The following is a 72,089-nucleotide window of genomic DNA, read 5'->3' as shown; positions in this document are numbered from 1 at the left end:
CTTCTTTTCACAGCTATTTGCAAGGCCTCCTCAGACTACCATTTTGCCCTTTTGTATTTCTTTTTCTTGGGGATGGTCTTGATCACGGCCTCCTGAACAATGTCATGAACCTCCATCCAAATTTCTTCAGGCACTCTGTCTAATCCCTTGAATCTATGTCTCACTTCCACTATATAATGGTAAGGTATTTGATTTAGGTCATATCTGAATGGTCTAGTGGTTTTCCCTACTTTCTTCAATTTAAGTCTGAATTTGGCAATAAGGAGTTCATGATCTGAGCCACAGTCAGCTCCTGGTCTTGTTTTTGCTGACTGTATAGAGCTTCTCCTTCTTTGACTGCAAAGCATATAATCAATCTGATTTCAGGATTGACCATCTGGTGATGTCCATGTGTAGAGTCTTCTCTTGTGTTGTTGGAAGAGCGTGTTTGCTATGACCAGTGCCTTTCTCTCAAAGGCAAAACTCCGTTAGCCTTTGCCCTGCTTCATTCTATACTCCAACGCCAAATTTGCCTGTTACTCCAAGTGCTTCTTGACTTCCTATTTATGCATTCTAGTCCCCTATAATGAAAAGGACATCTTTTTTGGGTGTTAGTTCTAGAAGGTCTTGGAGGTCTTCATAGAACTGTTCAGCTTCTTCAGCATCACTGTTTTGGGCATAGACTTGGATTACTGTGATACTGAATGGTTTGCCTTAGAAATGAACAGAGATCATTCTGTCATTTTTGAGATTGCACTCAAGTACTGCATTTCAGACTCTATTGTTACCATGAGGGCTACTCCATTTCTTCTAAGGGATTCTTGCCCAGAGTGGTAAATATAATGGTCATCTGAGTTAAATTTACCCATTCCAGTCCATTTTAGTTTGCTGATACCTAAAATGTCGATGCTCACTCTTGCCATCTCTTGTTTGACCACTTCCAATTTGCCTTGATTCGTGGACCTAACATGCCGTTTTCCTATGCAATATTGTTCTTACAGCATTGGCCTTTACTTCCATCACCAGTCTCCTACACAGCATGGCTCATGGTTTCATTGATAGTCAGATACTTTCAGGAGCTGATTTCATGATGTCAATCCTTACATCTCCTCATATCTAGAAAAGCACCAAATCCCTTCTTGGTGACATCAGCTCCTCGTGACTAGCAGAAAGCCTTTTGTAAATTAAGCACTTGATTGCATTGAAATCCCCCTTCACAAAAATTTTATATATCTTACTTTTCCCCCTGCCTCTTTGGAGCAGTCTCTGAAAGCTATCTGAGGTGCTGTCTCCCAGGCTGCAGTTCTTCTTTTGCCCCCAAATAAAACTTAATTCTCAACTCACTTTGTTCATCTTTTTTAGTCAAGTGCACATGATGCGTTCTGAAGGACAAGCCCAAACTAGTGATGTGCTGGTAAGCTGCTCTTTTCAGACTCAATTCATGCTCTGGCCCCATTCAAATATAGTCAACTTTCAAGTCACTCCTAAATGGGTGAGAGAAGTATTCCCAAAGTGCTTTATGTGCCTGTTCCAAAATCCAAAAGAAGATTACCCAGTGTAGAGTCTCATTTTCATAGGACATCTAAACATTTTACCTGTATGAAAGACCCCTGAACCTTCTTGGAATTTCTCTCATCTTCTACAACTCACGTGTCCTACTGAGACATCAGAGTACAACCTGATGCCTATTGAATGTGTCCAATTATTTTGACAGCAATAATACAGTGAACTAGTATGACATTCTGCAGGTCAAGAAATTCATGGTCTTCAGACTATAATGTTATAAAGAACAAGAAAGTTAACATAACCCTGGGGCAAGATAGTGATTGTACAATGACTGCAGAAGTCACAGCTCTAAACACTGCCATGGAGGCTCTCTCAATTTCAGAGCATGGTTTGAATTGATAAGGAGCCAAACAGTCTGATTTATTTTTCAAAGTTTTTCAACCGGTTAACAGGACCCAGGCAACCCCACAGTTATTGGCCCAATATTAGTCCATACTGTTACTGTATAAATCAATGATTTACTATCTGCTGTACTTCTTAATCACAGAAGTCCTCATCATACTGATACTACTACATGCCAAGGGTCATACTACCGCCAGGCAGAGGATGAGATGGTTGGAATGGTATCACTGACTCAATGGACATGAGTCTGAGCAAACTCAGGAATGTTATAATGAAGGACAGGGAAGCCTGGTGTGCTGCAGTTCATGGGGTCGCAGAGAGTCAGACACGACCTGGTGACTGAACAACAACAACCAGCAATGGGGTCTGATCACCGTGACCAACAAATAATAATCACTTTCAGAATCCCATCTTAAGGTCTGCTAGAAAAGTACGACTAGAGCTATAATATTACCAAATATCTTTGCCCGAGTTTCCCCATGAGCAAAGACGAAAACAAAGTTTGTGTATGTGCATTTTATTTAGGGGTGTGCTTACACTCTAGAACAGCTCCCTCAAAGGAACCATTTTGAACCTCAAAATTCTCTGCCTGTGGATTAAAAAGAGTAGCATTTATCTATGAACTCCTACCTCCATCGTCTAGGCTTATCTCATAGGGTGGTTGTTGGGGAAATTAACATTAATAGACATAGTCTTGTTTAGGTTTCAGAGGCAACAGTAGGCCTTTGACTGAACAGAGACCCTGAAGGGAGTCATATGCCAGATACGCAGTGACTAGCAGAAACAGCTAAAGTAGGTCTTGGGAACCAACAGGTAAGGAAAGTAGTAAGTTGAGAAGCTTCCTGAGCCTTGAGAATCTGGCCAGTTCCCAGGGATCAGAGAACATTCTGAGATTTATGATTAGAGACATAAGCATTTATAATACTAGACACAGCTGCTTCTTTGCACATAAGCTGATGATTATTGGCTTAGAGTTGGCGATAAAAGCAGTACTCCTTTGGAAGGCACTCTGAGGTCTCACCCGTGGGACAGATACACAGCTGGGGTCTTCCAAATGGGAACTCCAGATTGCTATCAAGGTATCTCCAAGCACTGGTTGAATCTGGATGTGCTTCTCCAGTTTGGTGATGTATGCATTTGCTTCTTGCTGTACCATGTGCATGCTTCCCAGATGGTTCAGTGGTAAAGAATCTGCCTGCCAATGTAGGATATGCAGGTTTGATCCCTGGGTTGGTAAGATCCCCTGGAAAAGGAAATGACAACCCACTTCAGTGTCCTTGCCTGGGAAGTCTCCTGGACAGAGGAGCCTGGTGGGTCCCAGTCCATGGGGTTACAAAAGAGTTGGACACAACTTTAGTAACTAAACAATAACACATAACTACTTGGGTATTGGGAACTGTTTTCCCAATTTGGTGATAACTATGTACTTTTGCCTGGAAAATTCCATGGATGGAGGAGCCTGGTAGGCTGCAATCCATGGGGACACGAAGAGCTGGACACGACTGAGCGACTTCATTTTCACTTTTCTCTATCATGCATTGGAGAAAGAAATGGCAATCCACTCCAGCGTTCTTGCCTGGAGAATCCCAGGGACAGAGGAGACTGGTGGGCTGCCATCTATGGGGTCACACAGAGTCGGACATGACTGAAGCGACTTAGCAGCAGCAGCATGTATATTACTTGTCCTCATACTGTAACTTACTATTAACATAATAAACTTCCTTATTTCTTCCTTACTAAGTGTAGAGTGGTTTTGTCAATGAATCCTCTGAACCTAAAACCAAAAGTCTTTCAGCAGACCATAAATCTTTCTGCAGTACAGTGATAACTCTCATACTGCCAGCTTTGAACATTCATCAGAATGACAGGAGAGGTTTTGCAAGTGTCCCATGCAAATGTAGCAGAAACCCTAAGGCAGAAAAAAATGGCCAGTTATGGTGAAACTGCAGTTCACAGAGTTGCAAAGTGTCAGATATGACTAAGTGTCTATGACGATGGTGAAACTATAGCCATTAAGAATTTTTACAAACTAGTGCTTAATAGGCTCAAGTCCTAAGCCAAGGACCCAAAAATCAATATTGCAAGCTTCTAATTTCATGGCTCCAAACTTTTTCAAGTATAAAGTGTGTTAGTCGCTCAGTTGTGTCTGACTGTTTGTGACCCCATGGACTGTAGTCCACCAGTCTCCTTCCTCCATGGGATTCTCTAGTCAAGAGTAATAGAGTGGGTAGCCATTCCCTTTTCCAGGGGATCTTCCCCACACAGGAATCAAATTTGGGTCTTCTGCATTGCAGGTGGATTTTTTACTATCTGAGACACCAGGGAAACCCCAACACTACCCACAGTGATCTAAAGAATCAGTGTACACCCTACCAAAATTCCAATGCTTCTTTTTGCAGAAAAACACTGTAAAATTCACATGGAATTGTAAGGGATCCAGAGTAGCCAAAACAATCTTGAAATAGAACAAAGATGAAGAACACACACTCTGATTTCAAAACCTACTACAAAGCTACAGTGATCAAAACAGTGGTGCTGGCTTACAGACAAACATATGGACCAATGCAACAGAAAAGACAGCCCTGAAATAAACCCTTACAAGTTTGGTCAAAAGATTTCCAACACGGGTGCTGAGACCATTCGGTGGGAAAAAGACAGCCTTTTCAACACTGGGAAAACTGGATATCCACGTGCAACAGAACTAAGTCAGAGCTTATCTAACATCATGTGCAAAAGTTAACTCAAAATGTACCAAAGACTCCCCCCTCGAAAGAAAGAAAAAAAAAAAAGGACAAAAGCCTCCCAATCCTTTGCCAACAAAGGTCTGTATTGTCAAAGCTAGGGTTTTTTCCAGTAGTCATGTACGGATGTGACAGCTGGACCAGAAAGAAGACTGAGTGGTGAAGAACTGATGCTTTCAAACTGTGGTCTTGGAGAAGACTCTTGAGAGTCCCTTGGACTGCAAGGAGATCAAACCTGTCAATCTTAAAGGAAATCAGTCCTGAATATTCATTGGAAGGACTGATGCTGAAGCTAAAGCTCTAATACTTTGGCTACCTGATGAGAATAGCCAACTCACTGTAAAAGACCCTGATGATGGGAAAGATTGAGGGCAGGAGGAGAAGGGGGTGTTGAAAGGTGAGACAGTTAGATAGCATCACCAACTCAATGGACATGAGTTTGAGCAAACTCTGGGAGATAGTGAAGGACAGGGAAATCTAGCGTGCTGCAGTCTATGGGGTTGCAAAGTCAGACACAACTTAGTGATGGAAAAAAGACCCTTTTTACTAACAAAAAATTTGTCTACATATTTTACCCAAATACTATTCTTAATTTAGTTCTTTTAAATAAAATTGCATTTCAATAGCCTGAAGAGTACTGAATATAACTGAAAAAGAATAGCATGGAAAATAGATGTTCCTGCTGATAGCAGAGTGCTGGCTTAGGGGTAGCTCCGGATCAAAATGCTTGATTTAAATTCAGATTCTAAGTTACCTTCTAGAAATCTCCAAGGTTCAGATTTCTCATCTATAAATAGGTGATGATATGCATTTTATGTGTTATCATAAAGACTAAATGAGGAAATCCATGTAAAGCATTCAGCACGGTGCATAGCAAACGTTAAGCTCACTCCATGGTAATATTTTTTAATAGAATACATAGGGACCTACTGACTATTTGTTATAACATTGATCCTCTCCCACCAAAAAGACTGGGAAAACCACTTGTATTAATTAATCTAGCCAGTCCAGGTTACAGAGCACATACAGGCCACAAGAGCTACAGGACAGAAAGAGAGATATTACTATCAAGTGTCCAGAGAGCATTGGGAAGTTTTTAGTAGTTCACTGAGAATTTTATTTAAATACCAATAGATTTTATTGAATTTGGAGTAATTCAATAAATTCTATAAATAGACCTTGGTGTAAATTTAAGAATGACCCAAAACATGAGTTGATAATGAAAAGGAAATTTTTCCTTGAAAATAATCCTTACTGCGTCTCCAATTATACTATTAAATGTTAATCTTCTTAATTAGAATTTCTGGTTTCTTATTTATAAAATTTATAATATTCTGTATGCCAATACATATGTAAGAACAACCACCACCCTTCTTTCAGATAACCTTGGAAAGCTTCATTTAAATCCTTAAGTGTTTGTATACATGTTAAGTGATATATCATGAAGGCAACACAAGAGATGAGAAGAAAATATAATAAAAGAAAGTGGTAAGAGTTGGTTATCGCTTTTTTTTTACTTTTAGCAACACTCCTCAACAAAATGAGAGTTGTTTCATCTAATGCTTATGAATTATAAAGCAGTATTGAAGTGCCTGTGATATTGCTCACATAGCACATATCTATATTCATTTCTGTTTTCAAAAAGACTTCCTAAAAGCTGTGATTTTACACCAAATTTTCTTTGTGAGAATTCAAGAGAATCACAGATATCTGAAGCAAGAGGACAACAAATAAATAGAATAACAGAAATAGCCAGTGTTTAGACTGTACTGCACCCTATTACATTTAACTGGACTCATTTTTCAGAGCGAATCTTCATACAGAATTCACATGGCAGTATTTTAAAACAGGAAATAGAGAAATAGGTAAAATTTTCATTATACAGTAAGCTCCTGTTTAAAGTTTCCACATCTAGAGTAAAATTTCTTTTTTTTTCTTTAATTCTTACATGTGTTCCCAAACATGAACCCCCTTCCCACCTCCCTCCCCATCACATCTCTGTGGGTCATCCCCATGCACCAGCCCCAAGCATACTGTAACCTGCATCAGACATAGACTGGCAATTCAATTCTTACATGATAGCATACATGTTAGAATGCCATTCTCCCAAATCATTCCACCCTCTCCCTCTCCCTCTGAGTCCAAAAGTCCGTTATACACAGCTGTGTCTTTTTTGCTGTCTTGCATACAGGGTCGTCATTGCCATCTTTCTAAATTCCATATATATGTGTTAGTATACTGTATTGGTGGTTTTCTTTCTGGCTTACTTCACTCTGTATAATCGGCTCCAGTTCCATCCATCTCATCAGAACTGATTCAAATGAATTCTTTTTAACGGCTGAGTAATACTCCATTGTGTATATGTACCACTGCTTTCTTATCCATTCATCTGCTGATGGACATCTAGGTTGTTTCCATGTCCTGGCTATTATAAACAGTGCTGCGATGAACATTGGGGTACATGTGTCTCTTTCAATTCTGGTTTCCTCGGTGTATATGCCCAGCAGTGGGATTGCTGGGTCATAAGGTAGTTCTATTTGCAATTTTTTAAGGAATCTCCACACTGTTCTCCATAGTGGCTGTACTAGTTTGCATTCCCACCAACAGTGTAGGAGGGTTCCCTTTTCTCCACACCCTCTCCAGCATTTATTGCTTGCAGATTTTTGGATCACAGCCATTCTGACTGGTGTGAAGTGGTACCTCATTGTGGTTTTGATTTGCATTTCTCTGATAATGAGTGATGTTGAGCATCTTTTCATGTGTTTGTGTAGTCAGAGACTCCATTTTCTAAAAAGACACTGGATTAGATACAGAATGAGAATAAAATTTTTTCTGTTACCAGAAAACAACTTTTCTTTGCTAGTACTTTTTATCTCCATCCCAGTTAGAGTTTGAGTATGATATCAAACTGAGTTCATCAGACCCCTTTCTGTCCTAGTTACACATTTGAGTATTTCAAATAGCAATTTGACTGAATCAAGTAGCAATTTGACTGTTATCCTATTAATTCAATCAAAATGATGCCTGAATAGAACTAATTAAACTCTGAGATATCGAGAATGAGAAGGGCAATGTGAAAACAATTTGACAATTTTGTATGGTTTAATTTTTTTTTTAATTTCCTATTAACATCAGTTCAGTCTCTCAGTCATGTCTGACTCTTTGTGACCCTCATGGACTGTAGCACACCAGACTTCTTTGTCTACCACCATCTCCCTGAACTTGCACAAACTCATGTCAATCAAGTTGGTGATTCCATCAAAACATCTCATCTTGTCATCCCCTTCTCCTCTAGCCTTCAATTTTTCCCAGCATCAGGGTCTTTTCCAATGAGTCAGTTCTTCGCATCAGGTGGCCAAAGTATTGGAGTTTCTGCTTCAGCATCAGTCCTTCCAATGAATATTCAGGACTGATTTCCTTTAGGGTGGACTGGTTGGATCTCCTTGCAGGCCAAGGGACTCTCAAGAGTCTTCTCCAACACCACAGTTCAAAGGCATCAATTCTTTGGCACTCAGCTTTATGGTCCAACTCTCACATCCATACATGACTACTGGAAAAACCATAGCTTTAAATAGACAAACCTTTGTCAGTAAAGTAATGTCTCTGCTTTTTAATATGTTGTCTAGGTTGGTCATAGCTTTTCTTCCAAGGAGCAAGCATCTTTTAATTTCATGGCTGCATTCACCATTTGCAGTGATTTTGGAGTCCAAGAAAATAGTCTCTCACTGTTTCTATTGTTTCCCCATCTATTTGCATGAGTGATGGGACTGGACCAAATGTACTGATCTTAGTTTTTTGAATGTTGAGTTTAAGATTCAACAAATACCAATCTATTTACATCACAAAAACTACAAGTACTAATTAGTTTCTCCATTATGAGGGTCTTGTTTTCTTGTGAAAGATCATCTTGACTTCACCTAATGACTTTGCATGTGAATACTCCTGCAAGGTAAATGTCAATCATATATATATAGATATATATATATAATATATATATTTTTTATATATTATATATATATAATACATGTGTGCCTGTGTGGTTTATATATATTTATATATATAAAATATATATATATATAAAAAATACATGTGTGCCTGTGTAGTTTATATATATTTATATATATATATATAATATATATATATAAAATACATGTGTACCTGTGTAGTTGCTAAGTCATGTCTGATCCTTTGTGACCCCAAAACTGTAGCTCTCAAGGCTCCTCTATCCATGGGATTTTCCAGGCAAGAATATTGGAGTGAGTTGCCATTTCCTACTCCAGGGGATTTTTCCCACCCAGGGATCAAACCCAGGTCTCCTACTTGGCAGGCAGATTCTTTACCATTGAGCCACCTGGAAAGCCATATTATTTATATATGTATTATTATTGATACATATTTATATATATATATATTATTTATATATATGCATACACACGTATATATGTGTGTAAAAACATAATATTAAGCTTAAACTTCAAATAAACACTGGAGAAACTAAGACTATTAATGAAATGTTCATTGGAATAGTTAATAAAAAATATTTAAGATGGTGAATATATGAAGGTATTAGACTAAAGCCTTATATCCAATACTTAGAGTCAAGACAGCTGTTCAAGCAAAGCAAAGAAAGACATTATTTAAAACTATACTAAAGTCAATTAGTTCACAAAGTTATTTTGTTCACTTTCACAATATTACAGAAAATTTAGGTTGGTTTTTTTCAAACACTTGATATTTCCAGAACTAAGACTAATTTCCATCTTAGAATTAAAATAGACTTTCAGAATAGATAAAAAGGAAAATTACATGAAGTTACAGAAAAGTTGAGAAGTTACAGAAAGTTTAAAAATTAAAGTCTAGTAATTTAAAATTCTTACAATCTGCTAGTAAAGTACTTAAGTAATTATTCATTATTGTTAACATTTACATTTTATATTTTAGGTGAATGTAATAGTATCACTGCAGATGGTGATTGCACCCATGAAATTAAAAGACGCTTACTCCTTGGAAGAAAAGTTATGACCAACCTAGATAGCATATTCAAAAGCAGAGACATTACTTTGCCAACTAAGGTCTGTCTAGTCAAGGCTATGGTTTTTCCTGTGGTCATGTATGGATGTGAGAGTTGGACTGTGAAGAAAGCTGAGTGCCGAAGATTTGATGCTTTTGAATTGTGGTGTTGGAGAAGACTCTTGAGAGTCCCTTGGCCTGCAAGGAGATCCAACCAGTCCATTCTGAAGGAGATCAGCCCTGGGATTTCCCTGGAAGGAATGATTCTAAAGCTGAAACTCCAGTACTTTGGCCACCTCATGTGAAGAGTTGACTCATTGGAAAAGATTCTGATGCTGGGAGGGATTGGGGGCAGGAGGAGAAGGGGATGACAGAGGATGAGATGGCTGGATGGCATCACTGACTCGATGGATGTTAATCTGAGTGAACTCCGGGAGTTGGTGATGGACAGGGAGGCCTGGTGTGCTGTGATTCATGGGGTCTCAAAGAGTCGGACACAACTGAGTGACTGAACTGAATTCTATCTATACATTTAGAGTATTTTCTCTTATGGGTATAAAGCAATAACAGGAAAGTCAAGTACTACACTAGAGTTCATGCTGTAAGAAAATATTATTGAAGTACCTGCTTTCAGACATTGGACAATAGGTTAGTTTGAGATCCCTCTAAGTAAGGAACCTTACAAAGGTGAGCCCCAAGGTAACCTTGATCCTCTCTGTGGAAAAGGTCCTGGCTTCAGTGTATGAAGTTGAAATCCAAAAGCAGAGCACAAGGACTTGGGGAGGCAGAGACTAGAATTTAGGGCAGCTTAAACAAGTGTAATTTTCAAGGTAGGATACCAGAGGAGAAGAACCTGTGCAGGGGGAGAAAATATACTCACGGGACACAGTTTCCCCATAGGATGTACTCCGAAGACTGGGCTCTGCATTCACAGGGCAAAGATACATGAGGTTTGCTAATAAGTTATGCTTTTTTTTTTAAGTAATATCTGCTTTATTGAAATAATTCACATATTATATAATTCACTCATTTAAAGTGTTACTGTGTTCACAGATACACACAATCATCACACAATTAATTTTAAAACATTTTCATCACCTCAATCACCTCAAAAAGAAATGCTATAGCCTTTAGCTATCACCACGCCAATCCCCTATTCCCCCAAACCTAGATAACCACTAATCTATTATGTTTCTATAGACTTGCCTATTCTGAATATTTCATATAAACAGAATCACATCACAGGTGATCTTTCATGACTTTCTTCTTTCACTTAGCATAATGGTTTTCAGGTTTGTCCATGTTAAGCACGTATCCACACTTAGTATTCTGTAAGGATACACCACATTTTGTTTACCCATTTATATGCTGATGGACTGGAGTTTTTCCACTATTTGGGTATTATGTATGGTACTACTAACATTCATTTATATTTTCATGTGGACATATGGCTTTGTTTCTCTTGGGTAGAAATCTAGGAGAAGAATTGCTGGCTCATACAATAACTAAGCTTACCCATTTAAGGAGCTTACAGATGATTTTTCAAAGTGGCTGCATCATTTCACACCCCTACAAGCAGTTTATGAAGGTGAAGATTTCTCTACATCCTCAAGAGCACATTATTATCTGACTGAGAATATAGTCATTTTTGTGGGTACAAAGTGGTGCCTTATCGCTGTTTTGATATACATTTCCCTGATGACTAGTTAGGTTAAGCACTTTCATGTGCTTAGTAGCCATGTATATATCTTCCTTGAAGAGATGTCTAATCAGATCCTTTACTATTTGTAATTAGATTTTCATTGTTGTTGAGTTGTAAGAGTTCTGTATGTATTTTGGATACAAAGACTTTTTGTTTTTTAGCCTTGCTGTGTGGCTTGTGGGATCTTAGTTCCCTGATCAGGGATTGAACCCAGGTCCTCAGCAGTGAAAGCATCAAGTCCTAACCACTGGACCACCATGGAATTCCCTGGATACCAGACACTCACCTGATATGACTTGTAAATATTTTCTCCTACTCTGTGGGTTGTCTTTTCACTTTCTTGATAAAAAAGAAAAGAAAATCACACTTCAGAAGGATACTAACTTTGACAAAGTCCATTTATCTATGTTTTCTTTTGTTTTTCATCCTTCTGGTGTCATATATAAGAATCCACTGCCAAATTTAAGATCATGAAAATTATCCTCATACTTTTTTCTTGGAAAAGTGTCAGCTGAGTTGAGCACCCAGTGGAGGGAGTAGGCATCAATCCCAGTTCCTCCTTGGCTTGCCTCTCTTGTCTTAGAGCTCCTGTCCATAAGCTGAAGCAAGAGCAGTCAGCAATGCCAGGTCCACGGTGGAATCTACATCCCACAAGTCGGGTATGAAAGGAAAAAGAGCATCTACTTTGGGGCTGCACTTGCCTGGAATTAAGCTCCAGTGTAGGTAAAGGTAGGAGGAGAAATGCTGGCATCCTACCCCTCTCAAGAAGACAGACCTCTAACCGGAAGTTGGGGTGAGAGGGAGCCCTGAGTACTGAGTTATACTTGTCTTGCTGAGCTGGAGCTAGGAGTGAGTAGGTCTTAAATACCACAGATTGTCCCTTTTCTTACTAACTTTAGTTAATTTTCTTGATTAAGTTTCATTTGCTCTGTGCCCTTAAAACCATTTCCAGAGACTTCTACCAGTCTCTCTGGGGAGTAAGTCCATAGAGCTCCTCATACTATCATACCAAAAGGAACACTATAGGGCTTCTCCTTGGGGTAATGAAAATGTTCTAAGATTAGACAGGGTGTTGGTTGTTTAAATATACCCAAAGTCACTCAATTTTATACTATAAACAGGTAAACATTATGGATCAAACATAATTTAGTAGACAAAGTCTACAAACAAAGCAGCTTTTATTAATATGGAGAAAGATTTAAAGGATAATATGTTTAAAGAATTGAAAGCAAATATGGTCTTGAGTAAACAAACTCAGCAACAAAATAGGAACAAGAAAACCAAAGAGAAATTCTAAAACTTAAAAATGCTAAATTTGTTGAATGAGATTGGAGATACAAGACTAATGAACTTGAGACTAATAAATAGTACTTTTCCAAACTGATTAGCAGAGATAACAAAGGTTAGAGAAGCAGAGTAGAAGCTCAGGGATGGGATAATGTCAAATAGTCTAAAACACCACTGGGAGCACATAAAATTATAGTGCTAAAGAGGATGAGAATGAAGCAGAAATGTCCTTCAAAAATAATATGTGAACCTTTCACAAATTTGGTGAAAAATACTGAATTACAGAAACAAGAAGGTCTATAAATCCTTATCAAGATACATAGGGAAAAAACCACACCATGCACATCAGAGGATAAATATTGAAAACCAAAACTGAAGTGCTAATCTTGAAAACAATTGGAGGGGAAAAAAAAACCAGAGACTTACATATAAGGCAAAAAGAATAGCTTTGAAAGAAAGGCTTATTAAACAAAGAAATACAAAGTATGACAATGTACAAAGGAGGTGGATAAATGGTTTTATACTGTGTAAGTTTCTAAAATGCATGAAATGGGAATAAAAATATGAGGTGGAAAGTAGGAAATGAAAACTATCAGATGTAAAGTGATAAGGGTGAAATAGAAAATGGAAAGTGTCAGATATAAAACCAGTAAACTTTGATTAAAGATGAGTATTGTTAGTCCTAGAGGAATTATTGAAAAATAAAAGCTAAGAAATTGCCAAAAACTAAGAAGATTATTAATAATATTAATAAGATGATACAAAGGAGGCAAGAAAAGAACACAGGAACAAAATACAGAAAAGAAGAGTGGAAAACATTCAATCACATAAAACAAGATGATATATTCAATTATTTCAATAATAACATTAATAAGTGAACTAAATACTCCAATCAAAAGGAAGAGATAAGTCTTAGTTGGAAAGATGCACCTATATAGGCCTTTATCAAGAGATTTACTTCACAAAGACACAAATAGTTTCAAAATAAACACATGGAGAAAGATATACTATGTAAAAAGTACAACAAAGCTGTCTTGGCTACATTAATATTAGACAAAAGAGACTTCAAGACAAAGTATTACATAAAGGGGAATAAAAGAGGAAGTATATTAGAAAGATAAAACTCTATATGTATATAATACCATAGCTTAAAAATTGAAAAAACTACAGTACAGGAATACAAGAAAAAATGGAAAAATCCTCAAAATCTGAAAATCTTAACACCCCTGTTTTCTTGCACTTTCAAGCTTCTAGAGGCTGCCTGCATCTCTTGGCCCCTTTCTGTCTTCAAAGCCAGTAATCACATCATGTCCATCTCTGCTCTCCACCTCATATCTTTCTCTGATTCCAATTTTCTGCCTTATTCTTTCACATTTAAGAGAGCCTTGTGATTATACTGGGCCTACCAGGATAATACAGGAAAAGTTTCATATTTTATAGAAATCCAATTAGCACTTTAATTTCCCCTTGCTACAGAGCATAATGTTCACAAATTTCAGGGATTATGATATGGGCATTTGGAGGCTGGGGTACAGAGGGCTCAGAGAGGCCTGCGGGGAATTGTTCTGCCTACCACAATTAGTTTCACTAATTCTTGACTTTCTAGACTCATTTAAATAGAAATTCGTGAAAACCAAGATAGTACACTTCCTCCCAGGTACATTCTATTTGATAATCTAATATTAACTAGTGTCATAGTATATCCCATATAACTTCAAACCCATATATTCTGATTTAAATATCACTTTATTTAAATTGCCAATCTTCCTTCTTTCAGTTCAGTTCAGTTGCTCAGTCGTGTCCGACTCTTTGTGACCCCATGAATTGCAGCACACCAGGCCTCCCTGTCCATCACCAACTCCCGGAGTTCACTCAGACTCACCTCCATTGAGTCGGTGATGCCATCCAGCCATCTCATCCTCTGTCATCCCCTTCTCCTCCTGCCCACAATCCCTCCCAGCATCAGAGTCTTTTCCAATGAGTCAACTCTTTGCATGAGGTGGCCAAAGTACTGGAGTTTCAGCTCTAGCATCATTCCTTCCAATGAACACCCAGGACTGATCTCCTTTAGAATGGACTGGTTGGATCTCCTTGCAGTCCAAGGGACTCTCAAGAGTATTCTCCAACACCACAGTTCAAAAGCATCAATTCTTCGGTGCTCAGCTTTCTTCACACTCCAACTCTCACATCCATACATGACTACTGGAAAGACCATAGCCTTGACTAGACGGACCTTAGTTGGCAAAGTAATGTCTCTGCTTTTGAATATGCTATGCTGGTTGTAACTTTCCTTCCAAGGAGTAAGCGTTTTTTAATTTCATGGCTGCAAACATCATCTTCCTTCTTTAGAGTCCTGCTTATTAGAGAATACATAGGAAACAGCATTATGAGAAACTCTTAATGAAGTTTCACATAGGCTATGAATATTAACACATTCTATCTTTGTGGTTCCTATTCTATTCTGAGAAAGTATTTTAAAATGTGGAAGAGAAATGTGTGCATTTGGGGCACAACCATCTGTTACTACTCATAGCAGATATTTTACTAGAAGTAGACTCATTGTCACTTTCTCATTTTCCTTCATAGTTTATTTTCCCCATTGTCTTATTTTGTCTTTATCAACCTCTGCCTTTTTCTCTATAAGTGATACAAAAAATATACCACCATTGGCAATCATCTAGAAAGTAACTGAAATTTTACTATCCAGTCCTGTTTTCACAGATTACTTGGTTTCAGAGTCAAAAAATAATTGAACAAGCAATTGCTATAAAGTAATTTCTTTTTAACTGAAACTAGACATTTTTTTTTCCCCCAACAGTACTGAGAATACTTAGCTGACAGTTTATTAGTTATAACAAGGGTGATTATGGAGCATTTCATTCCATCAAACAACAGAGACAGAAAGATGGAGTTGTTTGTCTAAGGTTATTGATGAAAGCTCAGATATACCTTGTTCCCGAATTCCTTTATTTTCTTTTTTTGGTTTTTTTTTTCTGTGTCTTTCTAGGCTGAATATAAAATAATTTTCTTTTAGTCTGAACAAGCATTTCTCTTAAATATCTATGGCTCGTTTTAGTGATGTGTATTTCTTCATGAAAATGTTCTTGGGAAACTGATGATTTGCCAGTTTATCATATAAGACCTCTTAAACTACTGCTGTCTTGGTAGGTGGAGCCATAGTAAAGCACAATTTTCTCTAATGTCAGCTCAAATTTTCCTCTTAAAATAAATGAAGCCATCTTGCTTAATAAACCATTTATGATTGAGACACTTTCTAACTTCTGCACTCTGTTGAAAATATTTATGTAACAGCCTTTTTGTTTTAAGTATAAAAGGCATTCACAGATTTGCATAAAACCAAAGTAAAATTATAAATGAATTAGCTTTTTCATCAAAACAGTGATTTGTTCAAATTTTACCTGGATTTCAACAAGCAAATATGCATATATATAGAGAGAGACTTCTGTCACAGTCTTAAATTTTTAAAACAGGATTGACAAACTCACTGGATCTTTAAATTCCTTCATTAAACTGATTATTACTCAGGATTTATCATGTTGAGTTTTTGTGCTATTGTTGGGAATACCTAGATGAACAAGGTTTAGCTAGAGTAAGAGTTCAGCTCAGGGGGTTCTCAGGTGGTAAAGAATCAGCCTGCCAATGCAGGGGTTAAAGCGTCAATTCCTGGTTCAGGAAGATCCCACATGCTGTAGAGCAACTAAATCCGTGAGCCATAACTACTGAGCCTATGCTCTGAAGCCCAAGAGATGCAACTACTGAAGCCCCACGCTCTAGAGGCTGTACTCTGCAACAAGGGAAGTCACCACAACGAGACACTCACACATCACAATTAAAGAAGAGCCACAGAGCAACAAAAACACAGCACAGCCAAAAATCAAATATAAGTAAAGTTATTTTAAAAACTCAAGAAAACATAAAATACTTTGAAAAAACAAAAAAACATGATTCAGAAAAGGAAGCCTCAGTGTAGCCTGAAAATTCAGGTCTCTTCTGCACTCAAGGGTAGTAGTCATCTCTCAATATCCTGAGGGCATTGGTTCCACATTCCCCACAGAAACTAAAATCCAAGGATGCTCAAGTCCCTAATATAAGATGGTACAGTACTTGCATATGAAATACACACATCCTCTGGTATACTTCAAATCTTTTAATGAAGTGTAAATGCTACTTAAATAGCCATAAACACTGTGTAATGCTATGTCAAGAGTTGTAAATACAGCATAAGTACTATGTAAATAGTTGCCACACACAGCAAATTCAAGTTTTGTTTCTTGGAATTTTTTCTAATATTTTCAACTCAAGGTTGGTTGAATCTGAGGATATGGAACCTGCAGGAATAGAGAACCAATTGTAATATTCATATATCTAATTAAAATTCTCCCTAACACACCTTCCCCCAAACTATGTGTCTCCTCCAGTGTGTTCTAGACCAGAAAATGGCATGATTACTCACCCACCTGCTTAAGCCAGAAACCTGGGAAATTACCTCTGACTCCTCCCTCCCAACTTCTAGCTGCTGCTGCTGCTGCTGCTAAGTTGCTTCAGTCGTGTCCGACTCTGTGCGACCCCATAGATGGCAGCCCACCAGGCTCCCCCGTCCCTGGGATTCTCCAGGCAAGAACACTGGAGTGGGTTGCCATTTCCTTCTCCAATGCATGAAAGTGAAAAGTGAAGGTGAAGTCGCTCAGTCGTGTCCGACTCTTAGTGACCCCATGGACTGCAGCCTATCAGGCTTCTCCATCCATGGGATTTTCCAGGCAAGAGTACTGGAGTGGGATGCCATAGCCTTCTCAACTTCTAGCTATCACTTCCTAATTCTGTCTTCTAGGTAGAGTCTCTTCATCCATTGCCAGTACCATAGGCTGAGCCACTGTCATTCCTCGACTGAACGTCAAAGCAGCCTTCAAACTGGTCTCTCTGCAGCCCCTTTCCATCCTTCACACACTCTCCATTTGTTATTTTTATCATCTGCCTTCCGGTGGGTTAGAAGGTTCATGAGGACCAGGTAGGTATGTATGCCACTGTAACACCAACTATTTGCGTGACAGCCGGTGCAGAGTGGTGTCAATTAAATATATGTTAAATAAATAAGTGAAAACCTTCTTCTATTAAAAGTAAACACACAAATGCCATAGGGGAGTCGTCCATGGGAAAGGCTGTGAACAAGACCTTTGGGAGCCCAGCAGCACAATGTGTTCCATAAACCACAAGCAGGTCAGCTATATTAAATTTTAATATGCAAAAAGTACCCTACAGAGGTAAGTAGGATGAAGTCACAAACTTTAAACACAGGCATTTAGCTGAAGGGTTTTAAGTAGGGAAGCAATAGCATGGATCGTTTTGCATTTCAGATAATGACAGCAACAGAGGAAAGACTGGTCTAAAAGTATGTTAGTTAAGATGCTTTTAATTGCAAATAAATGCTGCTTGAGTAAGCTTAAGTAAAGAAGGGACTTATCAGGATATTGGAATTTCTCATGGGAGTTGAGAAAAGCAAGGTGGTTGGGTTTTAAGAGTACCCTGCAATCAGGACTGTGCTCTGTGCCAACTCTGCACATTAGCTTTAAGGACATCACTTGACAAACATCCATTTCATCAGGTCATTTATCAGGGAAAGACAGTGACAATGCACTTCAACAGTATTAAGAGAATCCACATGAAAACTTTCCTGCAAATGAAATAAATTTGAAGAAGTTCATTTCTACTGGAATACTATAATGGGAGAGTTTTAAGCAGCCTGTCACAGCATAAAATGTTAAAAATTCTCTTTAGTTAAGTGCATAAGATCTAAGAATTCACTAAAAAAAGAAAAATGTGATAACGAAAGAACTAAAGATGGGCTTTAACTCGCAATTTTGCCTAGAACTAGCTCTGTTTAGGGAAAAACTTACATTTCTTCTTAAGCCAGTGTTAAGATAAAGAGGCAGGAGATTTCTTCAAATAGGCTTTTTAACTGGTTATAATATTATATCAATGTCATGCATACAACAATCTATTTCAACTCTTGTATATTCTATTCTATTCTTTATGGGCAAAAAAATCCTCTGAAATTCTACTGCTTAAATATTTAATGTGATTCTTTAAAAATAACTTTTTATTATGATTTTGAGTTGCTGCAACAGTGGCAGAAGATTTCACTTGGTCTTTTTTATCCTCCCCCAACTGAGCAACTGAACTGAACTGAACTGAACTGAACTGAACCCTCGATTAATAGAGTAGTCATGGCAACTTGAAGTGTCTCATTGAAGCCAATTATTTCTTCCCAGTAGAATCACTATAAGCCAACACCATTTAAAAGAATCAAGGGGTGTTATATAAATAAGACTGAGAAAAGTTTCATGTATTTTTCTATTAGCACATGAGTGCCAATTTTCAGTTGGAAAAATAAACTTAGACAAGAGAATGCACTTGGCAGCTTGCATAGAGATTTCTCAAGAGGACACCTAAATGACGTTTTGCAACTCTTGCTCCATGTAGTTTATCATTAGACAAAAGTGGTAGATGTTATTGCAAAAGCAGAGATAAAGTTATAAATTTTTTAAATGAAAGAAGAGGCTGATCTTATATTGTAACAAAATAAATGGGAAACAACCTAATGTACCTTTAAGTAAACTGATCAGAAGATGAAATACTATTAAATAAAAAACTCTAGAAAAGTAGATATGTGTATTATCTTTTTTAAAATTATTTATTTATCTACTGGATATGCTGGATCTTCATTGCCGCTCAGTCTTTTCTCTAGTTTCAGAGAGCATGGGGTACTCCTAGTGGTGCCTGGGTTTTTCATTGCACTGGCTTCTCTTGTTGCAGAGTACTGGTTCAATAAATGTGGCGCATGGGCTTAACTGCTTTGCTCCACGTGGGATCTTCCCAATCCAGGGATCAAATCTGTGTCTCCTGCATTGACAGGCAGATTCTTTACCACTGAACCAGTGACGTTTGACATGGATATTATCCTAAAAATGTAAACTATAATATGTTAATAGTCATTCTGAGTTCTAGGATTCTTAGTAATTTTAAAAAAAAAAAATATTTGTTTACTTTGGCTGCACCAGTTCTTGGCATGTGGGACTAGTTCCTTGACCAGGGATTAAACCCAGACTTCCTCCATTGGGAGCATAGCATCCCAGCCACTGGACTAGAAAGGAAGTCCCTCTTAATTACTTTTAAGTGCTTCAGTACTTGTTTATTTTCTGTTTCCAAATAATCAATAGTAAGACAAAAACACACTTGTAAATTAACTTGCAAAATAAACTAAGAGTTTGTTGCTGTTTAGTCACTAGTTGTATCTGACTCTTTGCAATCCCATAGACTACAACAGGCCAGATTTCCTTGTCTCCCGGATTTTGCTCAAATTCAAGTCCACTGAGTCAGTGATGCTATCCAACCATCTCATCCTCTGTCAACCTCTTCTCCTCCTGCCCTCAATCTTCCCCAGGATCAGGATTTTATCCAGTGAGCCAGCTCTTTGCATCAGGTGGTCAAAGTATTGGAACTTTAGCTTCACTATCAGTCCTTCCAATGGATATTCAGGACTGATTTCCTTTAGGATAGACTGGTTTGATCTCCTTGTGGTCCAAAAGACTCTCAAGAGTTTTCTCCATCTCCAATATTCTAAAGCATCAGTTCTTCAGTGCTCAGCCTTTTTTATGGTTCAACTGTCACATCCATATATAACTATGGTCATATCCATACGTAACTAGTCAAACCATAGCTTTGACTATATGGACTTTTGTTGGCAAAGGGATATCTCTGCTTTTTAATATGTTGTCTACATTTGTAATAGTTTTCCTTCCAAGGAGCCAGTGTCTTTTAATTTCACAGCTGCAATTACCATCTGCAATGATTTTGAAGCCCAAGAAAATAAAATCTGTCACTGTTTTCACTATTTTCCCTTCTATTTGCCATAAAGTTATGGGACTGGATGCCATGAAATGAAGAGTTTAGCCAAGGGAAAAGTTTTGAAGGCTTGTGGTAGGCAGGCAGTTGATCTTTGAAAAGCATATAATTGGTCATTGACCAGTAAGACAATCTTCCCATCTGGCCTCTAGAAATATTTAATAAGTATCTTTCAGTCTCCTCTAGAACATGGATTTCCATTGGCTTTATTGAGATATCTCTGCTTTCATCTTGCTTTGTTATCTTTTCCATTTTCTGAACTTTCTAGACTCCCTTTTCTGAACTTAACACTCCACAATTTTCAATATAGATGGAGAAGCTGACTAAAAATGTAACTAGTTATGCAGTTTGAGAATTTCATGAAATATATCCAGGCAGTTCATCCTCAGTTACTAACTTGGTATCAATATTCTCTACCACTCATCTGTGATGGTCCTAAGTCCAGGATATAGGCTGGCTTTAAGATTTTCTACTGAGTTCCAGGCCACATTACTTTCATCCGCCTTCTCAGTTATTATAAATTTCGAGAGCCAGTGAAGAGAATAGCTAGAATAATAGCAGTGGTTAACATTAATGCTAAGTGGTTAACAGACTCCCTGGTGGCTCAGACTGTAAAAGCATCTGCCTACAATACGGGAGACCCGGGTTCGATCCCTGGGTGGGGAAGATCCCCTGGAGAAGGCAACGCAGCCCACTCCAGTATTCTTGCCTGGAAAATCCCATGGACAGAGGAGCCTGGAAGGCTGCAGTCCATGGGGTGCAAAGAGTCGGACATGACTGAGTGCCTTCACTTCACTTCAGCATTAATGCATGCTACCTTGTGTTTGTTGTTATGGTTAATCCTGCACATCATTTTATTTCACTACAACACTCTTGTAACAAAAGTGCTAAGAGTTATCACTGCTTACATAGGTGAGAGGTAAGGCTTAGAGGAATAAAATGATTTCCCAAGGTTATACAGCCAAATGAGAGCTGAGTAGGGATTTTATTCCAGAGCTGGTGTGCCCAAACCTTGAAGTAAAGTGAAGTGAAGTCGCTCAGTTGTGTCCAACTCTTTGCGACCCCGTAGACTGCAGCCTGCCAGGCTCCTCTGTCCACGGGATTTTCCAGGCAAGAATACTGGAGTGGATTGCCATTGCCTTCTCCAGGGGATCTTCCCAACTCAAGGATCAAACCCGGGTCTCCTGCATTGTAGGCAGATGCTTTTACCATCTGAGCCACCAGGGAAGTCCACCCAAACTTTATCTGACTCCATTTCCTGAAAAGAGGACTACTGCAAGAACCAAATGCTGACCTGATTCCAATGATGGAATGAACAGTAACTGCCTGTGCCTCTCTGGGCAACTCACAGAACTGGAGGTTTAGTGCTTTTATCTGCAAAATGAAGATAGTGGATTCTGCATTCTACAAGGCCAATCATGAACTCTCAAGTTACATTATCCTAATATATACTAGTTGTATAGTATTAGTAACAAGAACTTTAAATTAGCTCTAAGGAATCCAAGCTTTGCCACTGTGATTTGGGGCAAACCATTTAACCTCCTCAGTTATTATCTACCTCACTGAAGGGTTATTTCAGTAAGTATCTCAGTGCTTTCAAAATATATGTGTAATGTAGCACATAAGTACCATCCTATCAGCCTCAATAAAATTTATAGCATTAAGATTATGGATTTGAGCAATTGTGATAAATTGGGTTCTCACTTTTCCCCCTTATTACTTAAACATCTAGTCAGCACTATTTTAAGATACTGTTTACTTGAAGTAGGTTTAAACAAAGAGAGACCTCAAGTTTCCATTTGTACACATGAGAAGAGGAGGGAATGTTCAAAGACAACACATAAAGAGGGAGGGAAATCATACCCATAAATACACTAGATAAGCTTCAGTGAAAAGCAGCAATGGTGGGGGTGGGGGTATCTCTATATATCCTGATTCTTTTGCAGTTTGACAAAGTTAATGATTGAAATCTCCTAGATTTTCCACTACATTTTCTCCAGCTTGTCTATTTGCTTTGATTGATGATACTTTATCTCTTGTGGCCCAAGGATGACTACCCTTGCTTCTGTGTAGAGATTAATAATTGATTAGTGCATAGCCTGGAATCTTAGTAAAAGGGAATTGGTTACTTTGGGCTGCCATTTTTTTAAACTAGGTAACCTACAGGAGAAGGAGGTGATACAGGACGTGGTGGCAGAAAAATGAAGAGGATCCTGGTTTTCCTCCTTGCTGTAGCCTTTGTGCATGCTCTAGAGAGAGGTAAGATTTCCAGTGCTGTGACCATTTGCAACAACTTTCACTAGTTTAATTTTGTTACCATTTAAAAGAGGGAGAGAGGGAAGAATAAAAGTGGGTTAACCTTCAATTCAGATGTGACTTATAGTTTTCTAATAGAATAGCCAAGAAGAATCTCATGAAAGAAAGAAAAGCTATATGATTTGTCATTTATCTTTCCCTACTTTCTTAATAACCAAGATCTAAGAAAATGGTTCAAAATTAGAATGTTTTTATTTGTTAAAAGAGAATGCAGAGGGAGGCTGTGATCCATCACTAAGCTTCATTTTTCACTGGCATTGAGAGCACAATGTACCATATCAATGATGCATGAAGTCAACTGAGATTTTTTTAACTTCTTCAAGGAATCCTCTATATGTAATATTTGAAACCACATTATGGTTTCTAAAATATCTCACATAAAAGAACTTAACAGCTATGAAATATGACTATTAAGATCTTTGAGCTATATTTCTCATTAAGTTCATTTATCAACTAGTGTCTTCATCTTTGAGCAATATACAACTTTGTGGTAAGTTCCCAAGCTGCAAAATTCATAATCTGTCTTAATTTACTTTCTGGATGATTCTTTAATGCTTATAAAAGGAATCTGCATTCATCCTGCTTTGAAAAGTTAAAATTTTCATGTAGTGCTGCCAGTTAACAGCTTTACCCAAGTCATATGTTAGAATTCATATGAACAACATTTAACCAGACGAATAAAAGGTGTGTACCCCAGGAATCAGTTATTAACTGTGACAAGAATTATCTTACTCCTGCCTTTCTTATTCTTTTACATTCACTTTTTAAGAAAATAATCTTCTTTTCTCATTCAAATTATTTTTAAATTTTGTCTTATTAATGTCTGTTACAAGACCTCTGAATAGCCCAGGTACCAAGGAACCCTGAAAGCCTATTCCTTTTCCCAGGGTTTCCCTGGGGCAGATCTGAGCCTGGAAAGTCCTCCTGAACTAGTTTCAGATCTGGATCTTCACAACACAGAAAGTCCAGTAATGGTTAAGTTCTGGGACTACATGTGAATGCCAGAATGTGCCACTTTGTTCTACTGACTCAGTAAGTGTACACTGGATTAACTTCAAACAGTTACAGTGCTTTGGAGAATACCAGTATTCTGCAACCTCTTTTTCAACATCCTTTAGTATTCTCTCAGCCCGTGATGTAACAGATGCTAAAAACTTCAAGCCAGCTCCCTTGAACTGAACTTCACAATGAACTTGGTTAACTATGTGCCATAGTTCAGATGATGATGCCTGTGACATAAAATACAATTACCTAATAAATGTCCAATATTTGGTGACTGTAGTCCTGAGCCATCAGTCCTCGGTTCACCTGAGCATGACCCAAATACCAAGTCGATGATTTACCTGAAGGCTAGGTGTGTTCACTCCTGGCAGGAAGTGTATGTATTAAAGTAATTGAAAGGAATTTTGGATGCTGGAGGATTGGTTAGGGTTACAGTTCTCTCTGTCTAGTTCTTGAGAGTTGACTGATCACCCAACCCCCCCCCCAAAAAAAAAAAAAACGAGACCCTTTTCCAAAGTTTATGTCCCTCAACACTCATTTTATAAAGAAGTTTCTATATCCAAATATATTTAAGAAATAAGCCATACATTAGTCCTTCTTGGCTGGTTTATGATCAATGTTTTTGATTTCTCAGAACTCATAAGACAACAAAACAAGAAGATTTAAGCCAGAGTTTCCCAGACATATGGGCTCTTTCCTAAAATGCCTATATCCTGTAGAAATAGTCTCTGGAAAACATCAGTTCTAAAATGTGTACAGTATGAACATTAGCTCCAGTCAGGCCCATACTCGAATATCAAATGGCACGGGGGATTCAGTTCATAAGCCCTTGTATACATCTTGTGAGAGAAGGGCTTACCAAATATGCTAACTCTAAATGATATAATATCCACTGTAGCTACTCAGTGAGTGACAAGAAAAGTATGTCCACCAGTTGCCTCCACTTGGCTTCTGTATTCAAAACTGGGTAAAGCACTAATCCAAATTGTATCTTTCCCTCTTCTAAGAAACAAGCAAGCACTCCTGGCTAAGCCCAATTTGCATAGGGCAGGCCCAGGTGGAGGCAAAAACATATAAAAGGAGGAGCCAAATCCTTGCTCTCTCTCTTCCTCTCCTGCATGCATGCGCGCGCGCTCTCTCTCTCTCTCTCTCTCTCTCTCTCTCTTCCTCTCTCTTCCTCTCCCACGTGCGTGTGCTCTCTCTCACTCTCTCTCTCCTCTTTCTCTCCCCCTATCCCATGTGCTCCTCCACTCTCTTCCCTTCAAATCTTTGGGTTGGCATGCCCTCACACTTTGAGGATGGATTCTCCTGCTATCTTCTAAATAAAATAGAGCTGTAACACTGAAAAAAAAAAAAAAGAAGGCTACCATACACAGCTTCACAATCACCACAGAAATAATGCTACAAGAAATAAACCACTGCTGTTTATAAGAGCTGTTGGCAAGAACATTTTCCTTTTGCTTTAAGCATTTCATTCTCAGCCTAGTTTTATTAAAGTGAAAGTAAAGTTGCTCAGTCATGTCTGACTCTTTGTGACCCCATAGACTGTAGCCTACCAAGCTCCTCTGTCCTTGGGATTTTCCAGGCAATAATAACAGAGTGGATTGCCATTTCCTTCTCCAAGGGATCTTCCCAACCGAGGGCTCGAACCTGGGTCTCTTACATTGTAGACAGACACTTTACCATCTGAACCACCAGGGAAATCCAAAGAATAATGAAGTGGGTTGCCATTCCCTTCTCTTAGGAGAGCTTCCTGACCCAGGAATTGAACCCAGGTCTCCCACACTGTAGGCAGACGCTTTACCGTCTGAGCCACCAGGAAGTTAATTTTATTAAACATGATATCAAACAGCAAGGAGAAAGTAAATTTCCCTCAGGTTGCCAGGTAAGGTGTATTTTTCTCCCAGTTACCTGTCAAAACAATCCCAAGACAATATGGTTTAATCCAGTCTTCTTATCCACCACTGAATTATTCTGTTTCTCTTTTCTACAAGTTGACACCACTTCTTCAGTAGCCATGTGAAAAACAAAGTTGTCCTAAGTTTTATTAAGGAACATAGCTACACAGAATGTTAAAGAGAAGTAATTTAAAGCAAGTAGATATTCTAATTTCCCAGATATGTCTATATATTATCTCTGCAAAGCAAACATAATGGTGACTGAGGAGGTGACACAGGATTTGAGATCTACATGATGAAGAGAAGACAGCTATGTAAATATCCAGAAGCATGTTTCAAGCAGAAGGAAGCCAGGTGCAAATGTCCTAGGCTAGGAACAAATAGGACCTGATCTAAGTTCACAAAGAAGCCCAGGTAAAAGCTTAAAGAGGCTTAGATGATAAGGGAAAGGAGGAAGAACTGAAGTGAGAGAAGAATCTAAACTCGATCATTGAAAGCAATGCTGACCTCCTTGGAAATCAATAGCAAAGTTATGCTTCATTGCTGTCAAGTGCAATGTCACGTATGCACTCACTATCACAGCTGGGCTGTGGGGGTGTGTACACACACTTTAAAAGGTCACAAGCTTGATCTCTGTAGGAAGAAGTTGAAATCATTAAAAAGGAACTGCTTGGCCGCCCTCTAGTATCTATGGTCACTTCGCATGGATCCCCCACTCTGTTTGCTCCAAGTTCACATATAGAGAAGGCCTCCCTGACCAACCTACCTACCAGTAGCACCTACTACATTTTTCTCTATTCCCTTACCCCGTCTTAGTCTCATTTTGCTTTTGTCTCTAGCACTCGTCATCTTATCACCTGCTGTTCATTTGTTTTTCTGTAATGAAAATAAGATGTAAAATGTAAATTCCATGAAATCAAGAACGTTTTTGTTCCCAGTTGGAATTCTCAGTTTTAAACACTACTTGCCATATAGTACATTCAGTAGACTTTTTTGTGTGTAAAATTGCAAAATTAAGATTATTAGAGTACCTACCTCATAAAATAGTTTTGAGTATTTAAGGGAAATTAAGGGGCTTTCATGGTGGCTCAGTGGTAAAGAATCCACCTGCCAATGCAGGAGATGTAGGCTTAATCTCTGGGCCAGGAAGATCCCCTGGAGAAGGAAATGGCAACCCAACCCAGTATTCTTGCCAGGAGAACTCCATGGACAAAGGAGCCTGTGGGCTGCAGTCCATGGGATAGTAAAAGAGTCAGACATGATTTAGAGACTAAACAGCAACAACAAGAAATGTCAACTAAGACACATCACAGATATCCTAGAAGGAGTAAATTTTAAGTCTTTTGTTATTTTCATTATAAAGCACTGACACTAGATTTTATGCACTGAATAAAATAGCTAATAACTTATAATGTGCCAGATTAAATCTTTTAGATACATTCTTTTAAAATTACTAGAGCTAATCAATGAATATATTGAAGTTCCAGGATATAAAATCAACACACAGAAATCCCTTGCATTCCTATACACTAATAATGAGAAAATAGAAAGAGAAATTAAGGAAACAATTCCATTCTCTATTGTAATGAAAAGAATAAAATACTTAGGAATATATCTACCTAAAGAAACTAAAGACCTATATATAAAAAACTATAAAACACTGGTGAAAGAAATCAAAGAGGACACTAAGACATGGAGAAATATACCATGTTCATGGATCAGAAGAATCAATATAGTAAAAATGAGTATACTACCCAAAGCAATCTATAGATTCAATGCAATCCCTATCAAGCTGCCAACAGTATTTTTCACACAGCTAGAACAAATAATTTCACAATTTGTATGGAAATACAAAAAACCTCGAATAGCCAAAGTGATCTTGGGAAAGAAGAATGGAACTGGAGGAATCAACCTGCCTGACTTCAGGCTCTACTGCAAAGCCACAGTCATCAAGACAGTATGGTACTGGCACAAAGACAGAAACATAGACCAATGGAACAAAATAGAAAGCCCAGAGATAAATCCACCCACCTATGTTTATAGAGTGGAAGTGAGAAATAGATTTAAGGGCCTAGATCTGATAGAGAGAGTGCCTGATGAACTATGGAATGAGGTTTGTGACATTGTACAGGAGACAGGGATCAAGACCATCCCCATGGAAAAGAAATGCAAAAAAGCAAAATGGCTGTCTGGGGAAGCCTTACTAACAGCTGAGAAAAGAAGAGAAGTGAAAAGCAAAGGAGAACAGGAAAAATATAAGCATCTGAATGCAGAGTTCCAGAGAATAGCAAGAAGAGATACAAAAGCCTTCTTCAGCGATCAATGCAAAGAAAATAGAGGAAAAGAACAGAATGGGAAGGACTAGAGATCTCTTCAAGAAAATTAGAGATACCAAGGGAACATTTCATGCAAAGATGGGCTTGATAAAGGACAGAAATGGTATGGACCTAACAGAAGCAGAAAATATTAAATAGAGGTGGCAAGAATACACAAAAGAACAGTACAAAAAAGATATTCATGACCCGGATAATCATGATGGTGTGATCACTCATCTAGAGCCAGACATCCTGGAATGTGAAGTCAAGTGGGCCTTAGAAAGCATCACTATGAACAAAGCTGGTGGAGGTGATGGAATTCCAGTTGAGCTATTTCAAATCCTAAAAGATGATGCTGTGAAAGTACTGCACTCAATATGCCAGCAAATTTGGAAAACTCAGCAGTGGCCCCAGGACTGGAAAAGGTCAGTTTTCATTCCAATCGCAAAGAAAGGCAATGCCAAACAATGCTCAAACTACCACACAATTGCACTCATCTCACATGCTAGTAAAGTAATACTCAAAATTCTCCAAGCCAGGCTTCAGCAGTACATGAACCGTGAACTTCCTGATGTTCAAGCTGGTTTTAGAAAGGCAGAGGAACCAGAGATCAAATTGACAACATTCGCTGAATCATGGAAAAAGCAAGGGAGTTCCAGAAAAACATCTATTTCTGCTTTATTGACTATGCCAAAGCCTTTGACTGTGTGGATCACAATAAACTGTGGAAAATTCTGAAAGAGATGGGAATACCAGACCACCTGACCTGCCTCTTGAGAAATCTGTATGCAGGTCAGGAAGAAACAGTTAGAACTAGACATGGAACAACAGACTGGTTCCAAATAGGAAAAAGAGTACGTCAAGGCTGTATATCGTCACCCTGCTTATGTAACTTATGTGCAGAGTACATCATGAGAAATGCTGGACTGGAAGAAACACAAGCTGGAATCAAGACTGCCGGAAGAAATATCAATAACCTCAGATAAGCAGATGACACCACCCTTATGGCAGAAAGTGAAGAGGAACTAAAAAGCTTCTTGATGAAAGTGAAAGAGGAGAGTGAAAAAGTTGGTTTAAAGCTCAACATTCAGAAAACGAAGATCATGGCATCTGGTCCTATCACTTCATGGGAAATAGATGGGGAAACAGTGGAAACAGTGTCAGACTTTATTTTTGGGGGCTCCAAAATCACTGCAGATGGTGGCTGCAGCCATGAAATTAAAAGACGCTTACTCCTTGGAAGAAAATTTATGACCAACATAGATAGCATATTCAAAAGCAGAGACATTATTTTGCCAACGAAGGTCCATCTAGTCAAAGCTATGGTTTTTCCTGTGGTCATGTATGGATGTGAGAGTTGGACTGCGAAGAAGGCTGAGTGCCGAAGAATTGATGCTTTTGAACTGTGGTGTTGAAGAAGACTCTTGACAGTCCCTTGGACTGCAAGGAGATCCAACCAGTCCATTCTGAAGGAGATCAGCCCTGTGATTTCTTTGGAAGGAATGATGCTGAAGCTGAAACTCCATTACTTTGGCCACCTCATGCGAAGAGTTGACTCATTGGAAAAGACTTTGATGTTGGGAGGGATTGGGGGCAGGCGAAGAAGGGGACGACAGAAGATGAGATGGCTACATGGAATCACTGACTCGATGGACATGAATCTGAGTGAACTCCGGGAGTTGGTGATGGACAGGGAGGCCTGGCATGCTGTGATTCTTGGGGTTGCAAAGAGTCGGACACTACTGAGTACTGAACTGAATTGATGGACACCTTCAATGTCAAAGGAGGCAAGAATATACAATAGAGAAAAGACAATCCCTTTAACAAGTAGTGCTGGGAAAACTGGTCAACCACTTGTAAAAGAATGAAACTAGATCACTTTCTAACCCCATACACAAAAATAAACTCAAAATGGATAGAAGATCTAAATGTAAGATCAGAAACTATAAAACTCATAGAGGAGAACATAGGCAAAACACTCTCCGACATAAATCATAGCAGGATCCTCTATGACCCACCTCCCAGAATATTGGAAATAAAGGCAAAAATAAACAAATGGCACCTAATTAAAATTAAAAGCTTCTGTACAACAGAGGAAACTATAAGCAAGGTGAAAAGACAACCTTCAGAATGGGAGAAAATAAAAGCAAATTAAGCAACTGACAAACAACTATTCTCAAAAATATATAAGCAACTCCTGCAGCTCAATTCCAGAAAAATAAATGACCCAATCAAAAAATGGGCCAAAGAACTAAACAGACATTTCTCCAAAGAAGACATACAGATGGCTAACAAACACTTGAAAAGATGCTCAGCATCATTCATTATCAGAGAAATGCAAATCAAGACCACAATGATGTAGCATGTCACGCTAGTCAGAATGGCTGCGATCCAAAAGTCTACAAGCAATAAATGCTGGAGAGGGTGTGGAGAAAAGGGAACCCTCTTACACTGTTGGTGGGAATGCAAACTAGTACAGCCACTATGGAGAACAGTGTGGAGATTCCTTTAAAAACTGGAAATAGAACTGCCTTATGACCCAGCAATTCCACTGCTGGGCATACACACCGAGGAAACCAGAAATGAAAGAGACACATGTAGCCCAATGTTCATCCCAGCACTGTTTATAATAGCCAGGACATGGAAGCAACCTAGATGTCCATCAGCAGATGAATCAATAAGAAAGCTGTGGTACATATACACGATGGAGTATTCTCAGCCATTAAAAAGAATACATTTGAATCAGTTCTAATGAGGTGGATGAAACTGGAGCCGATTATACAGACTGAAGTAAGCTAGAAAGAAAAACACCAATACAGTATACTAATGCATGTATATGGAATTTAGAAAGATGGTAATGATAACCCTGTGTGCGAGATACCAAAAGAGACACAGATGTATAGAACAGTCTTTTGGGCTCTGTGGGAGAGGGAGAGGGTAGGATGATTTGGGAAAATAGCATTGAAACATGTATAATATCATGTAAGAAATGAATCACTAGTCCAGGTTTGATGCAGGATACAGGATGCTTGGGGCTGGTGCACTGGGATGACCCAGAGGGATGGAACAGGGAGGGGAGTGGGAGGGGGGTTCAGGATGGGGAACATGTGTACACCTGTGGTGGATTTATGCTGATGTATGGCAAAATCAATATAATATTGTAAAGTAATTAGCCTCCAATTAAAATAAATAAATTTAAATTAAAAATAAAATAAAATCTTTTCGATACATTAGCTCCATCCTTTCAACACCATGATGAGCTCAGTACTGTTATACCCATTTTATAAATGGGAAAATTGAGGAAAATAGGGGTTAAGTAACGTATCCAAAATAACTGAGCTAGTAATTGGCAGAATCCGAATTTTACATTAGTTCATTGGGTTTACAAATGCTCACAATCATTGCTTCGCTGCCTCTCATGAGACACGTAGCTGAAACAGTTTTTAACTAATCTTAGGACAAGTATACGAGAGAACCAGTCATTAACACTGATTTAAGGGAAAGTGAGTGGAATTCATTCTGTCCACCAAGGTCATCCACAATTGATCCAAACCTCAGTTCATCCCTATACCATGAAACCGGCTCTGTCTTCTAAACTTCCCTATTTTTAGGGCACTATCACCTCTAAGCCAACTATGTTCAGTCTTGTAGAGCATTGTTGGATTTTATTCTATCCATTTGTTAATCCATACTCAATCACTTCTATATTTTAAATATTTTACCCCTGAAATATATCAGCCTTACACAGAGCCTCTTCAGTGTTCCCGTTTGTCTGTCGCCCTTGCCTTCTGCATATCTCTAGTTCTTAACACCTGGGAACACTCTTATCTGCATGCTAAGTTGCTTCCCAGTCATGTCCAACTCTTTGTGACTCAATGGACTGTAGCCCAGCAGGTTCCTCTGTCCATGGGATTCTCCAGGCAAGAATACTGGAGTGGGTTGCCATGCCCTCCTCCAGGGGATCTTCCCAACCCAGGGATCGAACCCACATCTTGTACATCTCCTGTATTGGCAGACAGCTTCTTTCCCAGTACAGTTCCATTTCCTTATACTCTCCTTGTGCAGGTTCTTGCTCCCCTTCATCTAGCTATTGTAATGGCTTCCCTAACAAAAACCCTACCTCCCATCACTTCCCAAAAAAAATCAAACTAAAAAACAATGCAAAATTTGGCATAATGTGGTAAGTAGAAATCAAAACTGAATTATTTCCAAAGTAAAATCACTACTGAGGGGCTAATGGAATGATACTGATGGAATAGACATAAATTTGAGCAAACTCCAGGAGATAGTTGAGGACAGAGGAGCCTGAAGTGCTATCGCCCATGGGGATCACAAAGAGTTGGACACAACTTACCACCTGAAAAACAACAATGAAACAGTAGGGATGAACATGCATAGCCACGGCTAGTGGGATTCTAGGAATCAGACTGTCTTATACAAATCCACAAACAATTCTGGTATCTGTTTGGAGTCACCTAATGGTGGGTAAAATCCCAGGGTTAAATAGGCTGTATGGTAGGCAGAAAGAGCATCCTCCAAAAATGTCAATGTCAAAATGCCTGGAACCTGCAAAAACTCTAGCTTACATCACAAAGGGGAATTAAGGTTGCAGGTAGGATAAAGGTTGCCAATCAGCTGTTCTTAAAACAGAAAAATACAGAAAGTATTATGCAATCACAAGAGAGAAACAGAAGAGAATCAGTCAGAGGAAGACGTGCTAAGGAGAAAAGGCACAGAGAGGTACAAATTTGCCAGTTTTGAAAATGGAGGAAGGGGCTCTTGAGCCCAGAAGCATGGGTGTCTAGAGGCTGGAGCAGGCAAGGAAATGGATTCTCTCCTAGAGCCTCCAAAGCAAAAAGAATTCTTAAAGAGGTGGGAATACCAGACCACCTGACCTGCCTCCTGAGAAATCTGTAGGAAGGTCAAGAAGTGACAGAACTGGACATGGAACAACAGACTGGTTCCAAATCAGGAAAGGAGTATGTCAAGACTGTATATTGTCACCCTGCTTATTTAACTTATATGCAGAGTACATCGTATGAAATGTCACAATAGATGAAGCACAAGCTGGAATCAAGATTGCCTGGAGAAATATCAGTAACTTCAGATATGCAGATGACACCACCCTTATGGCAGAAAGCAAAGAACTAAAGAGCCTCTTGATGAAAGTGAAAGAGGAGAGTGAAAAAGTTGGCTTAAATCTCAACATTCAGAAAACTAAGATCATGACACTGGTCCCATCATTTCATGGCAGATAGATGAGGAAACAATGGAAACAGTGAAAGACTTTATTTGGCAGGGGGTGGGGGGGCGGGGGGGGGCGGGGGGGGGTGCTCCAAAATCATTTGTAGATGGTGACTGCAGCCATGAAATTAAAAGATGCTTGCTCCTTGGAAGAAAAGCTATGACCAACCTAGATTACATATTAAAAAGCAGAGACATTACTTTCCTAACAAAGGTTCATCTAGCCAAACCATTGGTTTTTCTAGTAGTCATGTATGGATGTGAGAATTGAACCATAAAGGAAGCTGAGCACCAAAGAATTGATGCTTTTGAAGTGTTGGAGAAGACTCTTGAGAGTCCCTTGGACTGCAAGGAGATCCAACCAGCCCATCCTAAAGGAAATCAACCCTAAATATTCACTGGAAGGACTGATGCTGAAGCTGAAACTACAATACTTTGGCCACTTGATGTGAAGAACTGACTCATTTGAAAAGACGCTGATACTGGGAAAGATTGAACGCAGGAGGAGAAGGGGACGACAGGGTGAGATGGTTGGATAACATCACTGACTCGAAGGACATGAGTTTGACCAAGCTCTAGGAGTCAGTGATGGACAGGGAAGCCTGGAATGCTGCAGTCCATGGGGTCACAAAGAGTCAGACACAACTGAGCAATTGAACTGAACTAGAGCCTCCAGAAGAACAGAGCCCTGCTGACACCTTGATTTTAGCCCCGTGAGATCTGTGTCAGACTACCCAACCAAAATATTAGGTAGTAAGTGTAAGCCATTAAATGTGTGGTAATTTATTACCGTAGTGATAGAAATACAGCACTGTAGGTTTCCAGGCCCTGTGACTTCCCAAAGGAAAGAGTCAATGAGTGAAAGCATCTCACTTTTGATAGATTACAGTTTTATTGACCAGATCCAGGGGGAGTTGTCCAGGAGGTAACTGGGATACATGTTACCTCTATTCCCTGATTCCTAGGAGTTTGGTTTTTACCTTCTCTACCATTTTCCTCTGGCCAGAAAGTAATTTAGCCTACCACCTGAGAGAAGGACTGCAGCAAGTTATATGGGATCCTGATCACTAGGCATATAAGTTGTATTTCATACTATGAACTGTCAGTAGATTTTTACCATGAGAAGAACTGCTAACATTCATTGAGTTTTAACCATGTTTTGTTGTGGTTCAGTCGCTCAGTTATGTCAGACTCCTCACAACCCCATGGACTGCAGCATGCCAAGCCTCCCTTGCCCTTCACTATCTCCCAGAGTTTGCTCAAACTCATGTCCATTGAGTCGGTGATGCCATCCAACTATCTCCTTCTCTGTTGCCCCCTTCTCTTCCTGCCTTTGATCTTTCCCAGCATCAGGATCTTTTCCAATGATTTGGCTCTTCGCATTAGGTGGACAAAGTATTGTAGCTTCAGCTTCAGCATCAGCATCAGTCCTTCCAATGAATATTCAGGGTTGATTTCCTTTAGGATTGACTGGCTTGATCCCCTTGCAGTCCATATTAGGCAGGAGATGTGCTATATATTTTTACATAAATTAACATATTTCATAGAACAGCCTTAATAACAAGGTACTATTTCACTTAGATCCTAAGATTACTCTTCCTTGAATACAACTCCAAGTTGTTCATGCCTGTACATGAATGTATTTCAGTAAATACCCCATTACCTTAAAAAAATCAGTAAAACTTTGGTGATCACCTTTTCTAGTATTTAAGTCCCTCACTTCAGTTTTATTGCATTATTCATTCTCCAGATATGCTTGATTTTCTAAACTTCAGGTTTTTTTCATGTTGTTCTCTCTACTTAAAATTCCTCTCCCAATTCATTTATCCCTGTTAACATCCTGCCCATCATTCATGGTCCACTTCAAGTGACAGTTCCTTCCACAAGTCTTTCTAAAGGCTCTCTTCCATTCCAGGTGTTCATATGCTTTGTTTCAATGTCTTCTATGGCAACGATCACCATTGCTGCTACTGGTATTGTGGTCTTATTCTTATCTATCAGACCTCAGTTCCTTAAGTATGGGTGGCTTTCAAATTTCTTACATGGTGCTTTATCATGTTATTTATTCTTATGCTGTTTTAAAAACCAAGACCTGTAATGCATTCTAAGTTTCCAAGTCAGAATACCAAAGACAACACTGTCACTCATGACAAAGGTGGGAAAAGGAAACTTGCTCCTTTATCTTCACTTCTGCAAAAGCCTTTGTAGATGACAAGGTGCTCAATTCGTGAAGTGAAGGAGAGGCGAAGGAGATGCATGGAGGAAGAATGCCTCCTTTGGGACTTTGGTGAATGTAGCATCTCTATGGGCTACCACCCACGTTGAACCCAAAGATATCACATTTGAGTGAGTCTATGAGGCCATCCTCTACTGCAATTGTAGTATCTGGGCAGCTGACCCATTGCTATGCTATCTTCTACTATTTGTGAATTTTCAACATCTGAAATGTTCCATTGATGGCAGCCCAAGAGTTACAGTTAATTTCTTCTAGATTAGTCAGTAGAAGTCATGTAGCACTCTAGGTTCAATGTTAAAAAGAATTTAATTTCTGCCAATTGACTTAAACTCAAAACCACATACCTGCCAGCAAATATCAGTATGAAACCAGATCAATGGGTTAGATAATAATGATTTAAAATGTCAATGGAAATGAGCCTCCCCCAAGAAAACTGGGGATAAAATGAAATAAAAGTACTAATTTGATTACCACTTCTCCATTGACAGTGTTTTTAATGACATCTCAGTTTTTTGTGATTTTTTCCTTTAATTCCTTTAATAGGGCAACTTCCTAAATTACCCAACAATGTTTAATTTCTCAACTAAAACCACTACTGTGAATATCCAGCCCAACTAGTCCAAACGAATAGTACACACCTTATCCTTTAAGTCTAAAAGAATAAAATAAAAGCATGAGTATACTGACCTTTTCTGACATAGATGAGTCTGTCAGTGCAGAATGGAAATAAAAATGTCAAAGGAATAAAACTGCAAAAATGTAAATGCCCAACAGCTCTGGAAGCCCATGATTCTCCAGAACATAACAGGAAAATAGCAACTTAAGACAGTTCTTAGCATCCTGCTTGTTTTGTTTTGTGTTGTTTTAATTCAATTCAGTATTATTTAGGCTCTAACCATAGCTACTGCTATACAGCTTTTCTAGAGATCAATATGGTTTTAGAGAAAGATTATAACAATAGTTAAAACAGTCAAAATACCTAAAGTTTGTATCACCACAGTGAGTATCATGTCATCTATCCCCACTAGAGTAAAAGTTCCACAAGGGCAAGGTCATGTCTATTTTGCTCTTTATTGTATATTTAGTACTGAACCCAATGCCTGGCACAGAGTAAGTCCTCAAGACATGTCTGTCCCATGTATGAACAAGTATTGTCAGCTATGTTGAGAAAGGTGAAAGATGCATGAAGCAAGAAAGATTTCCCAAAAGTAAACCAAATGTTTCAGAATCCCAGAATGAGGCACAAGTTACCAGAATGTTTTGCAATACAGATAGAAAAGGGGCGTGCTACTGCAAAAAGCAATTCTGTTAAGGACATTTGTAAACATTGAGTGCTGAGGAATCAGGATGTGAAAATGATTTTCCAGTGTCACCAGGATTATGCCAATATTTACCAGAGCTGCCTCAAAGTCCAGACTGTCCTCTTCCTAGCCACATGACACATGAAAGAACAGAGTATGTCATTTGAAATTCATTTGATATAGGGTTTAATCATATGAATCAAAGTGAGCTCAACTGCTGTGAAAACATTATGCAGTATTCCATGGAATAAGCAATCAATTCATAATAAATTGCATTTCAAATTAACTTCACTATTTGTTACTTTTTAGAAGATGAAAAAGTGATTAGCATACTCACTAAGCCAGTTAAGCTCCAGATCTTCTCTTTGAATAAATGAATTTTTTTTTTGGTCAGAAATATTTAAAGTAATCCACCTAAAAGATACACAGTGTAACAGCTTCCTCTACGGGTTACTTTTGTAAGAGCAGTTTTATCTTATATTTTAAATTTCTTCAGTGCCTCTTTTGGGCTTTTTCCCTTGCTTCTGTCTTGCCCAAGGCTGAATATTCCAAGCAAACATGGTTCCAAAACCATTTTAAGTCTTGTGTAGTTGATCTAGCTTCTCAGTTTTCTGTCATTCTAACTAATAATAGTTATCATTCTAACTAAAAATACACATGGATTCCAATGTGCTTCTGTACAGACACAGTTGACTTAATTAAAGCTGTTTAAACTACTGTTTAAACAGTAGTGTCAGCTTGCACTAAATTCACATGCGCTCACCCTCTCAACACACTGAGTGAAACTCTGCTCCCTTAGTGAAGTGAGAAACTAGGAAAGCTAGAAATAAAATAGTTCCTTAAACGTTCAGAGGCGTCCCCACTTAATGCAGGCTCTCATTTTGCATTTTATTGACTGGTCACAATAAAACAAAAGTGACCTCTGAAGTTTTATAGGGAGAGTTTATTAAACAAACTTAGCCTGTTTGCACTGAGAATAAATGAGTTCTTATTCCAGCTATGTTTTGGTGTAGCTTGAAACGATAAGCTTTGGAAAAAAGATTCTATATAATTTCTTACTCTTACTATTTCAAGAAGGGGTGACTTCGTAACTTTTAGAAATGACCTGGAAGATCATGAGGATACAATTGTGTACTAAATCCAGGAATCTATAATGTATGTATGCACGCATACTTAGTCACTTGGTTGTGTCCGACTCTTTGTGACCCCCATGAACTGTAGCCCACCTGGCTCCTCTATCCATGGGATTTTTCAGGCAAGAATACTGGAGTGGGTTGCCATTTCCTCCTCCAGGGGATCTTCCCAACCCAGGGATTGAACCTGAGTCTCCTGTGTTTCCTGCATTGCAGACGGATTATTTACCCACAAAGTTCTCGGGGAAGCCCCCAATATACTGTTATTTAAACTCCATTTCAATATTTCGAGGACAAAACAAACTCGCTTCAAAGAGCTGTTCATCATTTCTGTTATTAATTAGCCACAGCTATAAAATTCTCTTACACTGAACTAAAGTCTACTGTCAGCCATTTCTCTCAGCTCTACCCAGGAATAACAGATGTTGTTGACATCCTCATACTACCTCTTCTGTCCTTATAGGAGGACAGCTGTATCCTAAAATCTTTCCCTCTGTGCCCTAATCTTCAGCCCCACCAGATACCATTAATGATTAACAGAAAATTCCTGCTTTATTTTGACCTTTTGAAACTGACAATACCCAACCTTGTAAATGAGTTACTAAATTACAGGAAATGTACTAGATGTGAAGGTTTTCAGATAGTCAATAGAGTAGAAAAAGCTACTGTCAATCCTAGTGTTTTATCCTAGTTTCCAAGATAATGTGATATTTGATTATACAGGGTTTTATCCACTTTGTGATTTTGATGGTATTTGAGTTAATCCCTTATTACAAAATGACACTTAAGAAAGCATTTGTCCCTCAATTCTGACTTCTCACCTTAGATATATACTTTAAACAGTTCACCTGAAAGACTTAGGGTGCAACAGCTTCCTCTATGAGCAGTTTTCATGGAAATCAGGCATTTTCACCAGTAATTCAAACAAACCCTAAAGAGAAAAAGGGAAAAAAACAATCTTCCCCGGTCAGTATCCAACCACTACCACCTCCACTCCATATCATGAAACAAGAATTTCTACATATAAGCAATATATGATATAAAATAGATAACTAATAAGAACTTACTGTATAGCACAGAGAACTGAATACTCTGTAATGGCTTATATGGGAAAATGATCTAAAAATAGAGTAAATATATGTATAACTGATTTACTTTGCTGTACACCTGAAACCTACACATCATTGTAAATCAACTATATTCCAATTTAAAAATAAGAATTTCTACCCTGTGTTATATATATTTATTCTTCCATGGAGTTGAGGCAAGGACATCTAGGTGGTAAAAGGCACACCAGTAGTTGCCATCATATCACCCAAGATGGATTTTCCAATATTTAAATCCAGGAGGATGAGTTATTAAACATCAGAACAGTTTAGAATAGGAACTGGGCCATTTATGAACTTATTTTTTTTAATATACTTATTTTTCAAAATATTGGGAAATTTCCTAGACTTACTTGAATGAATGGTGAATCAGGGACAAATATTGACTGCCTTCCCTGTGTTCTCCTACTGTATATGTAATAGGTATGTTGAAAACATGGGTCTCACCGTCAACAAAGTACTCATTCCCTGTGGGAACTATCTCTTCCCAACCACTTGGAGGGACTTGAAAGTAGGACTTTTATTTTTCTGATCACACAAATTAGGTCTTATGGTCCTTTTGAACCTCAAAATAGCCACCTTATAACAGTCATGGAAATTTCTGGTTAGTTTAATCATCAGAAATTTGTAAATTGAAATGTGTTCCTTTTTATGGATGAGTAGTATTCCGCTGTATATATATTCCACAGCTTTATTCATTCATCTGTCAAGGAGTAGGAAAGGGTGAAAGATGGGAGGGAGGTTCAAGAGGGAGAGGACGTATGTATACCTATGGCTAATTCATGTTGACATATGGCAGAAACCAAACCAATATTGTAAAGCACTTATCCTTCAATTAAAAATAATTTTTTTTTAAATTGTAAATTCATTTAAAGTGGGATGTTTGATTCCCCCAGGTGATTTGTATTTCAATCTCGTTGCCTTTAGTGGCAAAGGGGATGATATACACTCCTCTGCCTGTTCTCTTCTCCTTCATCCTACTCTCTAGGTTGCTTTTAGTTCCTCCAGGGTTAACACAAGGGAAAAAAGAAGCCAGCAGAAAAGGTAAGCAGCAGCAAATCTCATTCAGTGGGATTGGTGAGGTAGCATTCCTTTCTCTGGTTACAGATGTTCAGAGTTAACACATTCTTTTTGTGGGTTCTTTGGAGATCTCTTTCCCCATCATCCCTGGTGATCACTCACATCATCTGGCAACTTAAGATTGGCCCTTTGATTTTCAAATTGTCTGCATCTGCACAAAGGCATCCTACTGTTGGTAGCCTACTGCCTTCTAGATAAATGTCTCCCCTTTGTATATGCACATTTAATGGAACATTCATTTAAAGAGGAAAGATTCAATTTTTCTATTTCTGATTGTTAGGTCGAGATTATGAGAAAGATAAAGTCTGCAAGGAACTTGCCAGCCTGGGAAAAGAAGACTTCACATCTTTGTAAGTATGATGTACTCATTCACTTCCTGGTTACCTGACCTTGAGTGAAGCTCAGTGTGAGCTAACTTCAATTCAGCGTCAGTGGCTAAACTGAGCTCCATTAAGATTAAGAGGATAGAGTCCCAGGGTCAAAGTGGGCAGAGACGTTAGGCATATGGAGGCCATCCAAAGATTCAAGCTGAACTACCACTACCATGGTCTGAGAATTTGTTGTAAGTTTACCAATGAGTTGAGAGCAAGCATAGTTTTCTAAGGTGAATTAAAAGGCAGCAGTACATGCTAGGACTATGGCAAACAGCATAACAAGGTCAAGAACAGGTTCATTCAGAGAAGCTTGAGAGAGGAAAGAACATGAGGCTGGTTTGATGGAACCCCTCAACTCCATCTTCTACTGCTTTACAAGATGAGGTTTTGTTCTAAGTGAACCTATTTTCAAAGTCAATGTCCTATTTTTATTGGTCAAGAATATGTGTGCAAAATTCCACTAAAAAAAACAATGGAAGAGAATTCATATTAAAATATGCACAAACATGAAGACTTAAAAATTCTGAGTATGTTCATTTTTCTCCTCAGGTCAATGGTTCTATACAGCAGAAAATTTCCCAGCGGCACCTTTGAACAGATCAGCCATCTTGTGAACGAAGTTGTCTCCTTAACAATAACCTGCTGTGCTGAAGGGGCTGATCCTGACTGCTATGACAACAGGGTAGGGATATGTGGTTGGCCTCATCTGTTGTGGCCCATAGAACAGAGCCGAGATAGGCCTTAACATCATATCTTGGGGAAATCTCAGACACCAACCCACCTACTCCAAGTTTAGGGGAAATACGAAACCTATTATCTCAGAACTAAAATTTATTCTAGTATAGCGAATCAGTTTTGCCTGTCGGTCCTACAAGTTTCAAAGAGAAAACTGGGGTGTAGTTCATGAACCTCCTGAAATAATTCTAATATTCTGTATCTCTTAGAAGCCTACCAATACACATACCTGTATCATGCCAAGACTGGTACCAACTGCCCTGGAAAAACTTAGCATTGGTTTCAAACTATTTTGGGGTTCAAAAATTGCCCTGTATAAACACACGCACTAAGTTCTGCATTTACTCCATTAGAGTATATCTGCAGAAAGTTAAAATGCTGAAATGACAGTCTTCAAAATATAGACAATAGCTAGAAAAGATGAGACTACATGTGTTCCTAGCAATTTACTGATACTGTCATCAGGCCAAATAAAAATGGCATCTAACTACATCTTGATAAATGCTTCTATAGGCAAATATCTCCCTGATCAAAGCTGCAGCAGTTAGCCAACAGAAACAATGTTCCAAAGATCTGATTAGAATATATTCTACACAGTGACTGTTACCCATTAATTGCTTTATCTGGCCCTTATCTACTTTCTAAGAATTTTCACATTTTCTCCCATAAACCACAAAAGCACAGTATTTCAACCCTACTTTCTGCACTATGTTAAAATAAACAAGCAAGATACCAATTGTAATCAAAACATAGCACATTTTTATTTCCATTTTATTTTATATTTTTGCTAACCCATCCATTGACCAAAGATGGGCTCCAAGATTGTTAGAGACAGATCATAAGAACAGAAATGGCATTGATGTTTTCTGGATTACATCTTCCTTCTCCTGTTGTTAAAAGCAATTTTCTTCTATAAATATGTTACTTTCTTTGTAAACTTTTCTTATTTGGAAGAAAGTAATAAAGGAAAAATAGGGAAGTTGCCAGGCAAAGAAATGGTGAAAGTTTCACTGTTCTGGTTTACAAAACTAGTATCACATTGGTTTCCTTCACTGACAGGAAAGATCTTTAGAAGTTTTGTCCTAAAGAGATAACTTATAAAGAAAGTATAAAGATGTCAAAGTCTTTTTCCCATGTAAATCCTCAAATAATTTTTTCCGTGATGTCTATTTCTATTCCATGCATCAAATTATTCCAGATATCAAATTCTTCCCAGAAAGAACAGTTTGTTGCTCCAATTGTTTGGTGGTATTACCATGGGCTTAATCTGCCCACATGAATCAGTCTACCATTGTTGAGGCAGTAAATTAAGTTGTAGCACTGCTTCAACTATGATACACAGGAAAATAAAACTTTGGGGCTTTGGGAAAAAACAGAACCTCAGGCCTCATCTTTGACCTACTGAATCAGAATTTCTGTGTTATGCAGTCCAGGCAGTTCCAATTTTTATACAGTCTGTGATATGATGCAAAACTGGGTTCAAGAACCACTGTGTTCAAGAACACAGATCAATGTTGAAGACCAAGGCAGTCAAGGATTAAGTCTGTTCAAGTAACAAAGAGAAGGGAGGAGGGCAGAGAGAGGTCACCATTCTCAGCATAGTATTTAGAACGGAATGCAGATGGCAGATCATATCAGAATCAATGGAGCTTTTTAAAAGGACCTTCCTCATCTTCAGAGATGTCAATATCCCCAAGGAGAAACACTAAACTAGAGAATCCAACCTCTAAAGGCTGTAGTCACACATCGCCCACTCATTAAGGAAGGTTTTCTTTAGGTCCTACTCTGAGTCTTAACAGAAGACTCTGTACTTGCCTATAGCTAGAATTATGCAACTTGTCATAGACAACCTTGTTTCCAATGAGAGTTTTCAAATTTAGAGCTAAGACACTATACCAGGTAGAGAACTACAAGCCTAGAAATTGTATGTATGTGAGTTTACTTGTTTTTCCTTTCTCATCCTAGACTTCAGCATTGTCTGACAAGTCCTGTGAAAGCAACTCTCCATTCCCAGTGCACCCTGGGACTCCTGAGTGCTGCACCCACGAGGGCCTTGAAAAGAAGCTCTGCATGGCTGCCCTGAAGCACCAGCCACAAGAATTTCCAACTTACGTAGAGCCAACAAATGACGAGATCTGTGAGGCATTCAGGAATGATCCCAAGGGATTTGCTGATCAGTAAGCAGCTTTCATCACATGTAAAACTTCAGGGTAAAAAATAACAAACATGTTTAAACTAACCCCCTACTCTGTACAGACACCTTTTATACCATACCACAACCCAGGCAATTTCCAATAACAGAAAATTGGCTGTTACCCAAGACAGCCCATCTTTGTCAGTGCTGATTATTATAAATGCCTTTTTCTCAGATGAAGATGAAAGCAACTTTCCCAAATCCCACCTTCTGTCATCCTAGTTCTAATATCTGAAGCAGAATCACCTGGAATGCCTCCATCCTTGTGACATTTTCAAATATTTAACAGAAGCTATTGTGATTACTCTTATGTTAGGGATCTTTACATACTCCATCCGATAGGATTTTATTGCTGTGCCCAAGTATTTAACTACAGGTAGAACATAAGACTTCCCTGGTGGCTCAGAGGGTAAAGCGTCTGCCTGTAATACAGGAGACTCTGGGTTCAATCCCTGGGTTGGGAAGATCCCCTGGAGAAGGAAATGGCAACCCACTCCAGTACTCTTGACTGGAGAATCCCATGGATGGAGGAGCCTGGTGGGCTACAGTCCACGGGGTCACAAAGAGTCAGACAGGGCTGAGCAACTTCACTTTCACTTTCATTTTCAGAGCATAAGAAATAAATAGCTTTTTCTCATTCCTACAGTACATCCCCAGAAACAGCTGTGAACAAGACACATATTGCACCCCATAAATAAACATATTGCATTTCTCTTCTCATTGTTTAATATTCTTGAGATATGTTAATTCTTTAGACTTAGAAGACAATAAAAATGAAAAATTGAAAATATTTATTTGTGATAATAGAATACACACACACACACAGAAGTCAAAAGAAATGTCATTAAAACTGGCTTTAGAAATAAGTCAAGGTAATAATTTTATAAAAATTGGTTGGTTTGCCCATGCCTGTAAATTTTCAGAGAGGATTTTGCCCAGGATTTCAGAGTCTCCTTAGACCCTTAGGGGCTTATATTCCTAAAAATGAATTTCAACAAATAAACAAGCCAACACATAACAACTGTCTAAACTAAACAGATAATGAAAAGTAATTGCATTACATTCATTTTAGTTTGTTCCATTAACGTTAATAAGCAGCCACCCCAGGCCATGCATATGGTAGACGCTAAGTGAATAAAGGGACAAATGACCTCTCTCAAGTAATCTACATGGAAATTTAGGGAAGATTTTTTAAATGAAAACATTGATTAAAAGTGACTAGTATATAGTGCCGCAGGCACCTCCTTCCAGCTCTAGTTCTGCTGGAGAAGCAGCCCAGAGACTACACTGCCTTACAGCAAGCTTCTGAGCGGGTTGTCCGCCCCCCCAGTCTTACTGCAGTGGCGCCGCCCGCGCGTTCCAAAGCAGAGCGCTGCAGCCACCATCCCAGCCTTGGTGTTTAGTGAACACAAGCCCCAGCGTGCCTGGAGTGTGCAATTTCCCGCCGAGCTGGCGAGTCCCGGGCATGAACCGCACTGACCGAGGGCGAGTGGCAGCCTCTGGGGTGGAGAAGAGCAGCAAGAAGACCAAGAAGAAACTTGCTGCTGGAGAGGAAGCCAAATTGTTGGCAGGTTTCACGGGTGTCATGAATAACATGCGGAAACAGAAACTACTGTGCGATGTGATCCTTAGGGTCCAGGAAAGAAGATACCTGCTCATCGTGTTGTCTTGCTGCATGCAGCCAGTCAATTTTTTAATCTAAAGTTCACAACTAACATGCTTGAATCAAAGTCCTTTAAAGTGGAACTCAAAGATGCTGAACCTGACATTATTGAAGAACTTGTGGAATTCGCTTATACCGCTAGAATTTCTGTGAATAGCAACAAGGTTCAGTCCTTGTTAGATGCAGCAAGCCAGCACCAGATTGAACCTGTGAAGAAAATGTGTGTTGATTTTTTGAAAGAACAAATTGATGCTTCAAACTGTCTTGGCAGAGTGTCTAGACTGTCTTGAACTGAAAGAAGCTGCAGATGACTTTATTCATCAGCATTTTACTGATGTTTCTAAAACTGATGAATTTCTACAACTTGATGTCAAGCAAGTTACACATCTCAACCAGGACCCTCTGTCAGAGCAGATGATCAGGTTTATATGCTGCAGTCAGGTGGTTGAAATATGATGAACCTAACCGCCAACCTTTTATGGCTGACATCCTTGTTAAAGTCAGGTTTCCTCTTATATCAAAGAATTTAAGTTAAACAGTACAAGCTGAACCACTTATTCAAGACAATCCCAAATGTCTTAAGATGGTGATAAGTAAATTGCCTTAAAAATCCATTTATAACCTAATCATGTAGCCAGTTTCTCGTGGACTTAAAACCCTTCAGAATGGACCAGAATGGGCAGCCAGGGAGAAATACTTGAGACTTGGCCTTTCTGGATAGTTAATCTGTTGGTGTTCTCAACTGTCTATCCAGAAGGAATTTAGCCTCATCCCTTATTTTATAGGAACATATGTGATAGAAGGTAAAAAATTAGACTTTGTCTCATTTCATGTACAGTAACTTTCAGTTTATGTGTTTTGTTTCTTTTTTAGAATTCAAGTTAGTGTACTGTGACCACATTTTCTTTCTTGAAGAAAAAAATTGGTTTGTTGTACCTGGAGCACATTTTTTGCCACATTCTTTTTTCATTTACTTAATTTTTCTTGATTTACAGACTTGAATTCCAACCAGTCTGTAAAATATCACTTAATAAAATCATACAATTGAAAAAAAGTGACTAGTATTATAACCTCTGCTCTATGTCCCAGGTGCTTTTTAGATATTAAAACTATAAAGTAACATACATCCTTTTTTTTCCATCAAAATACTTCTGAAAAAGTGAGTTGTTTCCCACAAATAGCTTCATTAATCCTACTATTTTTTCCCTACAGATTTATGTATGAATATTCCATTAATTATGGACAAGCTCCTCTGACACTTTTAGTCGGTTATACCAAGAGTTATCTCTCTATGGTAGGGTCCTGCTGTACTTCACCAAACCCAACAGCATGCTTTTTGAAAGAGGTAGGTATCATTTTATCACATAGCTAATGTACTTTTTTCTTCTATTAATGCCATTCCTTTTAAATAATGTTAGAAAGATTCAGATTCTGGAATCTGAAAATATTTTTTAAATGCCTCTTTTTTATTTTGTTAATTGGAAAAACACACATAAGCAACTCTGGGGGAAATGTTCCTTTGATCAGAATTCCATTTTCTAGTCATTAAAAGGAGTCAGAATGTCCCTTTTTTCTGCTATTTCTGCACACTGCTTTCAATGTATCCTGACTGTCTAATGAAATATTTCTCATTTATTTTCTAGAGACTTCAGCTTAAACATTTATCACTTCTCACCATTATGTCAAACAGAATCTGCTCACAATACGCTGCTTATGGGAAGGAGAAGTCAAGGCTCAGGTAAAAATTAAGCACAATCAGTATGTGTAGCTATTTCTGTACTATCAATCCATATCAGGATTCTCTAAGAAAATGTTTGCAATAGAAAATACAAATCATAGTGTTATCTTCCTACAATCCTCGAAAATAGTACTCAGCTACTTTTTATTTTCTCTACACAGAACATGAACCAAAGGAACAAGACTATTATAAAACCTAATTTGCTTTTAATCAGCCTTTTCCATATACTCATCATAAGACTGGTAGACCACTAGAAATTATTTCCTCAATATTCATAGTGCTGTATATTGCAAACACACAAGCAAAAACAATCATTTTCTTATTCACCACCCATTACTTGCTTCGCCCATTTTTTCCTTGGGAAGAAAACTTCCTGAATTCTTTTTATATATCTCTTAAGCTCCATGAATTTATTATAATTATTTACTTTGTTCTAACCTTTCTTTGGTTTTTGTATGGCTTTGTTAATGTCACACTTTAATTTTGACAGTTTCTATGTTTACAATTCTCTCATAGCTCATCAGACATCTATATTTGTCAGCTTTATATCTTTAGTATTTACAGTCTCTTTAATTCTTCTCACTCTGATTCACAAATTCTTTCCTCTAATGATAATAAAATAATTCATTTTGGCACCAGACCTTAAGGTTCCTCCAAAGGGCATAGAAGCTACTTTCATGAGTCCTTTAAAGATAATCTTCCATTAGAACTACTGAAAAACTAAACTGTGTTTTCTCTTGAAATTCCCTTTAGTTTTTCTTTTGCATTTAGAGTATTAGGCATGTAGAGCACAGTAATTCATAGTATAAAACATTCTATAAAGATGTACATATATAATGGCTTTATATATCTTTAATATATAAGATATAATTTATATATCATAAACTTATACTTGCATTAGTGTGTAGAAATTTACTCTGAAGAGCTGAGTGTGAACAAAAGTTTAGCTAAAAATATTGCTGTCACATTTTTTTAAATAGGAAAAACTTTCCTAATATGCCTAGAATAGAGTGTGTTTAAATCAATTATAATGTACCCATATGAGAGAATACCATGCAGTTAGAATTATATTTCAAAAGAATATTTAATGAAAACATCACTAAAAGAAATCAAAGCTACAATAGAAAAAAATTCCATTCTTATGGATTAGAAGAATTAATTGTAAAAATAGCCACAGTATCCAAAGCAATCTACAATTCAATGCAATTTCTGTCAATATCCATTGGCTTTTTTTTTTTTTTGCTGAAATAAAAATGCACCCTAAAATTCTTATAGAATATCAAAGGACTTCAAAGAGATTACAAAGTAACAGTAATAAAAAATACTATGGTAGTTGTTACATAAAAGAAAATATACTTAACATTACTGAATTATACAGTTAAAAATGGCCAAGATAACCAATTTAATTTTTTGGTTTTTTGCCATATTTTAAAAGAAAGATATAGAACCTATTCCTGATATAGAAAGTGAATAAGGCAAATAGGTAAATAGCATAGCAGAGTAAAATCCCTTAATATACCTTGCAAACCTTGTACTATACTTCAGGGTAATACACCAAAACATCAACATTAACTTGTGGTCTAGGGCTACAAGTCTTCATTATTTCTTTTATCTGTAGTTTCTAAATAAATTTATGAACAATTCTAAAGACTAGGAGGGGCCACAAAACGCAACATTGGCCTTATGAATAGATGTTAGAGATTTCTTATTACCATTTTAGGTTTAACATTTTAATTTTTTTAAATGTATGTATTTGGCTGTGCCAGCTCTTAGTTGTGGTGTGCAGCATCTTTTCATTGTGACATGAAGCTCCTTGACCACAGAGTGAACCCAGAACCACTGGGAGCGCAGAGTCTTAGCCACTGGACCACGAGGGATGTCCCTAGATCTAACATTTTAAAGGCTTGCTTCAGCTACACAAATCTGGCCAGAAGAGAAGCTCTTTATCAGTACTGAAAACATGAAGAGATTCATTGGGAATGACTGAATTTTCAATAGTGACTTTTGCACAAAGGATCTGCTACATGACAGATATGCTCTATGCAAATGTTGAGGACAAAGAAGGAAAACTTGGGTATTACTCCTCCAGACTATGTTCATAATGAAACCAAGAAAACTGAGAATATAGGTAAACTAATCATTCATTTCTAACTGTTCAGCCATCTCATCAAATTTGCTCAGAAAGTGCCTACTGCACATCTGGAAGATGTTTTGCCACTTGCTGAAGATATTACAACAATCCTCTCCAAGTGTTGTGAGTCTGCCTCTGAGGACTGCATGCCCAAGGAGGTAAGAAAATCTTCATCATCATGGACCACTCACTGAACGGCAGGCACTCTCCTAAGCTGCTTTCTAGATGCATCATCTCAGTGAATCCTCCTATGTATCCTATGAAATTTAAATACACGGTTAACTCGATTTTACAGATGAGGAAACAGAAGATTATCAAGGATTAATAAACTGAAGTCCTACAACTAGTAAGTGGCAAAGTCCACACAAAAGTCAAGATTCTGATTCCGAAGACCTTACTCTCCCTACAGAGCCCAGAGCATATCCACTAGCCATAGATGGTTACATTTAAATTAAACTTCAGTTCTTTGAAAACACTGGCCTCATTTCAAGTGCTCAGTATTGGACAATACAGATAGAGAATATTTCATCATCACCTGTTATTTCATTCATCATCTGTTCTATTAGACAACACTGAACTCATTATTAAAAGCTTCTAATGTTTTGTTATACTTGTTAAAATTTGATAGTCGCCCAGCTTTTTCACCATTTTTCATTTATATCATCCATTCAAGTATATACAAATTTGTACTGTTACTTTAGATAGAAGTCACTCCATGTCTGTGGACCTGTTTAGAAACAGATACTTTGACATCTGGTCTTTCTTTAAGGATACATCTCAGTGATAGGTGTTTCTCTATAACCTGACTTATAATGGCTAAGTGGGACTTTACTGTATATATCTACTGCATATACTGCATTTAGCTGCCTGGTGGTGGTGGTTTAGTCGCTAAGTCATGTTCGACTCTTGAGACCCCATGGACTGTAGCCCTCCAGGCTTCCTCTGTCCATGGGATTTTCCAGGCAAGAATACTGAAGTGGCTTGCCATTTCCTTCTTCAGAGACATTTACCTGCCTAGATATACCATGTTTTAAACCAGTTCCCTTTTATTGGATTTAGGTTGTTTTGGTTTAACATGGTAAGCAGTGCTGCCCTTAATCATTCTTAGCTAAATCTTCCCTTCATTCATAATTATGTTCTGAGAGTAAATTCTTGGAAATCATACTGTTATACTTCAAGGCTTTTAGTACATACTGACAATGACTTCCCTACTGGCTCAGTGGTAAAGAATCTGCCTGCCAGTGCAGGAGGTGTGGGTTCAATCTCTGGTTGGGAAGATCCCCTGGAGGAGAAAATGGCAACCTACTCCAGTCTTCTTCACTGAAAAATCCCATGGACAGAAGAACCTAGCAGGCTACAGTCCATAGGGTCACAAAAGAGTCAGACACAGCTATTGAACAACAATAACATATTGACAAATTGCACTCCATGAATAGCCTACCACTGTACCTTGTAAGAGCATTTATGCTGACTTCTTTAAGCTTTCCTTATTTTTAATGAGACTAACTAGGAAACTAAAAATGCACAAACACAATTTCTCTTGTAGCTTCCTGAATACACAGTAAAACTCTGTGACAACTTATCCACTAAAAATTCGAAATTTAAGGACTGTTGTCAAGAAAAAACACCCATGGACATATTTGTGTGCGCTTACTTCATGCCAGCTTCCCCAAACCCTAAATTGCCAGATGTCCAGTTGCCCACGAACAAAGATGTGTGTGATAAAGGAAACACCAACGTCCTGGATCAGTAAGTAGAGTCGATTTAATTTGACAGTATTGACATTCACTAGTATTAAGTGACAAAAGAAATTAAAATTGAAAGAGATGGTAAGCCTTTATCTGTTTTCCTCCATCTAAGAACTGAGATACACCATGGGCTACATACACTAATTTGCATATACTTCAAGTATGTGCATACTTAAGGCCTCAAAATATCTCAGTTTGAATTAACAGGTCCAAAAAATCAATTACTGGTATTAGAGATTAGAATTTAAACTGAAGTTGGACTGAAACTCTAATCTACATTTGTCTAAATGCTCATCGCTTTTATAAATGCATAAATATTGGGATGAGACAATGGAAGCGTTTACACAAATTACTTTCACAGAAAAGCTACTTAAGTTACCCACTTGATGCATTATATTGGATTTATTGCATTACGTTTGCACAAATGCAGTTCCATATATATCTGAAGTATTGATAGATCTGTTAATGCATAAATTTATAAACATATATTTGGTACATGTAGAATTTTAATTTAACTAGTCACAATAGCTTCAAAGCAACTATCAATAACTTGTATTTCAATGAGAATTTTAACTTAAAACATGCTGGAGTCATTTTTAGTTCAATCTTTTATTTTTAACTAAGCCAGGTAATAGATATTAAATTTCAGAACATGACGTGCATTCACAAATCTACCCATGTTAAAGAGTGTTATCTCCTTTCTCTCTTCTGCCAGGTATATATTTGAGCTAAGCAGGAAGACTCAGATTCCAGAAGTATTCCTCAGTAAAATACTTGAGCCAACCCTGAAAAGCCTTGATGAATGCTGCCACTCTGAATCTTCTGATGCCTGTTTAAATGAAAAGGTACAATTTTCTATATTTACATTAGTATAGCTTAAGGGTTAACAAACCAAGTCTGGCCTGGTGCCTGTGATCTAAGAATGGTCTTACACTTTTAAATGGTTCAAAAATAGTATTTCATTATACATGAAAATTACATAAAACTCCAACTTCAGTGTTCATAAGGTGTCATTGTAACACAGCCCTGCTCATTGTTTATAGTTGCTTTTGTGCCATGTTGGCAGTCGATTAGTTATAGCAGAGACTGTATGACATTTACACAGCTTGAAATGTTTACAATCTGGCCTTATGTAGAAAATGTTATCTAATATCCAATGTCGATAATAGACATTCATAATTTTTTTAATTTATTTATTTTAATTGGAGGCTAATTACTTTACAATATTGTAGTGGTTTTTGCCATACATCAACATGAATCAGTCATGGGCGCACATGTGTTCCCCATCCAGAACCCCCCTCCCACCTCCCTCCTCATCCCATCCTTCAGGGTCATCCCAGTGCACGAGCCCTGAGCACCCTGTCTCATGCATTGAACCTGGACTGGCGATCCACTTCACATATGATAATATACACGTTTCAACACTACCCTCTCAAATCATCCCACCCTCACCTTCTCCCACAGAGTCCAAAAGACTGTTCTTTATATCTGTGTCTCTTGCTGTCTCGCATATAGGGTCATTGTTACCGTCTTTCTAAATTCCATATATATGTGTCAATATTCTATAGTGGTGTTTTTCTTTCTGACTTACCTCATTCTGTATAATAGGCTCCAGTTTCATCTACCTCATTAGAACTGATTCAAATGCATTCTTTTTAATGGCTGAGTAATATTCCATTGTGTGTGTATATGTACCACAGCTTTTTTATCCATTCATGTGCCAATGGACATCTAGGTTACTTCCATGTCTTGGCTATTGTAAACAGTGCTGCGATGAACACTGGGGTACACGTGTCTCTTTCAATTCTGGTTTCCTCGGTGTGTATGCCCAGCAGTGGGATTGCTGGGTCATAAGGCAGTTCTATTTCCAATTTTTTAAAGAATCTCCACACTGTTCTCCATAGTGGCTGTACTAGTTTGCATTCCCACCAACAGCGTAAGAGGGTTCCTTTTTCTCCATACCCTCTCCGCATTTATGGTTTGTAGACTTTTTGATAGCAGCCATTCTGAATGGTGTGAAATGGTACCTCATTGTGGTCTTGATTTGCATTTCTTATAATGAATGATGTTGAGCATCTTTTCATGTGTTTGTTAGCCATCTGTATGTCTTCTTTAGAGAAATGTCTGTTTAGTTCTTTGGCCCATTTTCTGATTGGATCATTTATTTTTCTGGAATTGAGCTGCAGGAGTTGCTTGTGTATTTTTGAGATTAGTTCTTTGTCAGTTGCTTAATTTGCTTTTATTTTCTCCCATTCTGAAGGCTGTCTTTTCACCTTGCTTATAGTTTCCTTTGTTGTGCAGAAGCTTTTAATTTTAATTAGGTGCCATTTGTTTATTTTTGCCTTTATTTCCAATATTCTGGGAGGTGGGTCATAGAGGATCCTGCTGTGATTTATGTCAGAGACTGTTTTGCCTGTGTTTTCCTCTAGGAGTTTTATAGTTTCTGGTCTTAAACGTCTAGATCTTTAATCCATTTTGAGTTTATTTTTGTGTACGGTGTTAGGAAGTATTCTAGTTTCATTCTTTTACAAGTGGTTGACCAGTTTTTCCAGCACCACTTGTTAAAGAAATTGTCTCTTCTCCATTGTATATTCTTGCCTCCTTTGTCAAAGATAAGGTGTCCATAGGTTAGACACTAATATTGATACATTGCCCAGAATTCTAATTTAACATCTCTCTGAAGAATGTATCAAGACAAGTAATTGTTATATAATCATTATTTTCTTACAGGGCCCTCAATTGACAAGGGAATTATCATCTTTCATTCAAAAAGGACAAGAACTATGTGCTGATTATTCAGAAAACACATTTACTGAGTACAAGAAAAAGTAAGAGTCTTATTCTGGCTGATTCCTTCAAATTTATAAATAATAATAGCCTGGTATTGTGATTTGAAGCAGGGCTGAAGACTTAAGATGTGTCAAGTGAGCAGTGAAAAGAGGAGATGCAATTTAAGAGTTGTAAAGAATAGTCAATCTAATACCTATATAAGAAAAAACAGTTCTTTTCTGGGGGGATGTCATGTATATCAGATGAGAGGTCAGTTAGAACACAGTCACAGAAACATAAATTCCAAGATCCACAGGGACATGATTTAAAGAATATATAATTAATTCATATCAACACTCTTACCATAAAGTTATCTGTAGTTGTTGCTATACATAACAGAGAAACTAAAACTGCAGAAAAATATTATCTAACTTCATGGTTTATTGTCTGATAAGACGACCCAAACTTTCAATCAAGTACGGCGTCATCCATTACCAGTATATACTCTCTAAAAACTGGAAATAGAAATGTTAGTCAATAAGGTACAATAGCCATTTTTCTCAAGTCAAAGGAGGAAGCATGTCTTTATAGATAGGTGTTAATACTAAAATAACAGGTCATAACAAAAGTTTTACTGGCTTCCTAGAAAATCTCTCTGTAAGATCATGCCATTCTCAATTTCATCAAGCAAATTTCTTAGATCCATTTCAAACCATCAACAACACAACCCTCAAACAAGCACAAATACAACCTCATAAAAAACCTTTTAAAGAATCCCAAAAGGAGGAAACCTTCAGTGACCCCTATGAAGACCGTAACAAAGTCTAAAAGAAAAATAAATGTGGAAGCCTTAAGTTCAAAATGGTTGTTTCTCATTTATCAGGAGATTATATAATTAATAAATTATGGAGGTGGTATAGAATATTACGGATAATACAAAATTGAGTCCTCTGCCAACAGTTGTGTTTTGAAGTCTAGGGTTACATGGGACAATTCTGTGATAATTTATATAATCTCAGTACATTAAAAGTGTTAATGCAGTAGAATTGCTATTTGGGATTTTGAAGTAGAAAAGATTGAAACTATTGAGTCTAGGTATTTAAAATCCCACACACCCTCTTTTTCTCCCTATCCTCTGAGTTGCATCTAGTCTGACTTCCTTGGGACCTACTATTTTCAATAACTCTTTAATAAGCAAGCTAATCCCCCTCACCCTTCTGTCCTTTCCCAGCATCCATTATGCTAATCCCAACTCTAGATAAATTTGGGTCTCCATTGTGTCCCAATGCCCACTACTGGGCTGGCAAGTATCAATATTTCTTGGAAAAGTCATAAACCAGGCTGAGTTATCCATTATGAGGAGAGAGAGTTAATTTAAACTGGGAGGGACCATTCAAAATGGGAGGGAATCAAGAAAGTCATATCCTAGCACCATCTTAAGTGGAGATGGAGAGTTCATAAAAAGCAGGGCTTAAAAAACACAAAGACCTTGCTGTGCCTTCCAGCATAGCTAGTTGAGTAGCAGGCAAACAGAAGAGATTATATATGAGAGAAAGTACATTAAGGTGACAAAGTCCTATATGGAAGGTACTCTTTGAGGAGTTTGAAATTTAGAAATGGAGAGAAGATGAAAGATTAGGGGGAAGAGAGGAGGAAGTCATCCATGTGATTGATATAACTGAGTGAATGAAAGGAAAATAATAGGAATTCAAATTCAGCAGCAGGTTTTATGTTTACTTTTATGATCTAAAAAGACATAGATTTCACTTCCTAATCTTCAACTGAGACATCAAAAATCATTCCACAGATACTAAGTTTTCTTAAGGGTCACTATTTTCCTTTTTTGTTGTTGCTGTTGCAAAAGATCTGAAGTGGCTACCGATTGCACTGGACATGTTTATAGAATACATCTATTAGAACTTTACATAAAATTGGCCTTTCAGATTGGCAGAGCGACTAAGAGGAAAATTTCCTGATGCCACGGAGACGGATCTCCAAGAGCTGGTTGCCAAGCTCTCAGACTTTGCCTCCAAATGCTGTTCTATAAACTCACCTCCTCTCTACTGCAGTTCAGAGGTAAGAAAATTTAATGTTCTACTTATCCCTGCATAGTATGAAGAACTGGTATGGTCAGAATTGCTCATTTGTTATTGATTGCCTGTCCTACTCATGGGAAATGTCTTGGTCTTTTCAGACGCAGGTATCCTGTTTGTTCATATCCTCCATTTGACTCTTTTTTTTTTTAATTTTTTTTATTTTTTTTATTTTTTAAATTTTAAAATCTTTAATTCTTACATGCGTTCCCAAACATGAACCCCCCTCCCACCTCCCTCCTCATAACATCTCTCTGGGTCATCCCCATGCACCAGCCCCAAGCATGCTGCATCCTTCGTCATAGACTGGCGATTCAATTCTTACATGATAGCATACATGTTAGAATGTCATTCTCCCAAATCATCCCACCCTCTCCCTCTCCCTCTGAGTCCAAAAGTCCGTTATACACATCTGTGTCTCTTTCCCTGTCTTGCATACAGGGTCATCATTGCCATCTTCCTAAATTCCATATATATGTGTTAGTATACTGTATTGGTGTTTTTCTTTCTGGCTTACTTCACTCTGTATAATCTGCTCCAGTTTCATCCATCTCATCAGAACTGATTCAAATGAATTCTTTTTAACGGCTGAGTAATACTCCATTGTGTATATGTACCACTGCTTTCTTATCCATTCATCTGCTGATGGACATCTAGGTTGTTTCCATGTCCTGGCTATTATAAACAGTGCTGCGATGAACATTGGGGTACATGTGTCTCTTTCAGTTCTGGTTTCCTCGATGTGTATGCCCAGAAGTGGGATTGCTGGGTCATAAGGTAGTTCTATTTGCAATTTTTTAAGGAATCTCCACACTGTTCTCCATAGTGGCTGTACTAGTTTGCATTCCCACCAACAGTGTAGGAGGGTTCCCTTTTCTCCACACCCTCTCCAGCATTTATTGCTTGCAGATTTTTGGATCGCAGCCATTCTGACTGGTGTGAAGTGGTACCTCATTGTGGTTTTGATTTGCATTTCTCTAATAATTCCAGCAGTTATTTCAGAATGCTATATTACAAGTCAAAAAAGATAAGGAGGTCATTTCATTTCACTTTATGGCTAATTCAGAAGTAGTAATGACAATTCCAAGGATTTTGATGTTTCACCTGTTATATTTCTGGAATATAGAGGCAGGGTTAAGAACAGCTCTATGCCATGCTAAAAGATTCTTCCTTGGCTCACCTTTCTAAAGTTCATGTATTCCTTTTGATTGGATTATACTATTGTTTATTTTGTAGTCTATTGGGAAGGAAATACTTATGGTCCATTTTGGACCCATCATTTTTATATCTATACATAAAAATAATTTTACTATGGTGTTAAAGTTAATACTACTTATGCCAGGGATTTCAGGTCAATTAGAAGTCCTTTTCTATAAATTAAAGGATTTTTTAAGAATTTATATGAATTTTTATGCAATTAAACCATGAAAACAACAAGCCTGATTTAATTCTATGGATCAAGAAGATCCCCTGGAGAAGGGAATGGCTACTCACTCCAGTATTCTTACCTGGAGAATTCCATGGACAGAGGAACCTGGCAAGTTACAGTCCATGGGGTGGCAGAGTCAGATACAACTGAGTGACTAACACTTTCACTTCATTTTTCTATTATTATTCTAGTAGAGCACATCTGAAGATACCTAAGAACTTAATAAGAAATAAAATGTTTATATGAAGAAAACTATAAAGGTCGTTTAGTGTAATTTTTCACTTAGTTCATCCCTGCCAGAGGTCATTCGGCCTCCATTTAAATATCTGAAATTTGTTTTCTCCTAGAGGCAGCCTATTTCACTGCCCCGTAGCTTGATTTATGATACATTTTTTTTCTCTGAAACATGATATTCCCCTCATAATTTCTGCTCAGTCTGGTCTGGCTTTCTCTACCAACTAGAAAATGTATTTTCTCGGTTCTCTGGTAGAGGTTCTTTCCTATTTCAACTGGTTTTCTGAAAGTTAGGGCTGTCAAAATTTTGTTTGTATTTAAGTCTTGGTTACACATTCTAATTCTTTTACATATTTTGGTGGTTTTATTTTTTATCATTCTGTGTGTGTGTGTGTGGTGTGTCTGTGTGTTAGTTGCTCAGCTGTGTCCGACTCTGTGTGACCCCATGGACTGTAGTCCACTAGGCTCCTCTGTCCATGGAATCTTCCAGACAAGAACACCAGAGTGAGTTGCCATTTCCTCCCCCAGGGGATCTTTCCCACCTAGGGATCTAACTGGGTCTCCTTCAATGCAGGCAGATTTTTCACCATCTGAGCCTTTTTACCTTATCAATTTAACAAGCTGAGCTACATCACATTACTCATTTTTGTGCTCTATACCCTTGGAAATTATAATTTCCCCTCCAGTTTCAATGCATACCCTTCAAATCCCAAACCTATCTGTTAATCTTCCTAGTAATAATTTGTAAAGCCAGAATTCTGGAATGAAAAGGGTACAATAAAATACAAAGAAGCCTATTCTTAAAATTCTGCTGAGAAACATATCATGTTCATCTTTCATTAAAATTCAAAACAAGGTTCTAAAAAATGTGGATTATTAAGAAATTTTTATCATTACTGGCATTAAAACATCTATCATAAAGCAACTAAATCCAACAGTTTTTCTTCCTTTACTAACATCTGGCTTTGGGTAATATGGCAACTGAATTTAGGTTGCCTTTACCAGAAATTTTAAAAAAAGTCACCTTACCTAGAAGCTATTTTCTACCAGGAGAATTTGCTATAAGGGTCTCATTCAGTCATTAAGAAAAAAGAAAAAAGCCTAACTCCTTTTTTTTTTTAACATTCTATCAAAAATACCACTTTGCTAACCAGTCCCCAGTCCCTTTACCTGTTCATCCTTACCCACTTTCCTTTTTGACCTTGTACAAGCAAATAGAACTGTATGCATGAAGCACATTTCATTTCTTTAACTTGCTTTTCAGTGTACTTCATTATAATACATTGCCATTTTAAGACTTTATTTTCATTTTTTCAACAACCGTGGTGAGAACACAGTTTTGTGATGTTCTATTTTCTTGCTTTATAACCAGTAAATTTATAGCAGTGCTGCTGCTGAGTAGCCAAACTTTCAGAAATTGCTAAAGGACAGTGAGATGAATGGAGCTGAGCTACTCACAGATAAATGATTATTTAGAGCCCTGAGACTCTCTGGTATTTCTGTTAGCCTTTTGATGGTCTCTACATTAATGTTAATATCATAGCTAGGTAAGTGAGCTTACCTCTGACTTCAAGTTAAGGCAAAATCTGTTAGAACAGACTTTAATTCTCAATGCTTAATGTAAGTATTTGTCCCACTCACCCTATAATTTGGATTACAGTTTATCATCAAATCTCCTTGTCCTATTTGATTGTTAAAATAGTAAAATTGACACCAGGTTAGTAGTATCATTCTGCATTCCATTCATCCCAGTTCCTTGGACTCTTTTTTCATTATACTCTTCTGTTTCAACAATACCTTTTGAATGATTCTAATTTAAAGATTTTATCTCCTGATCTTATGTATGGTCATTCAGACACTACTCCCTAGCTACTTTTCTTGCTCCTCCCCTTAAAGCCAAGATTCTTGAAAGAATAGTATACACTGTTATTCATCACACTTCCTATGAATTCCTCTACCCTTTGCAGTATGGCATCTGATGCTACTATACCACTGACAAAGTCACACTGAAAATTTCTTGGTAAGTCTAACAGTTTTTCAGTCCTTATCAGCCTTCTCTATAAAACACTTGATACCCACAATGATTTCTTTATTCTTGCAACAATTGTCATCTTATCATATTCTACCTTTTTCTCCTATGGTCCTTCCCTTCTCATTCTCTTTAGTATTGTGTTCTTCTTCTACCTACAATTTAAACTTCTTTTCTTGCAGAGTTTTTTCCTTGATCTTCAATTTTCATGACATTACATTTTCCCTGAGCGTTCTTGTCCATGGACATGTGTTTAATCTTCAAACCTCCACCTCCAGGCAGAATCTCTCCCCTCAGGACTAAGATTTTCATCCAAGGGCCCATGGGGGCTCTTATCCCACAAGAAATTCAAACTCAACATGCCCAAAGTCTTCCCCTAAAAAGCTCTTATTTCCCTACATTTATAAATACCATCACCATTCACCCATTGTCTAAAATAGAAACAGTAATCTTTGACTTCTACCTACATTCAACTCAGTTCCAAATCCTATGAATTCTAACTCTTCAATATCTCTCAGTAAATACCTTCTTCTATATTATCAGCACTTAGTGAGGACAATGAAAGATAGCATTTCTTGCACCATGCAAAGAGAATTATGATACAACTCTGCTGTAGTGTCTCGGAAAAGAAAAACAGACAAGGGGGAAACACACTTGCCTAATTATAAAGCAGAAGATGACTGGATAAAAACTCATACTCAATGGCTTCCCTGATGGCTCAGAGAGTAAAGAATCTGCCTGCAATGCAGAAGACCTAGGTTTGATCCCTGGGTTGGGAAGATCCCCTGGAGGAGGGCATGCCAACCCACTCCAGTATTCTTGCCTGGAGAATCCCTATGGACAGTGGAGCCTAGTGGGCTATAGTCCATAGGGTCACAAAGAGTCAGACGCAACTGAGCAACTAAGCACAGCACAATTTAGGCAACATTTTACCTAGATTACAAGCTGCCCATTGGTCTCTCATCTCTAGTCTTCCTCCAGTGCCTCACACCCAATCCCATCTCTATAGTTAGGTCAAAATAACCTTGGTGATGCACAAAATGGTAAATACATTTTTAATTGCTCTCCATCACTTCTAAATTACATCCAATTTTTTTTTTTCTAATCAAAAGAATTTGGACAATTGGTTTCTTCTCCAAACTGGTCATGACTTATTCTTATTGCTTTAGCTCTCCTAAACTACTTGCAGTTTCCTAAGTACATTAAGCTTGCTCTTACCTCAAAGCTTTTGCACCTACTAACTCAACCCAGATTGCCCTATTCACACACTATAACTGGCTCAATCCTTCCACAAGCTTCAGGATTCAAATTAAACATCAGCTCCCCTGGGAATCCTTCCCCGGCACCCAAGCTCATCTGCTATGACTTAATATTCTGTGCACACCCAATAATGTCATTGTTTTCTTGTCTTTTTTCCTGGAACACTATAATATAAAACTAAATAAATATGAAGGATGGTCAATTAAAAATGCAATATAAAACTGTATTTTGACAAGAATCATTTCATATATGCAAGGTTCAAAAAATTTTTATTCCTTCTGAATGATGTTATCTTACAACAAAATACCCCATGATTTAAATAATATTTTTCATTTCAGATTGATGCTGAAATTAATACCCTACAGTCCTGATGCATGTGAACTGTCTTAAGTAAGTATAATTTTTAAAGGCAGCAAAGAATCTAGCTTTGTACTATGTATTTTTTTTAAATCATAATAGGAAGGAGATTATTTGTTCAAATTATTTCTTCTAACAATTATCTAGTCAAACTCATCTTATAGATGAGAATATTAAGCATATGGAGAAGTTAGGAACTTAAACAAGAATATACAACCAACTTCCGACATATTTAGGACTAGAGTCCTAGTCCCCAGCCCAGTACTTTATCCATTATAACCCCACAGCTAAGACAATGACCTCATAGAGATCAGGGGTCTTGATGCATTCAGCAGAAAAAGCTGAGTTTGAAGACAGAATCCATCAAGTCTTCAAGTTAACCTGGCAGTATTCTCAGGAGGAAAATGACATTCCTCAAGCTAAAGCAACACTGTTGAAATATTGCCACCTGCTTTTTTCAGATAGTACACTCTCATCCATTAAAAAAATGTCTGATGAAGATATTGAGTATAAAATAATTTAGATAGAACCCAATACCTTAAACTGAGGTGACCTTAACTCTGTATTTTTACAAAAGACATTTTCTCTTCAAATTTAATTGTATTCATGTTAAAGATATTGCTTCTGAGACTTTTTAAAAATGACTAAAAACAATGGTTTATCTCAGATCTTAATTAAACTGAGGCTTTTCAATTATATAAAATTTTAATTTTTCTGATTTCCTGACAATGTTTCCTAAAATGCTTTTGGAAGGAAAAGCCATCAACTAGTGAAATCCAAGCTTCCAACTCTCAACAATTTGAAAAAGCAAAAAGAAAATTAACATTCTGAGAGGCAGTGCAATGGGATTAATCAAGGAACTCATTTTTGAACTCATCCAATCTGGTTTAGAATTCTCTGTCTCTGTAAATTTTGTAAACACAATCCCTAAAGCTAAGTTCCATTTTCCATAAGAAAAGTGTAATATCTACCTTTCGGCATTGTTGTAATGATTAACTGAAATGATGATGTATTATGTAAAAGTCCTAGCGAATAGTAGCAGAAATACTAGCAAAATTTTTACTGCTGTTGCTTCTACTGCTGATAAAACTGTTGACTAAAGAAAAACACACAACCTGACAAAGTTGTGAGTTATGTTTTATTTGGGGCCTTTACTAAGGACTATAGTCCAGGAAGATAGCCTCTCAGATAGCTAAAAGGAACTTCTCTGAAAAGGTAAGGGAGGAACCAGAATATATAGGCGGAGGCTTGAGGCTTTTTTTTTTTCCCCTGAAAAAGCAAACATACAGTAGAACATCAAAGATGCCTGCTATTTACAAAGAATAGACATCTCAAGTTCATGATTTTAGTTCTCTCTATTGCATGAGAAGATGCAACAATCTGGGATCACTGAAGTTTTCCCTTTAGGTACACATCTTAACTGTCTATGACCAATGGCCAGAATCCAGAACACTGAAAGTTTTCGGTTATTCTCCATTCTAAATCTTTTTCAGGCCACACTGTTAGCACAGCTAAAGTGTCTGATGGTGGGCAACATTTATTGTTTCCTGAAATAGCAGGCAACATTCTTTGTCTAAAATATGAATCGAAATCAAAACAAGTTCCCCTCTGTATATATTCTTTGTGCTCTAGCATATGAATATTATGTCCTAAAGGGAAAGTAAGTTCACTGAATAATTTCTGGAGAAAAAGGCTAAAAGCCACACCTGAAACTAATGTGTTATGTTACATTGTTCAGTTGCTCAGTCATGTCCAACTCTTTGCAGTCCATGGACCGCAGCATACCATTCTTCACTATCCCTCACTATCTCCTGGAGTTTGCTCAAATTCATGTCCAGTGACTCAATCAACTCAATTTCAACTTATACTTCAATGAAAAAAATGAAAAATCCAGGTTACTTGAGTGTAAACAGTCTAGAGTTTAAAATAGTATATGGTTTCTATTGCTGCTAAACTAATCCTTTTTCCTCATTTAAATTAATCCAGTATCCCTTTATTTCAACCCACTGTAATCTCAATAGAGTTAAAAATTTCAGTACACAACAGCCACCTCACCTCCCTACCCTTCAAGGTACCTCTAGCTATTGTATATGAAAACTTTGCCTTTGAGTTTGTTTTAACTGAATTATTTTTCTCTAGGAACACAGTGCATTTTCTTGGTGTCTCATGTATATTCACATTCTTTCAGTCTCCGGGAGTACAAATTGAAAAAGAGGGTATTCTAAGAAAAAGAGAGGCAACACTAATTTGAAGAATTAAGAGTTTGGGGTTTTTTTTTTTAACCTGACAACTTTCCAAAATACTCTTAATGCTAGCTAAATCAACAGGGTAAGTTTTTTTCAGTGACAGATTGATGAAGGTTCTAGTATACTGATTACTCTGGGTCTAGTCATTAACTAGATCTTCTATTAAAAAAATGTTTCAATCCTTTCTCTCATATTAGTATTATTGCCTTTAATTAGTCCTACAATTTCTGAATCACCCAGCTGGCCACCCAGCTACCATTTGATCATCTAGAAGGAAGCCCTAAAAAAAAAAGAAAAATCACTCACATGTTCCTTCATATGCTTCCACAATGTGTATTGATTCTTTTGGGCTCTATTTCAGTTCAGTTCAGCCGCTCAGTCGTGTCCGACTCTTTGTGACCCCATAAATCGCAGCACGCTAGGCCTCCCTGTCCATCACCATCTCCCGGAGCTCACCCAGACTCACGTCCATCGAGTCCATGATGCCATCCAGCCATCTCATCCTGGGTTGTCCCCTTCTCCTCCTGCCCCTAATCCCTCCCAATATCAGAGTCTTTTCCAATGAGTCAACTCTTTGCAGGAGGTGGCCAAAGTACTGGAGCTTCAGCTGTAGCATCATTCCTTCCAAAGAAATCCCAGGGTTGATCTCCTTCAGAATGGACTGGTTGAATCTCCTTGCAGTCCAAGGGACTCTCAAGAGTCTTCTCCAACACCACAGTTCAAAAGCATCAATTCTTCAGCGCTGAGCCTTCTTCACAGTCCAACTCTCACATCCATACATGACCACAGGAAAAACCATAGCCTTGACTAGACGGACCTTAGTCGGCAAAGTAATGTCTCTGCTTTTGAATATACTATCTAGGTTGATCATAACTTTTCTTCCAAGGTGTAAGCATCTTTTAATTTCATGCCTATTTATTATAATCACAATCCGCAATTATAAAGGGTTATATTAGGAGCAATTATGTGGCTTTGAAAGAGCAAATTATAACTTGCTCATAAGGTTGTGAGACTAGGGCACCTGATGTCTAGAAATAATGATGCCACACTCTAAAAGTTCTATTAGGTTTCCAGAACACAGCAGATTGTGGTTCTTGGGTTTCAGGGAGAATTCTGTAACCCTGTAGGACAATAGTTGTTAGTTGCTAAATCCAACTCTTTGCAACCCCACGGGCTGTAGCCTGCCAGGCTCCTCTGTCCTTGGGAATTCCAGGGTAAGGATACTGGAGTGGGTTGCCATTTCCTTCTCCAGGGGATCTTCCCCACCCAAGAATTAAGCCCATGTCTCTTGCAGTGCAGGCAAATTGTTTACCACTGAGCCACCGGGGAACATTCAACTATCAGCAGCATTGCGCAGAAACAACAGTTCCCGTTGTGAGCTGCTCTGAATCCAGCACTTGACTTTGATTCCAAACTAAGTAATGAGCACTTGTCAGACCTCTCTCCCTCCCCATAGACCAGCTTTTTCTTCATGTTTTAAACCTGACTTGTCATCTTGACAGCTATTGGTCCCCTTAGTCAATTTCTTCTAGGACACATCCATTTGCTTCTTTGGTTTTTCTCAGTAAAACAAGTATGCTCTAGGTGACAGCAGTAGCATATTATTTAGTGCAAAGCAGTTCCTAAAACTGTTAACTTTGGCTGGCTATGTATTTTTCAGTAAGAACCTATCCATCTCTAGAGACCAGAAAAACATGTAGAAGCTGAAGCTTTTGTCTCAAGGTGTTCCTCTCCTTAGGTACATGTACAATTCATGTCTTCCACTCAATAGTTTGATGCTATTTTATCTTAACTAAAGTCTTTATAAACCTGACTCATCATCCTGACAGTTATTGGTCCCCTTAGTCAGTTTCTTCAAGCCTCCAAATGGATTGTGATCACATTTGCATGCCCCATTGGAGAGGGATTTGCTGTCTTTTTCAGTTCAGTTCAGTTCAGTCGCTCAGTCGTGTCCAACTCTGCGACCCCATGAATTCCTGTCTTTTAATAAGTCCCAAAAAGCCAGTTATCTTTTTCCTCCAGTTTTGGGAACAATTAGTGTCCCTTGGGTTGCCAACTGATAAAGGAGTCAGCTCATGCTGCAAAACCGGGTGGGAGAGAAACTACTGCTAGAATGACAGTCAACAACATCCAGTGCTGACACAATGAGAGGAACGTGAGGAAGAAGCATAGAGGGGTCTCCCTTCTCATCCTCCTGCCAAGGCACACACTCATTGAGGACAGTGAAAGATGGTATTTCTTGCACCATGCAAAGAGAATTATGATACAACTCTGCTGTAGTGTCTAGGGAAAGAATAGACAAGGGGGAGACAGTCTTGCCTAATTACAAAGTAGAAGGTGATTGGATAAAAACTCATACTCAGTGGTGACTCAGTAGTAAAGAATTCGCCTGAAATGCAGGAGATGCAGGTTCAATCCCTGGGTGGGGAAGATCCCCTGGAGAAGGAAATGGCAACCCACTCCAGTATTTTTGCCTGGGAAATCCCATGGTCAGAGGAGTCTAGCAGGCTATAGTTCATGGGGTCACAGAGTTGGACACAATTTATTAACTAAACATCACACTCAGTGCATCATTAAAATAACTACTGAACTTTTATCTCAGCCCCATGACTGAGGGGCCTCATGTGCCACTGGCTGCTGCTACTTTTCCCTCTGACAGTGATTATTCATACTCATACATCAGAAAGTTACATACACAAATTAGTTCAAATTGAAAAAAAACCAACAACACCACTGTATGATATACTTAGCCAAACAACAGTCATGGCTTTATATTGAGGTATTGGGAATTTCTTACATTTACTCAAGACCTATCAAGTGGGCCATAGAGGATATACAGGTCACACTAGACAGGTTTACATATATACATAATAACCCGACTTTATGTGCATCTGTTGAACTGCAGGATGATTGGTGTCCATTAGCTCTGTTTTCCTAACATGTATTTCCACAGTTCTCACAGACCTCAAACTGGAAGCACTCTGGGAATGACAACTGCTGGCCTAAACTCAGCAACACCAGAGCTCCTGAGAAGACAGCTAGTATACTCCCTGCTTGTTTTCGGCTACAATATCCTCGTCTGATGTCAAGTGTGATGATTTGTTACCAAAATAAATTGAAATGTAATGCAAACCATAAATGCTACTTCACCTGATTATACAGTGTCAGTCTCCAGCTCCGTTTCTATGACCTCCACAAAGACACTATAGAAGGCAACTCCAGCCCACCAGCCCTTGCTTTCTCCTAGATCTATAGTGGCCTTCTAAAAGATTCACAGCAGAAGCATCCACTTTACAGTTCCCAGCACACTGAGCCATGGCTTGATTGCAACTCAGGCTTAATATGTACCATTAAGAAAAAGTTAATAGCCTTCTACCGTAAAGAGCCTAGAATAGCTCACTTCTTTAAAAAAAAAAAAAGTTTTTAATTAAAGAAAATATAACCTCCTGTGGATACTTTCTTGCTTCTAGCCATAAGTTATACGGCTTTAGTTAGGTAGCATCCGCCTTGAAAAAAAAAAAAAAAACACTTTGTGACCTAAACAAGTTTATTGTTGCTAAAGAAAACTCCTTGGAGCAATTGATTAAGTCAAAGTTCTAAAAATAATGATTTCTGCTTAATTCCATTTACCATATACACGCTATATGATATTATTTCTACATGCTTACTTTGCCCAAGGAAACTGGAAGTGTTCTAACAGATTTTGCTTTGAAAAAAAGATCATATTTTCAGAATAAAGACTCCTTGGAAACCAATACAAGCCAAGGAAAATCTTCTATATTTATAGTTAACTGCTTCAAGGAATTGGGATTCATCTCATGGTGGATGTAGAGTTTTATGGTACAGATGAAGCATATTTTATAGCAAATATAACTGGAGTCATAGTAACCAAAATCATCTCTGGTCCCCTCTCGAGATGCCAAGTCCCAGCAGGCTGCACCGCATTAACTAGAGGAAGATCAGGTGCCTACAAACTGAGACAGCAAATGCCTGCCCCTGTGGCTTCTACAGTAGAATGTGGAGTTCTACCTCACACAGATTCCAAAAGGAGAAATTAACCTCACACAGGGAAGTTGTTTAGATGATGCCATGAAATTTAAAAAAAAAAAAAAAAAAGCTACCCACTACATACATAGGCACTCTTTTTCACTTTTTAAAGTTCTTTTTTCACATCTAAAATTAGCTTGTAGCTTCAAAACAAACTCTGAGAAGAAAATAGCATTGATATAAAGTATGAGAAGAGTGAGACTCCATAAATGAGTTCAACAACAAACAAAATGAGAGAAATGAGACTCCATAAAGGTGGGTGAGGGGCCCAAGGTAGCAGAGTTAGTATACAAAAAGAATAAAACCTAAATTCCATTTCCAACATGCCATGCAAAATTCATGGATTTACCTGAAGAATACACTCCCTGATCCAATTAGTTTTGGAATTACAATACAATATTTGTCCCATGAAGAACCACAATTTACAGTATAAAATTTATTACTGTCTACATTCAACCACTGACCTCCTTTCCTTAAAATATGACCCAGACTTATTCAAAAATTCAAAAGTCTGAAAATAATTTTGAAAAATACTGCTCTGCTCTTATTTGAGAGGTTGCATTTACAAATTATTCATGAACTGCTTACAAACTGGTCCCTTTTGGTGAAGTGTTTTTAGGCCTGATCAGGTAGAAATGGGCATCTTTTTACCACTAAGTATTCAAGTAAATATTACGATTGGTTGAAGTAGTATTTTTCTGGTTCCCCCTGGATATATTTTCTAGCAAACTCTCAACACCTTTCCCCATTTTTTAATATTAAGAATCATGGACCCAGATAGTCCATCATTTTGTATAAGAGTTTCAAAGTTTAGACTTTATGGGTATAATTATGCCTGTATTTGTTCCATTTGGTAGGAAAAACAGGCCTTTGGGAAGCCATTGCCATCATTTATGCTTACATCCCAAGTGCTTTCCAATATTAGAGACCCTTCTGAATTTCCACCTACTATTAACCATGGCTGATTTTACTGGTTAATGTCTATAATATAAGTAGTCCTCAACTTTTTATACCTTCTAAATCATCTTCCTTCAAAAACACTGATCGTCATGAGAGAAACAAACCAAAACACTGCTTTGTTTCTGAGAATGAAGTTCACAAACTGTATCAGCTGGGCATTCTCCAAGGAACTAAAACTAATAGGAGATAGATTGATTTATGATTAAAACTGACTCACACAGTCATGGAGCTGGCAAGTCCGAAGTCTGTGAGGCAAGCCAACAGTCTGGAAACTCACGTGTGTTGCCCTCTTAAGGTAGAATTCTCCCCTGAGAAATCTGTCTTTGCTTTTAAGACCTTCGGTTGATTGATAGTCCATGGGGTTGCAAACAGTCGGACACAACTGAGCGACTTTCACTAAAGCACTTTTGTTTCTCAAGAATTTCCAGGTGAGGTATTCACACCTTCTTGACCTGAGATGTATTAATACCACAAGCATTAGTTTCTACAAAAATCACCCTCCACCCCAGTCAATAATGTGTTAACACAGGAATCCTGTGCAGACCCTTAGAGGTAATGGTTCTCAGGTAAGGGTTTAAGAATTGCCTGTGGGATACCTTAAGCAGGAAAACACAGAATATTAATCCTGCAGTTTGAAAGACTTAAAACTTTGTAAAGAGCAACAGCAATAACAAAAGGCTTGTGTGATGGTTAAATTTTAGGTGTCAACTTGTCTAGGCTATGGTGCCTATTTGTTTAGTCAAACATTAGTCTAGATGTTTCTAGAGGTATTTTGTAGATGTGATGAACTCTCCCACCAGCTGACTTGAAGTAAAAAAGATTACCCTTGATAATGTGCTTGGGCCTCATGCAATCAGTGAGTGAGTGAGAGTCTCTTAGTCGTGTCCTACTCTTTTTGACCCCATGGACTATCAATCCATGGGATTCTCCAGGCCACAATACTGGAGTGGGTAGCCTTTCACCTTCTCCAGGGGACTTTCCCAACCCAGGGATCAAACCCAGATCTCCAGCATTGCAGGCAGATTCTTTATCAGCTGAGCCACAAGGGAAGCCCAAGAGCACTGGTGAGTTTAGCCTATCCCTTCTCCAGGGATCTTCCCAGTACAGGAATTAACCGAGGGTCTCCTGCATTGCAGGCAGATTCTTTACCAACTGAGCTATCAGGGAAGCCCAAGGTGCTTTATGTGGAGATTAGAATATAAAAACATAACAAGGAAAAAGCTATCCAATTATGTCACTTAATTCAACAGTCATACACTCTAATGAAACAAGAATTAAATCAACTTAGCTGTTTATTTCCATTTGGCGATAAGTAGCTAACAATAAAGACTTCCCAAGTAGCTCAAGTGGTAAAGAATTTGCTGGCAAATGCAGTAGACTCAGGTTCAATCCCTGGGTCAGGAAGATCCCCCTGGAGGAGGAAATGGCAACCCACTGCAGTATTCTCGCCTGGGAAATCCCACGGACAGAGGAGCCTGGTGGGCTACACAGTCCATGGGGTTGTAAAGAGTTGCACACGACTGAGCATGCACCAACAGGCAGCTAACAATAAACAAGAAGGTTTAGAAGGTTGTTCTTTCAGGCCTCTCAGTTCAGTTCAATCATTCAGTCATGTCTGACTCTTTGCGACCCCATGGACTGCAGCACATCAGGCTTCCCTGTCCATCACCAACTCCCAGAGCTTGCTCAAACTCATGTCCATCGAGTCGATGATGCCATCCAACCATCTCATCCTCTGTCATCCCCTCCTCCTCCCACCTTCAATCTTTCCCAGCATCAGGGTCTTTTCCAATGAGTCAGTTCTTCGCATCAGGTGGCCAAAGTATTATAGTCTCAGCAAAGTACTGGAGTTTCAGTTTTAGGTCTCTGAGTTCTCTTTTACGTACCTCTTCCCACCAGATGGTGAAGGACAGGGAAGCCTGGCATGCTGTAGTCCATGGAGTGGCAAAGAGCTGGACATGCCTGAGTGACTTCACAACAATCCCACCACAGAAGTTTCACCCCCACCCATCCTATAGACCAAGTGATTCTCAAGCATAGCTACACATTAGAATCATCTGAAGCATTTCGAAGGGGAAAAATAATGAAACAGAACAGTGCCCAGGGCCCCCTCTCGGAGATTCAGATTTAATCACTCTTGATAGAAGCCATGGTGCTACCAAGCTTGCAAGTCCTGTTCCAGCAGCACGGCACCTTCCCCATTAGAAAAAGGAAAGCCTCAGAGATCAAACTGTTAGGCCTCTCTTGGCTAAGTGATTGTACTGGAGAAAGGAAAATTTCCAATGCTGCTTTATCGCAATCTGCCACTGCATTTCAAAAATTCTGTTCAGTATGGAACGAAATTTTTGTCTCCCATTGTAGAAAACCCAGTCATAGATAGTCAAGTCAAAAGATGACCTTTCAGGACTTCACTGGTAGTACAGTGGATAGGAATCCGCCTACCAATGCAGGGGACACAGGATTGATCCCTGGTCTGGGAAGATTCCACATACTGTAAAGCACCTAAGCCCATGTGCTGCAACTGCTAAGGATCTCACACCTAGAGGCTGTGCTCCGCAACAAGAGAAGCCACCACAATGAGAAAGCCATTCCCCATAAGCAGAAAAAGCCTGAGAGTGGAAAAGAAGACCCAGAACAACCAAAAAAAAAAAAAATGACCTCTGCCAGAGGCGATTTCTATCTTGCCCATTTTTTCCAGGACCTTTTTCTCATTAGGCCAAAAGAATACTTAATTTTTCTTTCCATGACACCCATCATCACAAAGTTCTTAGTTTCACAACTTTAGCTTTTTTTGGCAAGTTCTGGTTTACAATTAGGGATAGGACCTACTTACTCATCCATAGGTCAGGGGGTTGGGATTCCTTTATTGCTTCTTCCCCAGTAAGAAAGTTTCTAGCAGTCAGTCATGTTTCTGTGCCCTCACTTTCCAGGCAAGAATACTGGAGTGGGTTGCCCTTTCCTCCTCCAGGGGAGTCTTCCCAATCCAGGGATCGAAACAGTGTCTCTTTCATCTCCTGCATTGGAAGGTGGATTCTTTACCACTACACTACCTGGGAAGCCCCTTTTAATATCAAAAGCATGGATCTGCATATCCCTTGTATATTGCACCCTGAAAAGCCTCAGGAGGGCTTGTCCATTTCAAATCAAAATATTTACTGCCACCGTGTGGACGACAGATATAAATTCAAATGACTGTGCTGAAATCTATCCTAAACTCAGATACTAATAAAATTGATATTAACAGTATATAAAATCAACCCTAAATATTCATCAGAAGGACTGATGCTGAAGTTGAAGCTGCAATACTTTGGCCACCTAATGCAAAGAACTGACTCATTGGAAAAGACTCTGAGGCTGGGAAAGATTGAAGGCAAAAAGAGAAGAGAGTGGTCGAGGATGAGATAGTTAGATAGCATCACTGACTCAATGGACATGAATTTGAGCAAACTCCTAGAGACAGTGGAGGACAGAGAGGCCTGGCATGCTGAGATCCATGGGGTCACAGAGAGTCAGTGGGACTTAGCAACTGAACAACAATCACCTGGAATAAGCTTACTTTGTGCCACAGCTCTTTATAGACCAACATGAAAACTCAGAGGCAAGTTAAAGACATGCAGAACGTTCAACTCTTAGTCTCAGAGATTTTAACTGTGTTAATTTGGCCACTTTGTGCACACACACCAAATGATTCATCTAAATTTTTCATTTTGTTCCTTTGAATTTTTTAAATTTTAGGGAAAAAATTGACCCATTTTGTCTCTTACAAGATCGCATTAGTGATAAAGTATATCTTCTCAATATTAAACTCCCACCAAGATTGGTTAAAAGATGTTAAAAAATAGTTTTTTTAAAAAAAAACTTCCCTTTTTACATACTGTATTGCTTTTCAAAGGACTTTCCTATA

The 72,089-nt window shown here is 38.2% G+C and overlaps 1 protein-coding gene across 2 annotated transcripts; it reads left to right on the top strand.

The window, feature by feature from the left end:
* Nucleotides 1–22,330: 22,330 nt before the first annotated feature.
* Nucleotides 22,331–66,317, top strand: GC (GC vitamin D binding protein). 2 transcript variants are annotated; one of them, XM_069594208.1, is made up of 13 exons: nt 22,331–22,806; nt 40,459–40,528; nt 41,102–41,234; nt 43,253–43,464; nt 46,357–46,489; nt 46,788–46,882; nt 49,042–49,171; nt 50,560–50,762; nt 51,477–51,606; nt 53,492–53,589; nt 55,474–55,606; nt 60,914–60,965; nt 66,141–66,317. In XM_069594208.1, exons 1-12 carry the CDS (start codon nt 22,749–22,751, stop codon nt 60,944–60,946), a joined length of 1,428 nt encoding a protein of 475 aa, XP_069450309.1. In that variant the 5' UTR covers nt 22,331–22,748; the 3' UTR covers nt 60,947–60,965; nt 66,141–66,317. The 2 variants fall into 2 exon arrangements, with proteins under 2 accessions (XP_069450309.1, XP_069450308.1); XM_069594207.1 differs by having other exon boundaries at nt 22,349–22,806; nt 66,132–66,317.
* The last annotated feature ends 5,772 nt before the right edge of the window (nt 66,318–72,089 follow it).

The sequence above is a fragment of the Ovis canadensis genome, chromosome 6, assembly GCF_042477335.2.
Source record: "Ovis canadensis isolate MfBH-ARS-UI-01 breed Bighorn chromosome 6, ARS-UI_OviCan_v2, whole genome shotgun sequence".
Taxonomy (NCBI): Eukaryota; Metazoa; Chordata; class Mammalia; order Artiodactyla; family Bovidae; genus Ovis; species Ovis canadensis.
This window is presented reverse-complemented; position numbering and strand designations above follow the sequence as displayed.

What these genes read in the sequence shown, in the direction of transcription:
- GC (XM_069594208.1), top strand. Translation starts at nt 22,749, where the DNA reads ATGAAGAGGATCCTGGTTTTCCTCCTTGCTGTAGCCTTTGTGCATGCT. An exon ending in AACACCAACGTCCTGGATCA is followed by an intron (nt 50,763 to 51,476) that starts GTAAGTAGAGTC and finishes CTCTTCTGCCAG; the next exon opens with GTATATATTTGAGCTAAGCA. An exon ending in CTCTCTACTGCAGTTCAGAG is followed by an intron (nt 55,607 to 60,913) that starts GTAAGAAAATTT and finishes TTTTCATTTCAG; the next exon opens with ATTGATGCTGAAATTAATAC.